The sequence below is a fragment of the Rosa chinensis genome, chromosome 7, assembly GCF_002994745.2.
Source record: "Rosa chinensis cultivar Old Blush chromosome 7, RchiOBHm-V2, whole genome shotgun sequence".
NCBI lineage: Eukaryota > Viridiplantae > Streptophyta > Magnoliopsida > Rosales > Rosaceae > Rosa > Rosa chinensis.
This window is the reverse complement of record NC_037094.1, coordinates 7,306,975-7,376,213: the sequence shown is the minus strand read 5'-3', so window position 1 is coordinate 7,376,213 and position 69,239 is coordinate 7,306,975. Positions and strand designations below refer to the sequence as shown.

The window sequence follows — 69,239 nt, the reverse complement described above, 5'->3', positions numbered from 1 at the left end:
TGTCTCACCGTCACCAACGTCCCTACAGTCTCAGATCATACATGGATCGACGGTGAACGAAGAATCGACGACCAGAAGCTCCGAGACTTCTCCGGCTACTTTGGCCACCTTTTGGGCTGCATTTGGTATGAAATCTCATCTCCTCGTCATACTCTACAAGCCTGTACAATTAGATTTTGAATTTGATTGAGTTTTGACAATTTTGTTTCTGGGTTCCTCTCCCCTTCGACTCCGGAGACTTCCCCGACCTTTCTGGGCTTGGTTTCTAGTTCGACTGCTTCTCTAGACGAGGCCTAACTTCGATTGAGAGCTAAAGTCTGGAAATTTCTAGGTGGGTGTTGTTGAATCCTCAGTTCATTGTCATTCAAGTTTCTGGAAATTTCTAGGTGAATATCCTGGTTACATTATTAATGAACTGAGTTCGTTGGTTTGGTTGTAATCAGATTATCCTAGTTTTGTGTGAGTTGAGTTTAATTTTGAGGGAGTTGGAATTGTGAGGAATCTGTTATGGGTATCGCCATTTTGGACTGAAATTGGTTGCTATATTGTGTGATCGCTGTGAATCGGAACCTTGCTGAGATTGGTGAATTAGATTGTTGTTATTCTAGTGAATTGGTAAAAGATGTGAATAGGTAAATGGTTTGTTTGTGTATGCTAAGATTGGTAAATGGTTTGTTTGGGGACCTTGAGGGCTATTGTGGTAGTGGCTAGGGTTGAATTGTGGGTAGATGAGGTTCTTGGTAGCGGCCCTGAACGTGAAAGAGAGAGGGCTTTTTGTTTTGATTTTTTTTTTGTCATGAAATGACCATTTTAGCCCTCAAAGTGGTCCCCATTATCTAATTTAACGTCCAATTTGGACGGAAAATGAGACATTGGGCATGGAAGACAAAAATTGGAAATTTCAGGGGTAAAAAAGTGAAATTGAGAGTGGGGGGGGGGGGGGGGGGGCAGAGAAAGAGAAACCCCCGAACGTGAAAGAGAGAGGGTTTTTTGTTTTGATTTTTTTTTTCTCCATGAAATGACCATTTTAGCCCTCAAAGTAGGCCCCATTATCTGATTTAAAGTCCAATTTGGACAGAAAATGAGACATTGGGCATGGAGGACAAAAATTGGAAAGTTCAGGGGTAAAAAAGTGAAATTGAGATTCAGGGGGGGGTGAAATGATGACACATCCAAACATCAGGGGGATAAACTGAAATTAATCATATTATATATAGGAGTTTCCCTTTCGGGAAAGTTACTATTTTCCTTTTTCCCACTTTCCATTTCCTGAAATATGAAACTCTCCGTTCTCTCTCCTCACCCGCGTCTGACCCGGTTTTTCCGGAGAGCTTCGGCGGTCTCTGGCCATGAAACTTGGCCAGCTTGTTCGTCTCTGCCGTCCGCTCCTCCCTAGCGGTGACGACGTAGCAAAGCGGCGAACTTTGGGGTATTCGGACCCGGCCGGAAAACACAGCTCTGACTACGCCACCACTTCATGCTTCCTATTGTGAGTTCGTAGAAGCCTCCTGGGTCGATCTGTAGTGGTTGATTGAATCGATTCACGTGAAACTTGGTTCAACTCGGATTGAACAATAATCCACGGCTTGCGATGTAGTTTTCTACCCTTTATGCTTCCATTTTGACTTCGTGCTAGTTATGAAAATGGTCAACCATGCTGGGATGAACAACTTTGATGTTGGGAGTTTTGTGAAATATTGAGTTTTGGCCAGCGGCTGTGCTCCACCGTCTGTGGCGGCGTTTCGGCCATATTAGAAACTGTTTATGGTATTATATATCTTCTACTCATCGATACGAGCATTTTGATATGTAATATACAATTTTTGGAGTTCGTATGGATTTGTTATGATTTTTACGGTTTCATACCAATTGATTATTCGATCCGTGAGGATCCGAGCGTCCGATCGACTTGTGATCGTAGAAGTGTTCTGGAGACTTAGGGAGGTCTCGGATGAGGTTTCACCTTGATTGGCATTCCTCATGGGGATTTAGTTCAAAATGAGGGTTTCGAACTTTAATCACTTTGTGATTCGTGTACTGAATCAAGACCCTATGTGTTCAGGTGCTTGTTGGACTTGTTGAACGGATTGCAGCAATTGTACTTGCTTTGGTTAACATGTGGAGACGCAGCGGGATTCTGAGGTGAGTAAATCTCACGATATTTGTTATGAGCAAGATTAGCCTATTGTCTTGAAGTTATTAGGCTAACTATGACTATAGTTGGTATTAGTGGTATTCCTGAGTGAATGACTACGTGTGTGTGTGTGTGTGTGTGTGTATATATATATTTACGTGAAATATATATGCATTGATGAATCTTTGTGATGATTGTCATGTGAAGCTTGTGTAGGAATATTTGTGTAATAAATTGTTGGAATCAATGTGATGAATCTTCGAGATGATTGTCATGTAAAGCTTGTGTAGAAATATTTGTGTAATGAATTGTTGGAATTAGTGTGATGAATTTTTGTGATGATTGTCATGTGAAGCTTGTGTATGAATATTTGTGTAATGAATTGTTGGAATCAGTGTAATGAATCTTTGTGATGATTGTTATCTGAGTGATAACTGGCGAAATCTGTGTGATGATCAGTTGGACAATTGCTATATGTGTGATGATCCTCGAAATCTATGTGATGATAAGTAGGACGATGACTATCTGTGTGATGACTGGTGGAATCTGTGCGATGATTAGTGTGATGATTGTTCGGTAGCGGAGCTGAATTGTTATGAAGTTAATAATAATCGAGAAGACTGCTGTGATGGCCGGGGCTACCTACAGACGTCAGAGTGTGGGATTACTATGATTTGAATTACTTGACTTAGTGTGACCTCCTGAACTAAATTATATGCAGGGGTTACCATGAATTGTTTTGCTTGTTTTGAAATGTGATTGCCTTGTTTCTTCTTCATTGTATTAATTCATGGTTTGATTTATCTTAAGAGCCATAGTAGTGACGAATTGTACTCTGTGGTGAGGATAGGAAGGTGATTCATTGATTTTCACCTTTGATGTCATGTTGATGACAAAGGCTCCTAGGGGGAAGGGAATGAGTGTGATTTGGAATTCGCCGTAGTGCGTTAGAATGGCGTCAAACATTGCTTGAGGAAATCTTGTTTGATTGAATTTGTATAATGGGACTCTAGTTAAGAATCTGAGCATGAGGGTTTAGTCACCAGTTGACTTATGTAGGCACGATATGGAAGGTTATGGAATTAATGACCATATGTGTGAGATATGTGCATATCGTGTTTAGGTTGAGGTGATTTAAGAATGTATTTATGCTTTGTGATTTTGAGTTTACTCATACGGGCTTGCAAAAGCTTACCGGGTTTGTTGTGTGCCGACTCGGTGCACCATTCAAACGGTGTAGGGGTTAATCCTGCAGGTTAGGGTAATCGTGGCTGAAGCGGTGACGGCATCCTTGCAGCTTTATGGTAGGAATCCATTTTTGTGACTTTACCGTTGATAAGGACTTCCGTTGTGTAGTTAGCTTTGGGGAGCATTTACGTTTATTTTGTTATTGACAATTTAATTCCTAAGCTTTTGTAATATATGACTCTACGGAGCAGATCAATATTGACATAGTGGGTTAAGGGCATCAATATGTATTTAGTGTAAGGGGAAAAATGTTTCCAGGTTTTTGTTATTGATGGTTGAACGATCACGAATGTATAATTATGAGATTATATATCGATTTTTATTTGTGTTAAAAATTAGGGGCGTGACATTTTTTGAAAGTAAACCGGAAGCCCGAAATGCATTACTGGTTGTCACAATTTACAAGTTTGGTTTAGATTTAAATTAGCTACAACCATAAATTCATAATGCATGCATGATCGGTAAATTGGTACCTTTCAACTATTAACCTGAAGAACTGTTAATTAGTGCAGGTTTAGTTCATTAGGGTTAAACGATTTCGCTTAGCTAATTAAGTTTTCTGTTTTGTTAATTAGCTTGTTCTCTATTATGAGCTGACACGTGTCAGTTATCCTCTCATACTTTCAGCTACTATATAAACCATGTACTGAACAATCTTGATTATTATGCAAGATATACAGTTAGAACTTTTCATCCTTTTTCTCTCTAGCTTCGTCTTCAAGCTTATCTCTCTCAGCTATCATGGTACCAGAGCCCAGGCTGCGACCTAGGGTTATCAATCTTCATATGGATACACTAATTTCTACCACTCGAGCTTCGATTTGAGCTTGATTCTGCTACAGATAAGTTGTTGCTTTGTTGCTTTGATTCTAAAGAAGTTCTTGTTCAGATTATGAAGAAGTCTATGTGATTTGCTGCAATTTCATACTTGTTCTTGCATCGAAGCTTTGATTGTTCATCTTGAATACGTTGATATCTGAATCTTGGAAAAAGTAGTTGAAATCTCTCAGATCTACCTTTGTCCTAATCTCAAATTCTAATACTGTGATACAAACTGTGGTCCTTGTTCGTATACCTGTTTACGCTTAGATCCATATCCTGAACCTTATTCTCCCTTCTTTTCTAATCAGCTTTTTACCTAAAAAAAAAACCTAGATCTTCCATACTTGAACCATGGCTGCCACTACCGTTCCAAACTCCACTCACACTACACATCAAACTACTGTTTACCTTCCAAATGTTCTTCTTGATGAGACAAATTATCCTACCTGGTTGTTCCGGATGGAGTCCTTTCTCCGTGGCCAAAACCTGTTTGGCTTTGTTGATGGCTCAAATCCTTGCCCACCTCAGTTCATCCAAGCCTCTGATGGCTCTTCACGAACCATATCTGTTGAGTATATCTCTTGGAAGACTCAGGATCAAAGTATTGTGAATATGATAGGCCAAACTCTAAGTCATGTAGCCATGACATGTGCTGTTGGCAACAAATCAGCTCAAGATCTTTGGACTAGATTCAAACTCAAGTTTGCTGATGCAAATAAACAGAATATTTTACAACTCAAGTCAAATCTTCAGAATGTTAAGAAAGGATCTGATGACATTGAAACTTACTTTGACAAGATAAAGGCTGCAAAGGATGCACTTGAGACTGTAGGTGTTGCAATAGATGATGATGATATTGTTGTTACAGTGCTTAATGGTCTACCATCTGAATTTGCTGCAATCAAGACTGTCATTCGAGCCCAATTCACCAGTTGTTCCTTGAGTCAACTCAAAACCTTACTCAAAGCTGCAGAGATGGATATTGGAAATGAAGCTCAGGGTATTCAAAGCTTACTCACTGATATGCTTGCCAAGATTAACACTTCCACACTAGCATCTTCTCAGTCCTCATGTGGCACATCTACTGCTTTATCAGTCTCTCTACCTGCATCCCCTCAAGCATCAATTGCATCTCCTGTGCAATCTCATTCCTCCATGCAGACCACCACTCAATCATCTGTGACTGCTCCTGTTATCCCTCCAGGCTTCTCTACTCCAAACCTGCCTTCATATCCAATTTCAACTCAAACACCATACATGCCTATACCTTCTATGCCGTATGGCTTTCCTTCATTCCTATCATATCCTATGTTCAATGCTCCTACTGGTGTGACTGGCTTTTATGCTGGCAGAGGTAATGGAAGATTTCTTAACAATGGTGGCAGAGGATATAACTTTGGTGGTGGTAGAGGCAATCCAATAAATTCCAATCCTGGAGGAGGTGGCTTCAGACCTACTGGGAATGCAGGCAACACTCTTACCTGTCAATGGTGCAACAAGGTTGGTCATGGGGCCAAAACTTGCAGATCTCTTCCTAATGCTCAAAATACTTACACTTCAAACAATCAAGGTGGATGTCAGTATTGTGGAAAGCCTGGTCATACAGCAGATCGATGTTACTTCATTATTGGTTTTCCTGGTCAACAAATTGATACTGAAGATGCTGATACTGGAGCCACAAATCATATGACCAACAATGTTCAAATGCTCAACAACGTTATTCCATATCCTACTACTGATGGAGTACAGATTGGTAATGGTAATCAACTTGCCATCACTCACATTGGTGATGCCATGTTGGGACTGCTTAAACTGGATAATATCCTACTCATTCCTGATCTTGCAGCACATTTACTTTCCATTTATCAATTATGCAAACAAAATAATTGCTCTGTGTGGTTTGATGAATTTATGTGTGTAATACAGGACAAGGTGCAGGGCACAATTTTGTACCAGGGACTGAGTAAGCAAGGCTTATACCCCATACCATTTGATCTTCCTATGTTCAATAAGTCAGCTACAGCAGACACAAAGAATAAGAGACCTGTAAATGCCTCAGTGACACCTCAACATTCTGCATTTCTTGGACAGCAAGTGAAGAACTCTCTTTGGCATCAGAGGTTTGGTCATCCTACAAATGAAATTGTTAAGCTCATGCTTGAGAAAAGCAAGATAGAACAACCTACAGATAGTATGAAGTCAGTTTGTGAGCCATGTTTGTTAGGAAAGTTTCATAAGCTGCCTTTTTCTGTTTCTCACACTAGGAGCTCTACACCATTTGAACTTGTACACTCTGATGTTTGGGGGCCTTCCCCTCATCTCTCTATAGATGGTTATAGATATTTGTTCTATTCATTGATGATTGTACAAGGTTTACATGGATATTTCCAATGAAAAATAAAAATGAAGTTCTTGGTTACTTCAAATCAGTGTGTGCCATTATCTCCACTCAGTTTTCATCTTCTGTCAAAACTTTTAGAAGTGATGGAGTTGGTGAATATATTAACATGCAGTTTAGGGACTATCTCAACTCTAAAGGGATCATTCATCATTGTTCATGCCCCTACACTCCTGAACAGAATGGAGTTTCTGAAAGGAAAAATAGACATATCAGAGAGACTGCTGTCACTTTAATGCAAAATGCATCACTTCCCAATCAATTTTGGTTCCATGCTTGTGCTACTGCTACTTATTTGATCAACAGAATGCCTACTGCTGTGTTGTCTATGCAATCACCTTTTGAGATGTTATATCACACTGTGCCAAAAGTTGACATGCTCAGGGTTTTTGGGTTTACCTGCTATCCACTCCTATCTGCTCCACTCAGATCAAACAAATTGCAGCAAAAAACTATTAAGTGTGTTTTCCTTGGTTTTGCTGAGGCTATAAAGGTTACATATGCTACAGTCCATCACACAAGAAATATATTATATCTAGACATGTATTCTTTGAGGAAACAACTTTTCCATATGCCATGTGCAAAGTCAAGCATTCATCTGTCGCTATCAACCAAAAAATGTCACAGAAACACTCACCTACATTTGCTCAGGCACAACGTGCTACACCTTGCTTCACTCTTACTCAGTCCCATACTCAACCTACTGTGCCTGCACCTGTCCAGCCTGCACAAACATCATCACATGATTCACCAGGTCAGCTCTCTTCATACTCTCTCAATGATATTATGCCTGATAATCTTGATGCCACTTCATCTCATATTGAGCTTACTGAGCATCCTGGTTCTGCAACTCCTCATTCTGAATCCCTAGCTGTTATAAATAACTGCAACTTTGTTGATAATGATCCCACTATTGTCTTACCTGCCTCCTCTTCTGAAAGACCACAAAATCTGTTTGCTCCACAAACAGACACAACTGTTCAGTTCATTGAAAGTAATGGTGTGTTATCCATCTCATCTCAACCTGAAGCTGGCTCAGTTTCTGTTGTCCTTCACCGTGATTCTAATCATGCTCCTTCTAGTCAAATATCTGAAGCCAATATTCTCCATCCAGTAGAAGGAATTTCTCCTTCTCACTTGAATGATCATAACATGCTTACTAGAGCTAAGAGAGGGATACAGAAGAAGAAGTGCTTTGTTTCATTACTATCTCATCTTAGTCTTGATTCTAATGCTACTGAGCCACCCAACTACAAAGCTGCTCTCAAAATTCCTGAATGGAGATCTGCAATGGATGAAGAGTACAATGCTTTAATGCAACAGCACACTTGGAGTCTTGTGCCTTTACCAGCTAATAAGAATTTGGTGTCCTGCAAATGGATTTTTAAAGTCAAGAGACATGCAGATGGCACCATTGCACGACACAAGGCTAGATTAGTGGCAAGAGGCTTTAGTCAGGAATATGGAGTTGATTTTGATGAAACATTCTCCCCTGTGGTTCGACATACTACTGTCAGATTAATCCTTTGCCTTGCAGCTTATCATAATTGGACTCTTCATCAAATGGATGTCAAAAATGCTTTCTTGCATGGTTTGTTAAATGAAGAAGTATATATGACTCAACCAGGTGGCTTTGTGGATCCTGTCACACCTCACTATGTTTGCAAACTCAACAAATCTTTGTATGACTTAAAACAGGCACCAAGAGCCTGGAATGAAAGGTTCACAAATTTTTTACCTAGCATTGGCTTTGTTTCATCATATGCTGATCCGAGTCTGTTCATAAAACATTGTCAGGACAAGTTTGTTTTCTTGCTCCTATATGTTGATGATATAATCATCAGTGGTACATGTGAGTTTCTTATTACTGATGTCAAGGCTGCTCTTCAGGATGAATTTGACATGAAGGATTTAGGCAAACTTCATTTTTTCCTTGGACTTGAAATTCAATATTTTCCAGATGGTCTGTTTATTTCTCAAAAGAAATATGCCAAGGATCTTCTACATAAATCCGGTTTAGATGATTGTCACATTCACTCTACACCTTGTAAATCTGGTCTCAAGCTTCTACAAGCCACTGGTGTTCCATTACAATCTCATGATATCACTCAATTCAGAAGTTTGGTTGGCTGTCTTCAATATCTTACTTTCACTAGACTTGATATCACATATGTTGTTAACTCTGTATGTCAATTCTTGCATAATCCCACCGACTTACATCTTTATGCAGCCAGACGAATACTCAGATATGTTAAGGGCACTATGGGTCATGGCATCTATTTCAGGAGGGGTGACAAACCAAACTTTGCTGATTCTGCTCTTCATCTTCAGGCTTATTGCGATGCAGATTGGGCTGGTGATCCAAATGATCGAAAATCTACTACTGGCTTCGTTGTCTTGCTGCATGGTTCTCCTATTTCTTGGTGTAGCAAGAAACATGCAGCTGTTTCTAGATCGTCCACTGAGGCTGAGTATAGGAGCATGGCTGACACCACTTCTGAGGTTATGTGTTTGTTGCATTTGCTTCGTGATCTTCATGTCTCTCTTGCTGATGTTCCCGTTTTACATTGTGATAACATTTCTGCAATTGCTCTTGCCACAAATCCAGTTTATCACTCTAAGTTGAAACATATTGAAGTAGATGTGCACTTCACCAGAAATCAAGTTAAAGCAGGCTCTCTTAAGCTACAATTTGTCACGTCCAAAGATCAACTTGCAGATCTATTTACCAAGGGTCTTTGCTCACCTCAGCATACTCATCTATGTGCCAGCTTGATGTTGCTCACCTCCCATCAAGCTGAGGAGGGGTGTTAACCTGAAGAACTGTTAATTAGTGCAGGTTTAGTTAATTAGGGTTAAACGATTTTGCTTAGCTAATTAAGTTTTCTGTTTTGTTAATTAGCTTGTTCTCTATTATGAGCTGACACGTGTCAGTTATCCTCTCATACTTTCAGCTACTATATAAACCATGTACTGAACAATCTTGATTATTATGCAAGATATACAGTTAGAACTTTTCGTCCTTTTTCTCTCTAGCTTCGTCTTCAAGCTTATCTCTCTCAGCTATCATCAACTTCATAATAGTTAATAGATAAATATCCCCACAAGTATCAATTCATTGAATATTACGTTCTCGAGCAACTTACAGTTTTTTTTTTCCTTTCTCTTTTCTTTTCAAGCAAGTAACAATGTTTTGTAATCGAGCCTATACATTACCTATACGGCAATAATATGTTAGTATCTATTAGGCTTTGAGGTATTGGAATAAATTTTAAAGTGGGAGTTAATTGAGTCAACTGGGAAAATAACACCCAACAAGAATAAAGTTAAGCAATTCCAAGTGCCATAGAGATCAATTATTTGTGGAAAACCCAAGGGTGCTCTGGATATGGAGTACGTACAAGGGCATACCTAATCCAATCAGGAGTACTGCTTTCCTTTTCCATAAACAGAACTGACAGATGAACTTTTAATTTGATGATGCATGCTTATACTTATCTTCAATTTGCAAATTGCAACTGACCGACCGAACCATTTGCCCAATTGCATATTTTCAGATCCCACAAAGCATTTCTGGGCTGTCTTGAGAATCACATATAGTGCTTTACTTCTCTTTCGAAGATACTATTGCCAAGACTTTTATAGTGCTCAATTGACGATGGAGATTCCAATTTGACCAAAGCATTATAATGGCAAAAGAGTAGAGTGAGTGATCCATGTACTGAATATTTGACCACATATATTCGAATATCTCCTTTGATAATAATTGAAGTTTCTCAATAATTATTGGTAGTGCTTTTGACACCTAAAAAACTACTTCAAATAGAATTATATATTGAGCTTCAAGTATTAAGGACACATTTGTCTATCTTTTTATACTTTATTGTTTTCTTTCGATACTTTTGCATCACTCTATGTAACTCTCAGTTATCACTTAATATATTTTGTCATCTTTCTTTATTAAAAAAAAAACATTTGTGACTGATAAATTCAATAATTATATAATCTATTCTGCGACAACATAATATTAACTCGATTCATATTTAAAAAGTTACAAACAACAAGAAATCATATTCATTCTAACCAAACCAAACAAACTGGTTGCATATCAAAACAACATTAAATGAATAATTGAAATAATTAGGACTTTGCCCTTAGAGTTAGTCTGGTGAAAGAACATTGAGATTGAGTTAATATCATATTAGATTAAGAATTCAACGCCTAATTTTAAAACATTATTTTAAATAAAAATAATAATTTAAGTTTAAACTTCATCGATAATTGTGTCAACAAATACGTCCCACCAAAATTTTGAAGTTTGAATCGATTAAAAAAAAAAACTCGTTGTTCTATAATAATCTTCGAACTTATGAAAAGTAAACTGAGGGAAGAAAAAAGTATGAATTAAGAAAATAACAAGCATCAAAAGTCCGAATGAACGGCGTCGAGAAGAGTAGACTGACAGCCCAAAACGGCGTCGATTTTAAACAAAGAGAAGGAAAGGAAAAAAAAAACCAAAGTACCCGCATTTCCAAGCCAAGTGGGGCCCGGCGCTCGGTATCTTCCGGCCCAATCAAAGCATCTTCCTTGCTCCACCGCACAAAATCCTTTTTAAAACCTAAAAGCCCCTCTAACCTACTTTCTCCCACACCAACCTAACCGTGCACCTAACCCCACGCTCCAATCACCCCCTCCGGGCCCGGGCCCAGCCTCCGCAGAATCACGGATCCACTTACCCTTCCAAATCGGACGGCCCTGAGCCACTCAGAACGCGCCAGCGAGGCAGAGAATCTTGGCAGCGGAACTAAACAAAAATTTAAATCCGGTTAAGTACGTTACCACCCCCGCCTGGTATATATAAAAACCCTCCCCCACACCAGAGCGCCAGGTAGCGCCTCTTTCTTCTCTCTCTCAGCAAAATTAGGAAAGTTTTTCGGGTCGAGATCCGGCGACACTCCGTCGGGTTTCGTCCGCCTGAATTCCGGAACTCCGAGCTGTCTCTTCTCTTCTTCTTCTTCTTCTGTTCCTCCTCCTCCTCCTCGCCGCTCTCACAATGAAGGCTTCCGGTACTCTCGTCGCCTCCATGGTCGCCGCCTCCACCATGGCTCTGACCTCCTCCTCCTCCTCCTCCTCCTCTCCCTCCGCCGCGCCGGTAAGCTTCGGTTTTTGAATTTCACTCCGAATGTATCAATTTGTAGTCGGATCTGGTATCCGTGGCCTCCATATCGGGAATTGAATTGTGTGATTTTGGTTTGATTAGGGGCTTGCCTCTGCGAAGGGCGGGCGCAATTCGCATACGGCGTCGGATAAGGAGAAGTTCGAGCCGAGATTCGACGGGTTGAGGTTCATTGAGACGTTGGTCACGGCGCACAGATAAAAAGGAAGATCCCCAAATTTAATTCGAGGAGCCGGTGATTAGTTTGTGACTTTGTGAAATTCGTAAATTAGAATTCAGAGAGAAACTGCTTTTCTTTTTGCCTTATTTTTTTCCGATGTGATGTGATTGGGTCGTTTTTGGTGTTTGGTATGTTCTCAATCTCATATCTCTAACTACGAGGCCTTTTTGTTTTGTTTTGGGGTGTTGCTTAGTGGGTCATTTGTGGTCTGGTTTGTATTGTAATTTCTCTTCGGAGGAAATTATTTGGGGATTTAAATTGTATAAAACATTGTTCTGCCAACCCATTAACATGTGCTGCTTCCAGTTGTGAATTTGGCAAATTCTTAGTTTCTGTGTTTGCTTCTGGTAGAAAGAATGAATCTTCCAGCTTTGCTAAATTGGGATTCAAAATTACCCAACGTGTTGGGTTTGCCATGCTTTGGGGTTGGCTGGAGCACGAGGATTCTGGGCTTATTCCTTTACCCAGAAGTCAAAAAATAAGGTTATTTGTGGAGTAAGTAAACTAAGATTGGATGAGTCGGACCGACTTGAACAGAGTGAGTAAAATATGCATTTGTCTTTTGGTGATAAAAATGTGTAGGAAACTTGAAGGAAGATGACTAGGCCAAGTGCACAAACAAGAACAACATGCCGAGTTGCCAACTGGGTATGTCTGCTTTGATTGTTTGGTGTGCTGAGGTTGATTATTAAACACTATATTCCTCAAATTTGTTTATCAAATCACATGTTAATACATGCTTATGGAGTCTGCGTCAAATTTGTTTATCAAATGATATGTCGAGTAAAGAAAGTTATGTGAGGTCGGTTGGTAAACGAATTTAGTGACCATATCACGGGGTGTTCTATAATGTCTGGAAACACAAGTTGATAAATTTAATAACTTATGTAACGGCTTACTTGAAAGTGTCCAACTGTCACCCTTGTAACTAGGAGGGCCGATCTCGAGACTTGAGGTCTCCAACTTCTAAGGATTATAATTATATACCTACCCCTGGGAGAAGTATGGAAACCCATACTCTAGGATGGGTCTCAAAACCACCGACCCCTATATCGACCTAATGTTCATCGACTGGACAAGTGGTCTATATACGTCATTGTGGTGAGGAAACGTTTAAAAAATGAATTAGGAGCTCCATGCTGTTTCACACCGCTACGATTTTATATTCTGAAATGACTCAATATACCACAAACTTTTGTTGAGGAAAACCACCTCGTTGTGGTCCAAGAGTCGCGATGATATGGACCTTTAAAAAAATATCTGTGTAAAACTTGTGATGGAATAATGTTTTGATGACTCCAACCTCTTAAATTCCTGTGTTTGAGATTGTTATATGATAGTAGGCCACAAGTCTCCTAGATATTGTCATGTTAGGCCAAAAGTTCCAATGCACACAGAGAAACAATTAAGCGTTGATACTAAGTTTCCCATTTCATCTTATTTTGTTTCCAGCCACATAACTAATAAATGGTCTGTAATCACTGACTCATGTATTACTGAAGCACTCGTTTGATATGTGGATGGTATGAAGGCCTGGACCCGAAAGCGTTTCAATCATCCATTTATTTCATCTGTAAAGCGTTCTTCTTCAAGTTGCTATTTGTTGCCAACCACCTTAATTGGCATAAAGTACAATTTAAATTCTTTGGAAAATATGTCAAATTTGTAAGGGTAATTGAGGATTATGGCATGATTTAGTAGGTTAAGTTTGTGTTTATTATGATTGGCCCAATGAGATTTCGGATAAGAATTTAGGGGTAATGACTAGGTTTGTTCATGGTCGCAATGTGTGTTTTTGTCTATATTCAAGATACCGGAGATATAAGAAGCACGGGTGAGCCAATGGACTTTGATGCTAAATCATATTGCTACCTGTCAAGAGAAATATACAGGGTTGGGAAGAAGATCGAGCGGGTTGGCCATTGTCATTCTGATGCCGAAGTTAGTTTCCTTGTATTTAATTTGACAGAATAACAATAGGTATAAGTAGTTAATGCACATTAATGAAGGTAATTAGCCCCCTTAAATAGACATTAATTGGATTGGATTACCTTGTTTTCGATTTGGAAGAGATATCCTTACTAATTGGCAATGTCATAGGTTGGGATGTCTCTCTAGGCAACAACTTGAATGCTGCCTCTCGTGTATCGACCTAGTGGAAGATGAATATCCCGGTATGAGATTAGGTGTGCGTATGTCGGTTTATGGGCCTTGATTTTATGCTGGTATGTCCAAAGTGTATTATGCCGTCTCCCGTTGGTTAACTCAGCTTTAATATGGCAATACAAGCTAAAATTTTTTTTTTTTTTTTTGATGAAACGGGATGAGGGGAAGATCCCTAGCATCCCAGAATTTATTAAAGAAGAGAAAAAGAGTACAAGGGAGGGGACATATAAAGCCAAGAACTCCCTAAAAAAAATACCAACTATCGAAAATGAAATTTCGGAAGACCCAAACGGTCCTCATTAATGAAAGGGGGAGCTATATTCCACCACACAAAACCATTATTCGACGCATCATAGTTAGCCAATGCGTCAGCAACATGATTCCCTTTACGAAATATATGAGATGAGAGAAAATGCAGCTGAGAAACAAGCAAAGAAATTAAAGTTTGTTAGTGTGAATCATAGCATTTAGCATGTATATTTAGGATATTTACATGAAATATTGTTGCCTTCCTTCTTGTTCTTTGAGGCCAAGTTTTGATTCTTCTGGACCTCCATCATTGGTTCTGGTTTAGTACTGTTGGGTTGGAATTCTTGGCCCAAATGATTGGACCTCCATCATTGGTTCTGGTTTACGGATCACAAACACACACACGTCCAATCAGGCCAATTCGGCTATGTCTTAATAGAATTAAAAGTTTAAAACAATGCTCCTCTAACCCTCTACCGTCCATTTAGGTCCAGCTCTCTAACTTGGAGTTCGAACTACAATTACAAAAAATGTCATAAAAAAATTACAATTACAAAATATCAGGCTGTCGTTTTCTTTGCTTCCTCGAAAACGTTCCTATAGCCATGATCTCCGATCCGAAGAACTACAATCATTCGCGTGTCGTTTGTGCGTCTACGGCGTATCACCGTGTGACAACAAGGATGTCGCACAATGTGAAATTCAATGCAACCCCACCTGATATGTACACCCGGCCAACCTCCACGTAACCATGTTTTATGGACCGTTGCTTCCCGCCACGCGGCGGGCCTAGAAATTCTGGGCAGCAAGTACAAATCTCCCACCAAATCCTGAGAGCGAGAGACAGACTCGGAGGCTAAAGCTAGGGTGTGGGTCAGAGACTGACGAGGATCACAGTTCGTTCGTCAGTGAACTAGTAGTAATAAGTAAGTGAATTTCATCGATTAAATTTAATTTCTTTTCTGTGATGTTTATATTTTTTGGTAAATAAATTTGGTGGCATCAGCTCCGATCTTTGCTCTGTTCTTGTTAACTAAATTCAGTGATTTTCTCGATCAGTTGCGGTTTTTTTTCTTGGTATAAAGGAAACAGTTTAGTTCTTAGTTTACTTAATGATCGTTTTTTAAGTCTATGTTCCTTCAGTGATCTGTGACACACTTATATATGATCCTCAGTGTCTTCGATTTTGATTGATCATCTTTTCTGGGTCGTTGTTCTTCGAGTAATCCCCGACTCCTATGGCCTTGAAACTCTTTAATTTTGCTTCTTCTTCTTTTTTTTGGTCTGGAAAGTCTTTAGTTTTGCTTGATCTTCTTGTTCAAGATTCATTTCACTATTTGGGGTTTAAAGTGTAACTTTTCTTGATAGCTTAAACCTTTAAAGATGTAACCTCTCTTCATCACTTTTTCTTGATCATGACATTATATTTCCATTTTCATGTGTGGTTTGATTGTACTTCATTTAAACTTCGGTTTGGTAATTTTTTTAGAGCAAGGATATAGGAGATGGCAGCTGTGACGACCTCAAACTTTGTACCTAGCACTCCACATACTAATGGAGCTTCAGGGTCAGAAAACAGGACAAACTTGGGACAGATGGGTCTGTGGAACCAACCCATGACTCACAATGGGTTGAGATCTTTGAGCAACTTGGATATGCTTCGGATCCGAACCCGTCCTAGTGCATATTCTATGCAAGTCATGAGAAAGGCTGTGAGTGATATTGGATCTGTGGGGAGGATTGTCTGCGGTCAAGGAATGAACTTGGTCTTTGTTGGAGCTGAAGTCGGTCCGTGGAGCAAAACTGGTGGTCTTGGTGATGTTCTCGGAGGTCTCCCACCAGCTTTGGCGGTTAGTTAGTTTCTTGAATTTACTATGTGATTTTAATCTTCTTGTATTTTATTTGGCTGATTTTACTGCCTGACTCATTAATGCCTAGGCTAATGGCCACCGTGTTATGACGGTGTCTCCTCGCTATGATCAATACAAAGATGCATGGGACACTAGTGTACTACTTGAGGTAAGTTTTGCAAATATTGTTAGATGCTTTCATGTTTTAGAGTGTAATATACTAATGTATGCTTTGGAGATTTTCCTCAAACTGATCAGCAGCTTTATGTTTGCAGATAGAAGTTGGTGGCAGAGTTGAAACTGTTCGATTCTTCCACTGCTACAAACGCGGAGTTGATCGTGTATTTGTGGATCATCCATGGTTCCTTGAGAAGGTAGGAATTCTTTTGGTGTTTTCAGACCATATCTAGAAAATTTTCGTAGTATTGGTGATCTATGACTGATGCAATTGTTCTTCTCATCAATATGAAGGTATGGGGTAAAACAGGATCCAAGATCTATGGGCCTAAGACAGGACTGGATTACAAGGACAACCAATTGCGCTTCAGCTTGTTGTGCCAGGCATGTCATACTTTTTGGCTTAATTTTCTTTTTCAAAACTTGAAAATGTTTTCCAGTTGGAACAGTAGAAATGAAAGCATTGCATTTGTTGCTTGTATAGACCAATTGAATTTACAATGGTGTTTAGGCAATAGATGACTCTCATATATATGAGTGAATTTCAATTGTGACCCTTTTGAACTTCAGGCTGCGCTGGAGGCACCGAGGGTTCTCAATTTGAACAGCAACAAATACTTCTCTGGACCTTATGGTGTGCATCTCTCTCTCTCTCTCTCTTCCTTCTGTAAGTATGACTTCTTTGAAAATAGTTTTACTAAGGATGTAAGCTTGTTCATTGCAGGAGAGGATGTTGTGTTCATTTGCAATGATTGGCACACTGCTCTTGTTCCTTGCTACTTAAAAACCATCTACAAACCAATGGGAGTTTACACAAGTGCCAAGGTAATGATTCCTAGCTGAACAGAATTGTTTAGAGTCCGGCCAATTTATTTACATAAACTCAAATATTGTTTGATAAATGTTGGCAGGTTGCATTCTGCATCCACAATATAGCTTACCAGGGAAGATTTCCTATTCAGGACTTCGAACTCCTTGATTTACCTGGCCAACTTAAGGGTTCTTTCGACTTCTTTGACGGGTATACTTTACAGAATGTGATGTGGCAACAGTGATAAGGACTTAGAAATGTACTTGTAGATTTAAAAAGCTAATCCTCTTTTTGAATGTCTGATTGCAGGTATAACAAGCCTGTGAAAGGAAGAAAAATCAACTGGATGAAAGCTGGAATACTGGAATCAGACAGGGTTATTACTGTAAGCCCTTACTATGCACAGGAACTTATTTCTGGAGAAGACAAAGGTGTGGAATTAGATAACATTATTCGTAAGACTGGAATCACTGGAATTGTGAATGGCATGGATGTTCAAGAGTGGAATCCAGCCACAGACAAATACTTAAATGTCATCTATGATGAAACAACAGTAAGTAACTCGTGAGGATTATTAACTCTGTAACATAACTAGAAGAAAATCTGTACTGATCCGCATTGTATGTCCAGGTACTGGATGCAAAGCCTCTTTTGAAGGAGGCCCTTCAAGCCGAAGTTGGGCTGCCAGTGGACAGGGACATCCCATTAATAGGCTTCATAGGTAGGCTAGAGGAGCAGAAAGGTTCAGATATTCTAGCGGAAGCCATTCCAGAATTGTCAGGAGAGAATTTGCAAATAATAGTCCTTGTAAGTATTGTTTGGATTTACTCTCTTTATTACATACATAGTACTGCTGGTTGAGTATGATGGTTTTGGTATATTCTTTGTGTTAGGGAACTGGCAAAAAGTACCTGGAGAAGCAGATTAAACAGCTGGAGACAAAATATCCGGGCATGGCTGTAGGCGTGCTGCAATTCAATGTTCCATTAGCCCACATGATTATTGGTGGTGCTGATTTTATGTTGATCCCGAGTAGATTTGAACCATGTGGTCTCATACAGTTGCATGCCATGAGATATGGAACAGTAAGGAGCTAATCATTCGATTCTTGCATTACCTTTGCCTTAAAGGCTTAAGCTGATAGTTACCTCCACTGATGGTGTGCAATGCAATGACTGTAGGTTCCCATTGTTGCTTCAACTGGTGGACTTGTCGACACTGTCAAGGAAGGTTTTACAGGATTTCACATGGGAGCTTTCAATGTTGATGTAAGTCGATGACTTGGCTCTGCATCCGTGACAATGCTGCACTACTCTTTATATTCCTTTAATCTACTTATCTTCAAAATATGATGAATAGTCTGTGGTGGATTATTTTTAGTGCGAAGCAGTTGATCCGGCAGATGTACTTGCAATATCTACTACGGTGAAGAGAGCTGTTGCAAGCTATGGTACTGCTGCCATGAAAGAAATGATCCAGAATTGCATGGCAAAAGATCTTTCCTGGAAGGTTAGTATGATACTGAGATGATCCAGAAATCAATAATTTGACTTGTAAACTGCTCCTTACAATTTGTCATAACAACAACGCCTATTAAAGCACAATGTATCTGATGCAGGAACCTTCCAAACAATGGGAAAAGATGCTGTTGAGCCTGGAAGTTGCTGGCGCCGAACCTGGCTTTGAAGGGGAAGAGATTGCTCCTCTTGCCAAGGAAAACGTTGCCACCCCCTGAGCATTAGGTTCTAGTATTAGCTGATAAGAATATTCCCAACTGCTTCCACTAGCGGTACAGTTATTGGTTCTTAAGCTTTGAGCTTCGAGGGAGCGGGTGAAGTGTTCTTGGTGGAAATCTCAGCTTTTCTATAAGCAATTATGATTGCGAGGTGAATGATGTTTGAGGAAGTGTATAAAGTAATAAATCTGACATGTCTTTGTTGCTATTATGGAGACCTGACGAACAAGATTTGCAGTTCCTGCGTGTTTTAATATAGGTATTGCTAGTAAATAAATTATGTAATAATAATGTGATCGAGGTGCTTGGCTTCTTGCCATAGTAATTGGATCCGTTAAGCATCGAAAAATTCTACGGTGCACCGTCCACCACCAACTGTATTGATGGTTTATGTTACATGACGTCATTTTAGTGGACCTACTATCAATATTATGTTACATGACATTGTCTTAGTTATTGCCTTATTGGTGTCTTTTTAAGGCTCTAATTAGTAATTAATAATATTAAATATTAAATTATTTATTTATTCTACAAAATACCCCATGACAGAGAGAGAGAGTCCTCCAAAACCAATTTTTGAAAAAATTGTGGAATAAACTGCATGTTTTGATTTTTCACGAAAAAAATAATGTTTAGACACTTCTTCTTCTCGTTCTCGAACGGATGGAACTCAATAATCATTACTTTTCAAAGCAAAAAGAAAAAAATTCAAAGAAAAAAATTCGTTTGAGGTTTCAGTGTTCCATCAATTGGAACACGTTATAAAAATCATGCTCTACGAATAATGAGCTAATGGTATAGGAGAAAGAAAACCAAGTTCGGCAAAGAGAAATCGTGTGCCTGAAAATTATTGGCTTGAACTGTATTAGAAGAGAAATAGGAGTACAATTTCTTTCCTAATGCAATTAGGATTTCTTAAAACGGCATAATTTCATCGGCAATGAGTTTTCAAAATAGAAAAACTTTTGGCGACGATTACTTAATGGCCTAAGATTTTTAAATTTAAATTGATGGATTATCGTTGCTATTAAGTTTTCCAAAAAAAAAAAACGATGAAATTTTGTCGGAAAATGGTATTTAGAACAACTTTTTCCTCTTTTCGATGTCTGGTTCCTATATAGTAATCAATGTGGCCATTGATTGTTTCTTAGAGCAACCAGATGTGCAGAGAAGGAAGAAAACCCTTACAGCAATGGCTTATTGCTTTCTTCAATTTGTCGTGCCTTCTTATGATAAGTGTAGTAGCGTACCTTCCAGTTTTTCTAAATAGTCCAAAGAGAAGGCACGACAGATTGAAGAAATCAATAAGAGCTTTATCTTTATTATTTAGCTAGATTAATCCTGTAACTTAATGACTACTTACTTATGCCAAGAATGCCAAGTATACAAGCTCACTATGCAAGTAGTTGAATGTGTGAGTAGCTTCGAGTATCTAATATATAGCTCAAGATCAAAGTCAAAGTCACTAGTTCAAATGTTCCCATTTGAAACTAGATAGCAACTATTATCTGATATTTACATGTTTTCTATTTTCTAAAAACAAACAAGGGCCTTTATTGAAATTAAATGGACTAGAAGTAACTTCAACATGGTAAAATAAGCTTTATTTGAAAACAAATGGGAAAACCCATTATTTTTAAAGGGTGCACACATCAAAACTAACAATATTCCTTCCCTTCACAAGCTGTGCGACAACAACTGATACGGACCATTTAGAGGAGGAGGTCACCCCAGTGTTTGGGATCCTGCAAGTACCTCTCCATCTGGCGTGCCCTAGTCTTGATGGACATGTCCACCATCTTCTGCTGAAACTCTACCACAAGCCCTCCCAGAATCCCCGGATCTATCTTCTGTTCAAGCTTCACTGTCTTCCCTTGTCCAAGTATCTCCTGCATTGTTTCCTTCAATTCTTTCTCCTCTTCAGCAGGGAGGGGCTGGTAATCACAGACATAACAATTAGATATAGGTCTTGTAATATATACATGCATGATGTATGGTACTACCAATTATCATACACATTTCTTCTAAAAGCGTTTTATAACAACATCTAACAAGTCCCAGAAGTTCAAAAATCATACTGTAGTAAGCAAACAGCACGCATAAGAAGGCTAGCTAAGGTACTAAAGGTAGGGTCAGTAATGTCTGGTAAAAGAACCAAAACTGAAAAATAGGGGGCTATCATAACATAACCAAATGTAAACTCGTAATGCCAACACCACAGATTATAGTAAACTTAACACTAGTACTTTCTGCACTTCTCAATCCCCTCACTATCGAAAAGTTTGCATAAATTAAACCGTAACTATTCTATTTCTCTAAATATGTAACATTAAACTATCAAGGACTGGCCAGTAAATCCAGAGCATCAGCAATATGACAGACCACCAATTCTAGGTATCGATCGTATCCAACACCCCCAATAAATTGACATGGTTCCTCATCTTTTGAAATAGCTAGACAATTGTTTATCTTGGTAGTAGTGCTATAGTTTTCATAAGATATTGCAACTTACAATCACAGAAGTCACATTAACTTCCACTATTCCCTTATGCGCCATGGTCAACTCCACAAATTTCTTTGCAATCGCTTCAACGTGATTTAGCCCTCCATGTTCCGCCAACACAGCTACAAACGAAAGAGAGAAAGAACTCAAATGATCGTAGGACATTTTTTAACTACAACAAAAGAGAGCATTATATATGATGCCATTATTTCATACCCAAGAAGTTCTTTGTAATATCTGAATGTTCAACCTTTTCAGAAATCTCCGCCATCGCCTTCACTCTAGAACGAGCAGGCACCGTCGGATCCTTGGTAAACTGAGAAAGCTCAGGAGTTTTCTTGATAGACTGAACAAAATCGAGAATCTCAGACTCGACTTTGTCCAAGCAATCAGTTTTCGCTGCAGCAATGTACAACGCAGAGGCATATTTTCCATACCCCCCAAACAAAACCAAAGGCAACTTCACCTTCTCATCCTTCTTAGAGGCAATAGAATTAAAGTTCCTCGACAACTCATCGGAGTTGTTATTTTTTTTTGTCAGACTAGGGCAAACTACAGCCCGCTGGGTGGCGGCGGCGGAGAGTGGTTCCGATCTGAGAATCTTGCTAACGAGGACTTGGAGAGGGAGGCTAGATCGGAGTCGATTAGCGAAGGCCATTTCGTAGATCTCTCAACAAAACCCTAATTTTCTTTTTCTCAGCGTTTCTCTCTCTCGCGTGCTATATGAAAAATGTTGTTTTCCTTTGGCCAAATTTTTGAAAACCCGAGGAATAGCCTTTACTTATTGTAAGTTTGTAACTACAAACTAGGGTAAGATGGTATAGTCCCCCCGTGTTGTAGTCGTATGACTCGTATTAATTACATACTAGATGGGCCTCACACATTTTAATGGGAATTGAGATTTTTTTATTTTTACAGGAGTTGGTAGTTTTTTCAAGTTCTTATCTGTTTCACTTTCACCATTTTTTTTCTTTTTCCTATTTTCTATTTATTTGTTAATTTGACTATATTACTATTATTACCCCTATCTAATTTATGAGTTGTAAAAATTTTAATATTTCAGAGTCATTTTGGTACATTTTTTCTGTTTTGGCTAACAAAACATCTTCTCTTAATAATAGTATAAATAAGTGCATCTTTGAATTTTTTTTAGTCGTAAGGCCACAAGTTAATTTTTTTCCCTTATAAGGCCACTAGATTAAAAAATGTGTTATATTTTAGATATAAAAATCAATATATTTACATAGATGTCACTAGAGTAAAAAGTCAACAATCATTCTCTCTCTCCTCTCCGGCGAGGTCTCTGGTCAACTCCGATAGGTCTCCTGCCAACTCCGGCCGACCTCCAGCGAGTCTCCGGTCAACTTCCCGCAACTCTGATGACCAAAAAACTACTGTCACTAACGCCAAAAGCTACTGTGGCAAGCAACAAAAGCTACTCTGATGAGATTTCCGGCAACCTCCGGTGAAGTCACAAAAACTACTATCACTAGCAACAAAAGCTACGCTGGTGAGATTTCTGGCAATGTCACAAAAGCTACTATCACCAGTAACAAAAGCTACTATCACCAGTAACAAAAGCTACTATCACAAACAAAAGCTACGCTAGTGAGATTTCTAACGAGGTCACAAAAACTACTGTCACAAGCAATAAAAACTACTATCATTAACAAAAGCTACGCTCTCCAAAACTAAAAGCTACTATCCCTACCAACAAAAGTTACTGTCACCAACACTAAAAGCTACTCTCACCAGCAACAAACACTACTGTCACCAACACCAGAAAACTACTCTCACCAGTAACAAAAGCTACTCTAACCATCATCAAAAGTTACTCCCAACAACGCCAAAAACAATAAACAAGCAAAACAAAAGCTACTCCCAGAGTTTGAGAAAACTATTCTCAGAGACTAACCAAGCTATGGAAATGTATATGATACAGCTAAAATAAAAAAAACTACTGCAATCGGAAAAAGAAAACAAATTCAATGATATAAAAAGTATGTAGGGTCCAACAATGATATAATTATGTAAAAAGCTACTTTCATAGTTGTAAAACGCCACTACCATAGTTGTGAAAATCTATTACAATAGTTGTAGAAAGCTACTGTCAATGTGGTTATGCTAGTGTCATATTTCAAATGGCTATCATTGATGTTTCTTCTTGTCAAGCTCTACCACTCTACGCTAACCTTAGGCGTTATTTTGCCACCTTCAGCACTAGACTTCATTGCAACATTTCTTGGTTGGCCGAATGATCTCTTGGTCAATGGAGTCTTCACTACCCAAATTGACATGATTTTCGTAATTTGGCACTGCAAATGCAAAGGGAAAGAATTCAGGAACAAAGATACTACAAAATATTAATATTTGAAATGCAAACTAAAATCAGTAGCGTGCAGCTGCACTATAAATATGGTACTCTTTATTAACTGGATAATAAAAAACAAGTAATCTAAAAAGCTACTGATATAGGTACATAAACCTACTATGACACATGTACAAAGCTACTTGATCAGTAATAAAAAGCAACTGACAAAGAAATTTATTGCACAAAATCATATGTTGATTGTCCATGTTTGTCCATGTTGATAGTGCAACACAAATCTCAACCAAGAAATGCTACAGATACAAAATCACAAACAAAATAAAAACTAAGTTTCATACAAAATTCTGATACAGTGCTAGCATTACACTAACATACATGCAATAGCATATAAGATAAGACAACAATTAATCAATAACAAATGGCAATGGCCAGAATGTCAATCTTTTTGCTTCCTCTGAGCCTAACAGGGAATGCATTGTAAGATGCAAGACCTCAAAATGCACTTTTCATTTTTCATTTGATTTTAAGAACCCATAGCAGTGAATACTACTCATTGATCATAAACAAAAGTTCGATCCAAATATATTACGATCAATTACTTCACAGTTTTGATTAATTGAAAAATGCATTTTGAGACAACGAAGCCGAGGCAAGGGAGCACGAGAACGCTTGGAACGTCGATGGCAGAACATCGAGAAACACTGACAGCGCTCGGATCTACACCTAGAATGAGATCCGGAAGCACACCAACACCAAATTCAGAGGACGGCGACGTCAGCCTTGTTAGTGACGACGACCGGAGCTTGCTCGCAGACCTTGAACATCTACATGCACTGGTGGAGCGACGGGAGCTTGTTGGCACAGTGGATCTTCGAGTCGCAAGTCAGACACAGTCACACAGGTAGGCTGAGTCAGTGAGACAAAAGAAGGTTGTCGGCAACAACTTGTCGGTCCGTAGGGCTTGGGGGAGAGGCTCGTCAAGAAATCTCAACGCCGAAGTACGAGCATGAGGTCGAGTTCACAGAGAAACCAGAAGCCTCACTGCGAGCATTCGGTTTCTGAGACAAGTAGAGAATCAGAGAGATCTGAGCTTCTTCCTCTTCTTCGTCATCTTCAGTGAGGTAGCTCCGATTGGACTCCAGTGAGGTAGCTCCTATCAGAGCTTCTTCTTTGTCGTCGTCATCTTCAGGCGTGGCAGCGTCGTTTCGAGATTTTGCAAGCTTGGATCGATTGGAATCTCACCAGATCGGAGGCGGTGGTCGCAGGAATCAGGGGGGGAGAGCGTCGTGCTGGTGGTCGCTAGAATTGGAGGCGAAGACCAAAGGTGTGAAAATTTGTGGTCGAGGAGAGAGAGAGACTGTGATCGGAGACAGAGAGAGAGGGGGAGGGGGGGGGGGGGGTAAGGGCGTAGGCTGATGGAATTAATTGGGTTTCTTAAGTGGGAGGGTAAAATTGTCAGGAATGAATTAATTTGTGGAAGCAAGTGGTCTTATGTGTACAAGAAAAATTAAGTGGCCTTATCACTAATTAAAATTTCAAAATATCACTTGTGTGTAATTTAGTCAACACCACAATATTCGGCCTTTTAAGGAAATACTTTCAGTCAATTGCCTAAAAGAAAAAATTGTTAACACTTTCAATCAATGGCGTAAGAAGCCTATCCTTCTCAATTTTTTGGGAAATAAACAGGCCTACTTAAAGTGAATCTCTTGTTATTTTTGAGCATTTGGAGTGTTTAAAAGCCACATTTCACAATAGTTACAATCTTGTAAAGTTTCGACAAAAAAAAGTAAAATATAATTGAGTTTGGGTTTGGTGCTAACAAAATTGTTGCAATTGATTTCATTATTATTATTATTATTATTATTATTTTTTTTTTTAAGAATTCATCAATACTTTAAGTGATTACAATTCGTTTAGAATGGCATTCCAAACAAGTTTGGGAGCAAACACAAGCCACAAACGGCTTGAAGCTAGAGCTAATATAGAACACACTAATGGTGCACTACACCAATATGCAAATATGAGCAGAAACCAAAGTAAAACCTGCAACATTCCCAAGATTATTATTAACGACTATGGAAACCATCGTCATGATCTTAAGAGTTGTGAAATTAAACAACTATGCACTGCTTTAAATAAGAAAGCAGTACACTGATCTATACCATACTCGCCCAGAGGAAATCGAACTACTTAAGCACGCAGTTGTGATACTCACAGCACGTTGATACAGCGACTCATAAAATATAGTATTCATCAATCCACTGAGTAAACAAGCGTCAAAACTATTGTTCATCAAATGAAGTGGATGACAAAATACAATGATTCTATAACCTATCGCATGACTCGTGCCCTGCTTGGACAAAGTCTCCATAGCAACCGTGTTACCCAAAGCATCGATGCCCAAGGCTGCCATCCCAGAGCCGGAAAGCAAACATGCCGGCGACTACACCTCTACACTGGTGAGATGCGATCTTGGTGGTGTGACAACCCACGGCGGTCTTCAAACTAGTGTACATCACACGTGTCTTGATGCCCACCAACACTAATCGACGCATTGGTATGTAGCGAAAGACGGAGAGAAAATCTCCTAATAGATTGACCACCTAAAACCAACGCCTTGCAACATCGACGAAACCCCAAGCCATGACGACTAAGGTTTGGAGAGAGCAGACGGCTCCTCCTTGCTTCTTGTACAATGTATCATTCAAACACATTGGATTCCCATGAGCTTGTTGGATTTTCCTTGGCACATTGTCAATGCAACTGAAAAAACCATACAAATTCACTTTCTTATTTTTTTGAAAATCACATGTTAACTACTATTTTGAAACTATAGCTCCTAGTTTAACAACTTTAATGACTCTGCAAAGGTAGAATAATAGTAAAGTAACACTCAAGTAATCGATCCAACTGCTCAAAGTGATAACAAAAAACAAACAACATGATGCTTGTAGTGACATTTTCTTCTCATATGGACAAAAGAATCAAGATGCTCATTAACACTAAAGGATTTGCTCAACTAGTCAACTCACCAATCAATAGGCAATTGGATCTGGAATTCTGAATGGTCCATGAATAACTTTTCCCCAAAGAAAAAGCCCCAGATGCTTAAACGGAACTAATTATGGCCTTTCACTATGAAGCAAGAGTTGATTGAATCACAAGCAAAGTGCCTGAGATTCCATTATTCCCGGCCAGACAACGGCGAAAGGTGCATTCACACTTTGCTTCGCATGCATGGCACGTATCTCATGCTGGTTGGAAAATCCTCAAAAATCTCTGTCGTTTTATCGATCACTATGAGCCAACAGTAACAGCCTAGCCAGAGCGAACATCCTAAAATTGAAAAGAAAAGAAAAAGGTCAATTGGAAAATGAATAAAGTAGAGCCTGTCCTTCTTCATCCGCCTCAAAAAAAGTATAAATCTTTCCCTGATTGAGTGGGTTGGGAATGACGACCATGTGAAGCTTGTCAGGCAATACTACTCGCCGGACCCACCAACCCTATCACCACCGCAAAAGCCCAACGTTCCCTTCAACTGCATCATTCACAGTAAAAAAAAAAAAAAAAAAACCAAAACCCAATAATCCTAATCCCAACACTGTGCTCTTATTCCTTTGGTCCCTTTTTCAACCTCTCTCACCCTCTCTCAGAATCTCAGACCCCCAAAATATCAGCCTACCGCCCATTTTTTACAGGTCCGTGCTGGACATTGACACTACTCAATTCTCTTTCATCAGGCTGAAACCGAGCTTCCATTAAGTGGTCCTTCTCACTCTCACTTTAGCTCAGTTTGGAGCTGCAGCACATTCCTTGACTTCGTACACTGTCATCTCCAAACTGAGCGCGCGGCGCAGAATGGAGCCTTCTAGCTTCTGTTCTTCAATGTTCTCACTCGTTCTGCTAATTTCAGGTACCAACAAGCAAAACCCAATTCTTTTAACACTCCCCATTTTGTTTCAAAGCTCTAATATATATCTTTCACTCTTGGTTTCTGTTCAAGGGTTTATGTACGCTGGGGTGGTGAATTCAATCGGAATTAACTACGGCCAAATCGCAAACAACTTACCTTCGCCGGACGCGGTGGTGCCGTTGGCCAAGTCCATCGGAATCACCAGGATCAAGCTGTACGACGCCGATCCCAAGGTGCTGAAGGCGTTCGCCAACAGCGGAGTCGAGTTCACAGTGTGCGTGGGGAATGAGTACCTCGCCAAGATCCAAGACCCGGGCAAGGCCCAGGAGTGGGTCAAGTCCAACGTCCAGGCTTTCATGCCGGCCACCAAGATCACCTGCATCTTCGTCGGAAACGAAGTCCTCACCTTCAACGACACGACCATGACCGGCAACCTCTTCCCGGCGATGCAGAGCATCCACACCGCCCTCGTCACTCTGGGCCTGGACAAGCAGGTCGCCGTCACCACCGCCCATTCCCTCTCCATTCTCGAAACCTCGTTCCCGCCGTCGGCCGGAGCATTCCGCCGGGATCTGAAAAACTGCATATCTCCGATCCTCGATTTCCACGCCAAAACCGGATCTCCGTTCCTGATCAACGCCTACCCTTACTTCGCCTACAAATCGAACCCTAAACAAGTGCCGCTGGACTACGTCCTCTTCCAGCCCAACGCCGGTTCGCTGGATCCGGCCACCAATCTCCACTACGACAACATGCTCTTCGCCCAAATCGACGCCGTCTACGCCGCCCTGGCATCCCTCGGCTACAAGAAGCTTCCGGTACACATCTCCGAGACCGGGTGGCCGTCCAAAGGCGACGAGGACGAGGCCGGAGCCACGCCGGAGAATGCGAAGAAGTACAATGGGAATCTGATCAAGCTCATTTGCCAGAAAAAGGGCACGCCGTTGAGGCCGAGCTCGGATCTGAACATTTACGTCTTCGCTCTGTTCAACGAGAACATGAAACCCGGCCCGAGCTCCGAGAGGAACTTCGGGCTTTTGAAACCCGACGGAACTCCGGCGTACTCGCTTGGATTCGCGTTGAACAGTAGCTCAAGCGGTAACGGTAACAGTAACAGCTCATCCGGGTCGGGTCAGGGCGGGATTAACCCGATTACTATTGGATCGTCGCCACCCGGTTCTTCCAGTAACGGCTACTTGTCCATTTCATCCGCCCCCGCCACTGTGAGTTCTACTTCACTTTTTTTACTGATCATTTTCACATTTGTACTTATTACTTTTACGTGGCTGAGTTTAAGAGGACCCAAATGTCACTCGATTATGGGTCGTTCGAATCATAATAAGTGAGGTTCTGGTCCCGTAGTGTTTTGTTGGGAATTAAATAGTACTGACGTGCCGTAGAAAACTACGTCGTTGGCATCTGGCACTAACATAAATGCGACAACGCCGTGTCGTTGTCTTTGTCGTCAGCTTCACACAAAGAGGAAGTGGTTGCTGGAAAGCCACCACATTTGTCGACGTGCTTCTTGGCCAAACACTTTTTAACTATTTCTAACCAACGCAATTAACCATCCATTTTTTGTTTATCGAAGAGCGCTTTCGACATGTTTAGTTACTTTCGTGTTTGTCTTAGTTCTGATTAGTGGATGGTGCTTTTTATTTTTACAGGAGAGGTACCATTTGATCGGATCGATTCCCATGATGTGGTTGGTGCTGTTGTTGGTAAAAGTCCTTTGAAGTTGGAGATAAAAGCTGAGAGCAAATCCCAAGTGCTCAAGCAGAAAAATTAGATGTGAATGAATGGTAGAGAATGAGGGAAAATAGGAGAGGCTACTTGAGAACTAGGCAAAGGTGAAAACTTTGTTCCTCGCCTAATCAATGGCTTTTAACTCTTTTTAGTTGGCAAGCAACTTTAGGCAGGCTTTAACTTTCTCTCTGTTTTCGGCTTTTGCAGGAGAATTATTTTATCTATCTCAATAACTCTAGTCGGTAGGGTTTGTGGAGGAGGCTGGAGAGGACCACCATTATTCGTAATCTAAGAGTCGACCTATTTATTTGCTTTGTGTTCAATGCATCTCTTTTTTTCTTCCTAGAGTTCTTGATGGTGTTTCTGTATGAACATTGTTTTTTGCCTTCCATCTATTCAGATTCTTTCAGAGAAACCAATCACCATGCACTTGGCTTTACCCAAATATCAGAAAGGGGAGCATAAATTTAAAACGCTTTGTTTATAATTTGCACTAGCGTTCAAATGTTTCGACTTCAGTAAGGCATACATATCTTCAACCACTGACTTGAAATCTACTACAAAAATAATTTGTCCAGGCAAGTACAAAACCTTTCTGTCCCATGGGTACACTGCACTGCCCTAACATGACAGAGGTGCTGATACACGTAGAACACCTTACAGAACTTCCCAAATAATTTGCTACTCTTCCCAATGAATAAGCAGTCATGTGGATGTTTTCAGTAACCTTCACAAGATGAATTGATCATAAGATAACATATCTACCAAAATTTTCTTTTTGGAAAAATAAGAATAAGAGCTCGAGAACACATTCCATGTACCGACAACCACGTGCATTCTCGTCTCAACAGTCTGCCAAAGATAACTGTACCATTCTTGGCCCGAGTCAGCTTATCCTGGTAAGGAAGCCTCCAAACCTTGGAATAGCAAATTGCGCTTGATTCAAGTCTTCAAGAAGCCATATGAGTCTCTGATGCATCGCCCTCTCCTGTATTTGATCCACTTTTAACTCTTCGATAAAAAAGCACATAGGCAGCCGAAGTCTTGATGTCGCTTTCACTGACTGGAGAAACATGACTGTCATCGAAATGGTACCATCTGTTCTCATCAATCAACTGCAAGATGGGAAAAGTAGAGCCTTAGATGCCAATAATTTCACCTATTTGATATTTCAAAGAAAGAGTCATGATGAACCTTAAAACTATGAAATAAGGCTGATATTTGACCATTACCGAGCCATTGAAATATGAAACATACCGACTTCAAATTCATAAAACTAGACAAAATCACCTGGTAGAACCATTCAAATTCATGAAAGATAAGATACACTACAGTTTTGCCATACCTTCGCATATGCAGTGTAGTGCCCACCACCTAGACCACCATAATGGTTGCTAATGGCGTATAGCTCATATATATACGGTTTCCCATCCTTGCTCATCACATATCTACTCAAATCAAGATTATGAATTGGAAAAGTCACAAAACTGTCGAGTTTGTTCTTCGAGTATCTGCTGTATGAGAATCGTTTCAAGTGAAAAACCAGAACCTCTGGCAACATCCACAAGTCCAGCTTCTTGGTAGCCTGTCTATGCTCCTTGCACCTTGGGCAGTACCTGTATTGCAAAATCCAAGAATATAGGTCAAGGGCTGAATATTGCCAAGGAGAATCAGATGGTCTGAAAATTCAAAATACAGAAGCCACTGAAATGAGTAAGAGTACAATACCACATATCCGAGGGACCCAAAGGTTCTTCCTTCAAGAATGCCTCTAAGCAAGTAAATAAGGAAATAGCTTCTTGTCGAGTTTTCTTTGCAGTATTACCGGACTTGTGTACCTCAGGTAGATTCTCCAGGTAACTAGCATCATATGATTCATCTTCTTTCTCAGTCCAGTCCAGAAAAACCTTAATATTTTTACCAGACTTTAAGGAAGAAAACTTCTCAAGTGGCTTGCATGTGTGACCCCTTTCATCAAGGGCTAGAAATAGGTGAAAGGATAACTCCCTGCTAGATGCTTCCTCTAGTTCTGTATTGTCCATGGACCTCAAATTGTAGCTGTTTGATGGTTCATCAACAGCTTCTGAAGTTGAGCCATTTTCTTTTGTACTATGAAGCTTAACAGCTCTCCTCAAAGGGGACAGAGATGTAGAAACAGCTCTTTCAATATCAACTCCATTTATTTGGTCTTCTCCTAGATAAGTAACCAAAGGTGTTCCAAAAAGTTTTCTCTGACCCTTCAAAGGATCCAATGCACATCTGAAATTTGGCAATACTTCGGTCAAAACAAATAGCATATAATTTATGTGACAAGGCACAGCTGCCATTGCATATATCAGATGAGGAGACAATTGGTGAGATTAAGAAAATAGGGAGGACTTACTTTTCCTGCCGTCGATGCATTATTTCAAGTCTGGTTGTTCCTGCCCCTTTAGAATACCGATAGGCCACAATACGTTCATCAGGCTTAATTGAAGACAAGTGCTCAGAAGGGCTCTCCAAATATCGATAAATTCGATGCTCGTATATCTGACAATAAAGGTGTTAGACTACTGGTTTACCCCAAAAGCTAGTCATTAGTTGATGTACAGGAACACACTACAGAAAAGTACATAAACCAAGGGAAACGACAAAATACCTCAGCAAGCAGAAGGCTTTCATCACTCTTCAAGCAGCATGCAGTCCCCAATGCCTCAACAAGATCTTTAACGGAGCGATCTTTTATCAAGGTTACAGTGTACGGCATTGGAAGACCCCGTCCATCACCATAAAGTACAGTCACCGTCATTGACCGAGTAACAGTTGAAGGTAGTGGCACCGATAAGTACATAAAAGGATCAAAGGTAATTGAAACCTTGGCACAAGACGGGCATACCAAAGTTGACTTATATTGACCCTGGTCATTGATTCAGTAACAGTATCAAAAGCTAAATCTTATACGATTCAAGAAAAATATAATCCTAAAAGTGAAATTTGATTAAGCTTCAAAGAATTACTCCCAAAACAAGAAAATAATTAAATACTGATAATACATAAAAGCAAATAAGTTTCTGTACTAGTTACTCGGAGATTGATAGTAAGAATTTAGTAAAGGACGCTGATATCCTCATGCTTTGAAGGCTTTGAGCCTTTTTAAATTATTTGATTCCACATTATTTACCAATTATATAGGACTTCACCTCAACTCTTGTATACAACTCCCATATGAATCTTCCCTACATGACTTTAATGAGAGTGAGGTGAGCGACTGTGTGTGTGTGCGCGCGTGTGTCTATTTGAAAGCAAAAGTTAGCGGGAGATTTACATATAACTTGGTACTTGCAATGCAAATAAGGATTTAGAAACAATTACAGGAAGCTGATGATCTAGCACAAATTCAATATGATAAAACAATTACAGTGATATACATATACTGCTTACTTGGCAAACATCCACAATCAATGAATCATTCCGGGCCTTGTGATTTTTCCAACACTCATCTGCAACTTCCTCATCCGGACGACCATCTGAATCCTTTGTTTCAATGTAGGGCTTATTTTTGACACGATTCAAATCTTCATGCAGTCCATCCAGTAAGAAAGCAAGAAGTTCCTATTAAAAGAACACAATACAAAAAGCATGTTATCATACTGCGAGAAGATTAATCTATATATAACTCAATCAACCACCGCACTCGAGCACCCCACAGGCTAGATCTATCTAAGGTCTAAGCATACTAATACATGTTTACAATGAACAAAAAGCATAAACAAAACAAGGTTTAAAAAGAATACAGTACTAACCTGAGAGTCATGCTGATTATAACCACTAAACTGAGGAGCAAATCGAGCAAGTTTTCCCTTGAATGCACGTGGAGCAATTGTTGTTCTCCCAGAGGACCACAATTTCCTCAACAGCTCACCAAAGGCAAGAGCAAGCTCACCCTGCACAGCAACATCATATGTTAGAACTTTTAGGGGATCAAAACAGAAGAGAAGTGAAATTAGACAAAACACCTACATGCATCCCTAAGGGATTGTCTGTGTTGATCTCATCAGAGTAATCTTGCAAAAAATAATCAACAAGAGGGGGTGTATGGACTAAGCACTGGAGGGAACTATTCATAAAGCAAGTATTTCCGAGATTCTGCAATCCTGCCAAACCTCCCTTATCTCCTTTTTTCATTGGATTGTAAACGTAAGGTCTGTCATCTGTATCTGTTGATGCTGAGCCACTTAAGGTGCTTCCCTGAAGCAAATTATTATTATAACCCATCGAATGACCATTCGACAAAGTAGGACCCCCGGCAATTGTCATCGATGACCTTGATGGTTCTACAGTTACCAATGCTAACTCATTTCCAGTTGAATCCATGGAAATTTGGGAGGAATAGTTTCCATCAACTTGCACCTCAAGAAGAACCTGCATAGAAAAGAATTGATCAATAGAATCACTACATATACAGTGAGATAATTGCCACAATGGTCAGATCCAAAAATCCTCCTCACAGCAGTAAAAAGATCAAACAGAGTGCTGATACACAAATATCAATCCCAAGCTGGAAGTACACAAGCACGCACATCATGCAAAATTTAAAAGGCCACCAACTTAGGAGGCTTAAAGAAGTGAAAGTTCTTCAACCCACTCCCACTGAAGATGCAAATGAATATCTAGTTGACAAATTATAAAGATCAAGAGCCTCGATGTCTGTTAAGTAAGAAATTCTATGGAACAGTATTGATTTTTCTAGTACTTTTTACCTTGCAGATGATTAAGAATCATTACAAGTGAACCAAATCATTCTCTTAGTTACCAGGTCACCCTCCCTTAGATTTAATATCACGGGTCAAGATTACATGAATGTTTTATGTATTTTAATCTTAACCTATATATCAACTCTAAGGGTAGGTGACCATGAATTTATCGGTCACCAGGTTGGTGAACACCATTCTACAAGTAAAGATGTAAATCATAGAACTCACATCTTGATCCATCTGCAAGTTCAACTGCTCCAACGTTTGGTTCGAAGCATTCAATAATGACTGCTTCTGCTTGTTGAAGTAATCCCAGATACAGGCCTGTGATTGAAAATTAGAGAAGAAAAAAATGTCTAAGTTCACTTTAACTTCCCAAACCCAAAAGTCAGCAGAGAAAACAAATAAGAAACAAAAGTTACACGGAAGTGATATACCTTTTGTTGCTCAATTCCTCTAATTGTGTGCACCTTCTCGTAAAGCTCCTGGACAGAAGCCTGAAACAGATTCAAGTTGTCAGAATGCAGTATCTACATATGGTCAAAGTCATTAAAGGATGCTTCCATTATGTGACAGCCACAAGCTTACATATTTTCAAGGATGGAAAACCCCCAAATCTTTTAATGAGTTTTCTATTCATCATCATAACCACTTAAGAGAGGTGGAATGAATTCCCAAGAAACATGAGCTAGAATATTAAAAACAAAGACATCTGAACAAACTAGTTTCTTGAAGCCTGATGCTTCTAAATCAATTAGATGAAAAATATAGTCACAATAAACACTTAAATGAAAGAATCTTAAACCCAAACACAGAAACCAAGCAATTAAGACTTTTGGAAATATCTCTGAATGAAGATAAATTTACAGAGAAAAAATATCAAAAGGAAGACTGCTGTACCTTTTTGCTTAACCAGATAACTGCCTGGCTGTTGTCTCTAGAATCAACAATCTTAAGACACAATGGGTAAACCTCCACCATCAAATTCTTATTAATGCCGCCCTGAGAAATCATCTTTCTTGGTAATGATGGACCTCCTTTATACCTGTAATTTAGAGGATATGAAATATGAAAAAATGATGGTGGGGAAAAGATTCAGATTTGCACCTATCTTTTACTGTAGACTATCTACACATGCAGTGTACATTATCAGATAAAACAAAGTGGAACGATCATACAAGCAAGAGCGTTTAGTGATTAATTACCAATCAAATAGCTTTTCCCAAACTTCTTGAGAAACTAAGACATAGTCAAGCTCTTCCATCAGCATTCTACGAAGCTGTAGATCACCTCCACCTCCCTCGGATTCTTTTTCAACTATATCAGAATTATCAATTGGTCCAGGTCTGTTAATTTTTGAAGAAAGCAGATCCATATGTTGGGATTCAGAATCCCACTTATCATTCTCTCCGGTGCCTTGTTCAACATACATCTTCCAGCTTGAGAACCACCTGGACAAAGAGCAGAAAAAACCTACTAAGAAAACATGAAACATATATATATTGATATTGAAGCAAAAGACGGTAACTCTGAATGTACAGAGAGTAGGTGCCACCGATGCAGTGGAGTAGGTGCTTATGCAGTTTCTTCTATATGGTCATTAAATGATGATGACTAATGAAAGTGATCAAACAAATAGAGACTTTGCGATAACGAAAACCAAATCATTCCTCACTTTCTTACTAACGACAGTTTAACTGGAAAAAACTAAACTCAGAATGCACAGAGAATACCTACTTAAGAAGAAAAGTACATATACTCAATTTTCCGTTACAGAATCATACCATCCGTGCATCTAATCCACTTATAAAAGCACTTTAAACCCTCGAGAAGCTGAAATCCCATAACAAAGCAAAGAATGATGCTTCCAACACACTTATCAAAGTACAATGAACAGTAAAAGAAACGAATAAAAACATCCAATATTTCAATTAGATGCTAGTTCCAACAAAGATTAACCAGAGAAAAGAGAGCAAAACCTGTTAGAAATAACGTAGAACAAGTTGCCTTCTTTAACATTGGCTTCGGATTGGCGGGTCAATTCGTCAATGATCCGCTTCTCCTCCTCCGGTGTGTGCGGTAAGCAGCTCGCCTCGTTCTCCATCATGAAACCTGAATCCGGAATCGTCATAATTGACGACGACGTTTCAAACAAACCTAAACCACAACAGATTAATTCCACTAATCAACAAATCCTTCCATAAACAAAGATCTCAAATCCAATCCCGAACCAAATCAAGCAGAATTGACAATCCTAACAAAAATAATTGAGCTTAAACAGAGAAGCGTGGCGAAATTGAGAGAGCGGGCGAACCTTGGAAGGGAAGAGATCGCGGAGCAGAGAAGAGAGAAATGTGAGAGGAAGCCCTAGATTGTTGAAGGTGGACGGTAGTTGGGGGAGTCGGAGAGAAATCTCTCACCGTCGTTTTCAACGATCTAGTCCTTTTTTTTTCTTTTTCTTTTAACTGCGGAGTCTGAATCACCAAGCTTTTATAGCATTCAGCGGGTGGAGGCCCAAACCGAAATTCTCAAATGAGCGGTGGTCTTGGTCTATGCCACTATTATTCTTTTCTTCCTACTCTATTTCCTTAAGAATGGGGAAATTCAAACTTCTAGAGTTTTTCTCTTCTTCTTTTTTTTTTCTTTTTTTTTTTCTTTTTGGGAAAGAAATTACCAATCTGTTGAATTCACACAATTAAAATCGCGGGTAGATAAAAATTGTTTTTGTAAAATTATTCAATGGTCGCTAAAGTTTCTATTCATAAGAGAGAGATTATGAGTTTGCGAAACATGCAAGCAGTGTTTTAAAATTTGGCTTTAGGCACCCGTCTAAGCCCTGGACGGTGGTCATCAGTCCCGATTAAACCTCAATTCAGCGCAATTGAGTTGCAACATTTGCATTCAAGTTAAAATGATCGTGCTGGTAATCCATCTGCAAAAGTTATGTGCGTTTTATCAGTTTTTGTTTATATACACCGCGAAGGAAGTACCAGAGGCGAAAATGTATCCAAGTTAAACTCTACGTCGCACATTAAGATGATGAATTCTACAAAGTTTTGTAGTGATCAGGTGCAGCCTCTGCCTAATGTTTTACATAATCAAATTGAATCACTGCCTAAATAAACAAGGATTTCTGACCCATAAATATACATTAATATGTACACACTTGTATTCCGATCTTGCAAGGCAAGCGAGAGCCGCTGTCCCGTAGATCCGCTCTTCCGGAACCCTCATGTCAGACCAGACACTGGACAATCAACTTGTCCCTTCCTCCTCTGAACTAGAAGAGGCCTCACTTCCAACTGGACCCCCTGCTCCACCTCCCTGAGTATCATCCTCAGACACAGTTTCCTCTGTGGAATTAGAAAATGATGGCCCTACATCATCATCGGTGAGCAAATCTGCCTTCCGTTTCTCCCTGACATCCTTTATTCCTCTTCCTTGAAGGGCCAGTCTTCTGCGTTTTCGAGCTTTTCTCTTGCCCTTTGGATAGTCCTCTCTCTGTGTCTCTATGCTTTTACCTTCCAACTCCTTTGGATTGTTGACCCTGCCATATTCATTATCCTCTGAATCATCAGCATCAAGTTTTCGCTTTTTCCTAGGGTTTGTCTGCCACAGAATGATTTTGGGATTAGAATTATATCAAGGAAGCATCATACACTCATTCCTGTTTGAAGTGGATCCCTGTTCAGCAGTACTTAAAATAGGTTAATGTGCAACAATCTAAAGACCGTTTGAAATACCATAAATACTAATTCAGCTTCTCCATTGTGTGAAGCAATCTTGCTACATATTCAGTTGTATTACAATTTACAAGTGCTCAATTTACCCTCCCCCAAAAGTGGAAGACGTGCAAAGCACATGATTCCAGTATCACTGTTTGCACATTAGATATTTGGGCCACACAGCAGGCTTTGCGATTAAAAAGTATTGAAGGCTGCAATCAAGTATGTATGACATGCTTTGATGAAACACATATGCACACAGCGAATATCAACAAACTATTCGATATGGTATCAGGAAAGTACCTTTGGACCACGATCAACTAATCGAGCCCATTCATGTCGATTCCGAAGGCAATCAAGAACAGCCTGCGAAGGACTGGTATATGCATAACGCTCTCCATTATGCTTTCTCAGATTATGCCAGTGCTGCATATAGAAACAAAAACAAAGAAAAAAATGAGAAGTTTTATTTTACTCAACCGCCATTGTAAGAAATAACAATTGCACCAAAAATGAGCATTCTTTTAAAGGCAACAATACCGGCATCACAGCATTGCAGAGCTCCTCATACGTCATTCGTCTACCTTTACTCATAATCTCATTTATCAAGCCTGCATGAGGAAAACAGGGATAAGCTAGAATGAATACGAAAACTATGTATAATAACGAAACCTTACAGTAATATTGCAAGTACCTGGTAAAGTAGGATGAACAGGACCAACTGCCCCTGTATCATCGTCAGACGCATTCCTCGGTGAACTGCGTACTGATGACACATTGCGATCATTAGCCTCAGTGGATGAAGATGGACCACTGTTTGCAGTTGGAATGGAGGTAGAAGGGATAGTCTTTTTGTAAGAATGTGAGGCTGTTGAAGATGCATTTTCCTCCCTCCTAGTAGCATCTACTGTACTAGCTGCATCTTGTCTTCTAGGATCAGGAGAAGATGGGACTCTGTCCATCCTCTTAGTTTCATCATCCAGTTCACGGGAACTTCGGACCCCATCTTTATATGCATCCCTCACTTTTCTTCTGGAGCCCTATAGTGTATTAGTCACATTTGTTAGAAGGCCCACAACTCGACAATTATTAGTCACAAGAAGTGGCCTAATTGAAAAATAAAAGAATTGGCATATTACCGAGTTGTGATCCTTTCCGCTAGAAGAAGATGTACGCTTTATTAACATGCTTGTTGCAGTTGGAGAAGCCAGCTGAGGTAAGCTAGACGCATGACGAGCACGTGGTACACGAGGTACTCTGGGAGAACTGTTGAGTTCTTGATGTAAAAGTAAAGCGAGCTGTAAAAAATCCCCAAAAACTTATTAAGATAACTTCCTACAGGAAATAAAAGATAACAAAAAGAAATGAAACTTGTGCACTTACTTCCTCATCACTTAGTTTTGCTTGAGAACTTGATGGTGCAGGTGGACAAGAAGGTGGTGCATGACTCTGACTAGTCTTAGAAGAAGTTGTCTGGTTTAACTTTTCACCTCTTTGCAATGCACTTGACACTGAACTTTTGTTCTGCCCATGTAAAACCTTCTCACTAGAGCCTGAAGGAACTGTATCCCCTTCTGACAATGTCTTGGAAGATGAGTGAAGCAATGAATCTTTTGATTCTGATGTGGTCCGCTTGGATACAGAATCATGTGAATTCCTGCTGAAGTGTGAGGTTTTCAGAGCAGAACTTGTAGGGGATCTTAACTGCTCTTTTACTATTTTCCTTGGCATATTGTCCTTATCGTGATCCATGTCCGCAGATGAAGCACGATCTTTCTTAATGCTAGCTTTACTTTCAGACATTACTTGTTGCTTAGTAAATGGATTAGGATTCTGAACATCACCAGATTTTAAGTTCTGAGGAGTGGATGATTTGGGGGTCAAACTGGTGGATGGAACAGTACAAGATTTCCCGGCACTTGCTGTTTTAAGCTGACCCGATGCTGCTGCAGAGTTTAAGATCCCGCCTGGTTTTGAAAGATCTTCTGAAAGCTTCAAACCATGTTTGACATCTGAAGAACATTTTTGCAGAGTAACTGAATCCACCAAATCTTCTGATTCCCGTTTAGGCTGGCAATCGCCAGATAATTCATCACCCCTCTCTGTATGAGAATCACTAACTGCTTCAGAAGTTCTGTCAGCACCTTGCACCTTATGGTCACTGGACAGTGGGACGTTTACTATTACACCATTAAGTTTCAAACTTTCAGACACTTGATCAGAAGATTTGCCGAGATCTTTTGCCTCACCATGAAGAGAAGACTGCACATTCACCGGGCTCTGAGAATTGTCCTCATGGTCTTCAGTTTTCTTATTGGGAGAACGTTGCACGGACCCGTCGCTAGTAGGACAGTGATTCTGAACTTCAACCTCCGGCGCAGTGCTAACATTTTCAATGGGTGGTTTCACATTCAAATTTTCATCTTCTGTGCTATCTCCCTATTGTAAATACAAGAAATGTCACAACTACATAGTTCAAGTCTAATGTCTAAAAACATACGAACCCCTATGTGCATAAATGAACAAAACACCATATGAGGATATGACCATATAATGGGAAGAAAAAAATGCTATCAAGGAAAGACTTGTAATAAATTTAAACTAATGAAAATCTGAACATCCATGCAGGCCAATAAACTAGCATTAGATACCGCCCACTGCCCAACCCAGTAAACCTGAAACACTAAAATCTAATGCTTGCATAGAGAATTGAAATAATTGCCGAGGGTTACGTGTGTGTGTGTGTGTGCCTATGTTACTTTCTAGAGCCCGTCTAAGTGATAAGTGCGGTACATAGTGCATGCTGCTATAACTACCCAACTTTCAACTTGGTAATAGGCCTACAATGTGCTCAACATAACATACTTGAAAGAAACCAGGAATCTTCAAGACCTTTAAGTTTAAGGAAAAAAATTATTAATAATTAATCTATCAAAACAAAGTGTCTTAACTTCATAGAGTTAAAATATTGAAACAACCTTCTTGCAAATAAATATGAATAAGGGAATAATGAAAATTGTAGCAGTTGTGCCATCATCAGGGGGGAATAGTGAATATTGAAGCAATGATGAAGTATGGAGTATTGAAAACCATAATATATTAAACCATCGGAATGTGAAAAAGATAAACCAACCTGTTCTTGTAGACAATCAGTCCTAGCATCATTTAATTCTAACAATGATGCAACAGCAGCACCATCCATTTTGGTGATAGTCATGTGCCCCGGCACTGCAGAAACTTGGTGTTCCACCTTGTCTTCCTTCAGCCCATCATCAATCTTTTTAGACCTATCAGAAAGTAAGGCTTCTGAAGAGTGATTTTCAACAGTACAGTCTGTCGCAAGAGAAACATTTGGTGCAGGTTCTCTAACCACAGAGTTGCTCGACTTCTTGTACTTCATACTCTGAACATCAGCCTTAGAAATCTTCGGACCTCTGTCCTCAGAAAATTCCAATTGTTTTGCATCACTTGAGGGTGTAAACACTATTAATAAAATTAAAACACAAAAGTTGGAGTCAACAGGAGCATGTCTACTACTGCAAGATTTGACCCACTACTACAATTCTTGCTTTCATTCAATGACAAGTAATAAAATAAAACATATTTTCTCTCATGAAAGGAAAAATTAACACAGCAATCAGTTAAAGCATCCAAAGTACAACAAATCACCTGATTTAGAAGATTGAGCCCCTCTCTTCTTTGCATCAGCCTCTTTCTCAGTAGCTCTAGCCCTCTTCTTGGCACTCCGATCTTTGGATGTACCCAGATCGTCCTTCTTACGCTTACCCGTATGTAATACCATGGGCCGCAGTAAACTCCTCTCCTTCTTCACACCACTCTGAGCACATCTAATATCACGAACCTCCTTATCCCACCTTTTTGTCTCTTTCAAAGAGACCTTCTTGTCATACCCGCCTTCTTCTCGGCTCCTCATTCCAACCAAAGCAGCCACTGGGCTTGCCAAGACACTCTCATTCAACAAAGAGAACAGAACGCCAGCACCTTTATCCACAGCATTCTCACTGTCTTCATCAAATCTAACATCAGCCTCCTCCTTCTTATCCCAACAAGGGAACTCCCTATACTGAAAATTAAACTTTTTGGGCACATATCCCGTTGACTTCCACAGCTCCGGAGTAAAAACCGAGGACAAGCCACCAAATATAGCAGGGTCACCCCCTGGAATTCCCTGCACATGCACCCTCTCCTCCATTGGTATATCAGTCCAAAGCCTAAGAGGGCGCCGAGTAGGCATATTCGGTGGTGGCGGAAACGAACTCTCCATTCTCACAGTCTTGGTAGGCAGCTCAACCAACAATTGCGCAACCTCAGTTTCCTCACTATCATTCCTACTATTCCTGCTCTTACATTTATCACAAACAAAATTATCATCTCCCTTCACATACCTAGAACACCGAGTGTGCACCCAAACACCACACTCATCACAATTCACCATCTCTTCCCCATCGTCGAAAGTCACACCACACAAACAATCCACCGTCCACGACTCATCCACCCAGTCGTCCGGCGGGTCCGAACTCTGAAGCCGGTGAGATCGGCCTTTCATATCTCTAATCTTAAATTCCCTAAAACTCAAAAAACCCTAATGCCCCTAGAATTTCACAACCCCCTAATTCTAATCCTAAATTTCTAATCCTAATCCTAAAATCCAAAATTCACATAGCTATAATCATCTCAGATGCATTGTTCTCAAAACTTATAGAATAACCGTGAATTTTCATAATTAGCCGGAAAAGAGTCCCCGAACATTGAAAACTTCAGTACCTGGAAAATCCGGAGACCTCTGAAATCTTCTGCGGCGGTGGAGAAGAAGAAACAAGAGGCCGTGCTCGGTGGCTCGGTCGCTAACGGCGGCGTTTTGCACAAGAGTTTCGGATTTGAGAGAAGAAATTCGGCTCTGCGTTCAGGTTGGGATTCAGCGGAACTGAAAGAGATAGAAGCGCTGTGGGATGAAGGTCGGTTTTGTTTTGGTTTTGGCGTCCGTTGGTTTTGACTTACGGCCCGGCTCGGCTCGGCTCGGCTCTGAAAAATATCGCGACCCGTGAAAGACAAGCCGGGCCGTGATTATGATAGGGGTTCAGACTTGGAGAGTTGGAGGGAACTGAAAACGACGTCGGTTGAGTGATGCCTAGGGAATAGCAAAAGAACTATTTGACTAATCGGTCTTAAATTGAGGCTCATTGGGCTTTTAGTTTCGACCCATCCATTAATCCCCGTTGGTCCAACCCAGTGGAGTTTTATAATTCTGACAGGTGTCCACAGTTTTGGGTCAATTTACCACACTGGGCCTTTCTGGAAGAGAAAATTTTATTTTGCTTTTATTGAAAATTAAATTAAATAAATAAATGAAGAAAAACGATTTAACGCTAAGCAGGGTAATATAAGATAGGGGTGGGCATTTTGTACCGAAAATGAGGTTACAGACCCGAACCTCACCGAAAAAACGGTTCGACAATCGCACTGAACTAAAACGGTGTCGTTTTATGATCACACCGCACCGAACCGTATAAAAGTGATTCGGTTGGGGTTTCGGGTCATAAATCACCCGATTTAAACTTACCCACACATAATTTATTTTAATTATATTTTATTTATTCATTATTTCTCTATTGATGGAAATGTTGGTTTTCAATAAATAAGAAATCCATTTTTGATTAGGTTTTCAGTTTGTAATAAGTTGTTATGTTTGCTTGATCATTGATATATATATATATATATATATGTGTGTGTGTGTGTGTGTGTGTAATAAGTTGCTATGGTCTTTTTGCAAGTTGCTTGATATTTGGGTGACATTTGCAGATTTGTGTGGACTCTAAATGCATTCAAAATTTATTTATGCCTTATTGAAATTGTTAGATAAAAATAAGCCTGATTTTGGCCCTCTCTTTCTAGTTGAAATTAATAAATCACTCCAAATCGAAACCGACCCGCACCTCACCGAAAAATGGTGTAACCGAAATAATTGGTTCAGCCCTTTTGTAATGCGGTTGCAGTTTGATATTTAGGCCAACGCAAAAAAGCAGTTTGATTGCGGTTTAGGCCTCAAACTGAACCGAACAGCACCACGCCCACCCCTAAATTATAAGATAGAAAATGTATGGTTCTGTTTAGGTGATTTCAAAATTTTAGACTGTTGATAAGAATATGGGTGCGACAATTGCCACCCTATCATTTTCTTTGTTCACCCTACTTGCTCATTACACCATACATTTTAATTTCAATTATTAAATTTACTTATTTAACCCATTTTCCTTTCCAACAATTTCTTTATATGACCTATCCAATTAAAAAATAATTTTTTAACGAAAATATCTCATTTAATTTATACTCATCAAAATATTAAAATTTATTAAAATTTTCTAATAAAATCATAATCTGATTTAATCTCATTTTTTTAATTTTTTCTTTCCATTTCAACGTTCTCTATTTCAATACATGTAAAAAAATTAGTAAATTTACAACTATGATCAAAGAAGAAGGGATTGATTTTTTTTCTTTGTGTTTTAAATTTTTACTTTTGGTGTTCACAAAGAATATTGCAAAAATTTTGATGAAGTTAAAAATAATGGTTTTGTGAATTGAATAACAAATTAACAATGAGACAAAAGGATAGAAATAAATTCAAATTTAGGTGGAGAAGGTAAAAATTAATGTTATCCAATGAGAAATTAAGTAGTCTTTGTATTTAATTAATTACTTATATATTTATTTTTTCTTATATATTTAGATTTTAGAAAATTAGTGTACTTATCAGTCATTTTGCACTTGGGTAATATAACCTTTTAATAATTCAAATGTTTATAGGGTGAACTAAGAAAATGGTAGGGTGACAATAACCGCACCCTAAGAATATAGAGACACGTTTACTTGAATGAAATAGAGATGAGACAAATGAAATAAATTTTTGAAGATATGAAGATTCATCTACTTATCCGTCGTGTCATAGAATTCATGAAGAAATAAGAGTGACCTTCCAAATAAAGTATGTATTTGAATTATTCATTTTTTTTTAATAATGGAATTCCATTGATAATAGCGCATGCCAAGAAGGCCATTACATACCCATCCGCTGACACATAACAATGGCCAGACAAGACTTCGTGGATGAGCCACAGTGATACATAGGATAGACCAACTATATTTGAACTTATCGCTCACAAAAAAGCGAGCCTATAAACTATGGACAAACATAGCAAATAGACAAGCCAAAACAAACACTCGTTTAGTTCCTAAAAACAGGGAACATAGTGTAATTAGACAAAAAGCTAAAAACATAGGGTTGGGCCAAAAGCCTAAACCCTAGCCCAAAATTAGAAGCTACTGGACTAGGGTAGAAACCCGAGCCATACAAAAAACTGAAGCCCAATATGGTAGTCTGCCAAGAAGATCACCCACAGCCCATCAACCCGGTTTAGGCCCAGTCCTCCATCTGCTCCCATCCCTCATCATGCGTCAAATTCCGGCCGAGTTTGGTCAGATCCCTGCCCGCCAACACACCTCGTCGCGATCCACACCACCATGACAGCGATCTAAATCGCCCAGAGTACATCTCCGACCTGCATGATCACCACCAAACTAACACAGTCCCCGATCCGGTTCCTCACAGCCCCGCACCGCCATGGAGCGAAAACCCCGTCAGCGTCGTCGGTCCAAGAAGACCTCCCCGGGGATTGATAACTAGCCTGTAACGACATAACCCACCGCTGCCGTCTCCAGCCCAGCTAAACCAAAACTGACAAAGCCAAGAACAAACCTCTCCGACAGAGTCCCAAGGGCAGTAGCTATCGATCTCCCGTCCGGCAGCACATCCCAATACTACAGTGAGGCCGGAGGCCATCCTGACGCCCGGGCGCCGCCGGACGAGACTGATTTTTCAACAAAATGGCGAAACCGCGAACTTAGGGTTTCTCCAAGAGAGAATGAAAAAGAGAGAATGGATCTTCTACACATTTGAATTATTCATCTTGTTCTCCAGTGTACATTTCATATTAGTAAGTAGTCATCTTATTCGCTCTCGATCATGTGTTTGTTGACGTTAAGTATAATCAAAATTTTGTGGGGCCATACAAAAATTTTGAGCCACTGTGTTAATTTCAATTTATGTTTCGTATTTGTAGGGACTAAACCACTCAATCTCATTAGGGTAAATTCCTCCTATGGTACCTGAGGTATTGCTACTTGGACAGTTTGATACCCGGTCTATTAAAGGTGACAGTTTGGTACCTGAAGTTAGACTCAGTTTGACACTTTGGTACTTCTGTTAATTTTTCTGTTAAATGTAAGGATAAAATTGACATTTAGAATATATGTATAAAAACATAATAAAAAAACATGAGTTTGTGGGTTGATTGCCGTTCTTCATAATTTTATAGGTATGAATTAATGTTTATGAGTTATGTTGAAGGTCAAATATTCGAATTTTATGTTAAAGAAATATAATAATCAGATTTTTTTTGTACTATTCTCTATAAATCCACTAATTTTTCCTCCAAAACTTGGATTTTTCCTCCTCTTCATAAACACAATGTGATGATATTATTTGGTATTATTTTAGGTCTCCATCATTTTTTGGGTCATTTAGGAGAAAATGAAAATGAATTAATACTTTTGGGTTATATTAAAGTTGACATAATTGAATTTTATGTTTAAAAAAATTTAGTTGTACTAGACTAGTTTCAATGGAGTACTCTCATGGGTGTTCACTATATGATTACTATATAGTAAACATAAAATTCGAATATTTCACCTTCAACATAACCCATAAGCATTAATTCATACCTATAAAATTATGAAGAAAATCAACCCACAAACTCATGTTTTTTTATTATGCTTTATACATATATTCTAAATGTCAATTTTATCCTTACATTTAACAGAAAAATTAACAGAAATACAAAAGTGTCAAACGGAGTCTAACTTCAAGTACCAAACTGTCCCATTTAATACATCATGTATCAAACTGTCCAAGTAGCAATACCTCAGGTACCATAGGAGGAATTTACCCATCTCATTAAATGCAATGCAAAAATACCATACTAAAAATGTGGAAACAAGAGTTGTAAATGATCCTAAAAATTGGTTACAATATAACAAGATGTTGGACGAAATGTATAAGAACACATAAGCCTATAATTTTGTTTTGAATTGTTGAAAACATTACTACGTACCCCAATAGTATGGAATGGTGAAATATTGAGTTGATTTTGAACTAAATTAGAAGTGTAACCCTTTAAAAAACAAAATTCGAAACTCATTTGAGACGTGCCCACTATTTGTGATAGGGAAATTCGTCCAAACAGTGCCTGAACTTTTCCAGACTATTAATTTTCATACCTATACTTCAAAAAATGTCAAAATGGTACCTGAGTATTTGAGCCCGACCCAATTTTCGTACCTAGCAACAGTAAAATCGTTAACTCCGTCAACTTTTGAAGGATATTTTCGTCATTTTACTATTCATCTTCTCTCACCACTTGTCTCCATCCTCTTCTTCTCCTCCAGATCTTCGACCTGGTCTCGGACACCAAGACCCTCATTCGCTGCCTCGCCATTTCGAAACCCTTTAACTCCCTCGTCCCCTACACCGACTCCCTAGTCTTCATCGTCGACCGCCTCATCTCCTTCGACTCCGACGACAACGTTTCCAACCTCCACGCGTCTGCACTTTCCGTCGGTGTCGGTGATGCGATCGATACGGGGTTGGGGAAACCACGTGCCGTTGTCCTAGACGAGCTCGTCGTTGATGGGGATGGGTTTGTCGAGGACGATGTGTTTGCCGACGCAGAGCCGATGAGAGGAGGAGACAGAACGGTGGACGACGCCGTTTCCGCCCATGATTTTGGGGGTAAGGATTAGCTCTGCCGGGGTAAGGATTAGCTCTGCCGGAATGGGGTCATGAGCCCACGCTCTGCCACTACTGTTATTCAATTGAAATCCCAGACTCGGGTTCTCCGATATCATTCTCGATTCTCTCCACTATCGCTCTCGCTCCCTACTAACGCTCTCGGCATCACCACAATACCCATCTTGGTATCGCAATAGATATCAGACTCACCATCTCGGTCTCGAAATCCCATGGCTGTCGGTATCGGAGTCCCAATAACTCGGTCTCGGCCTCCCACTCGCTGAACCATCTCGGTCAAGCACCATTTAAAAAAAAAAAAACAGAGAAGCAGGAGAAATTGCTCAGTACACCCCGTGCACTAAACCCACTCCAACATCTGCTTGCTGGGACTGTTCTGCACTAAACCCACTCCAACGTCTGCTTACTGAGACGAGAACAGCCACCATTGGAAAATGGGCAATCTGAGACGAACTCAAAACTCATGGCTTTGTTGGGTTATCATCAGTTCTGAGCTAATTCTAAACAAAAATTAATAGTAAGAAACTTTGTGGCTGGGAATCTGGAATGAAGAAGGAGGGGAGAGAGAGAGATACTTGCAGAGGCTGCAGCACGAGAAGGAAGATGACAGAATGGTCAAAGAAAGTGTTTTTAAACTTAATAATATATATAATTTTTGTTTACCTAATACTAACAACAGGCAAGCATTCTGGTGGTTGGGGCTTTCATTACCATATGTGTTGGGATGAGTTCGAGTCTCCCCAACATCAAAGTTTGGGGATTATTTTAGATTTTCATTGTTTTAAAATTGATTTACTGTACCAAAATACATGAAGTACCGCTTTTACCCCTGAAAAGTTGACGGAGTTGACGATTTTACTGTTGCTAGGTACGAAAATTGGGTCGGGCTCAAATACTCAGGTACCATTTTGACATTTTTTGAAGTATAGGTATGAAAATTAATAGTCTGGAAAAGTTCAGGCACTGTTTGGACGAATTTCCCTTTGTGATATTATCTTATCTTATAATAGTGTGAAGGACTGTCCTAATTGAGCTAACAACTAAACCAAACCCAAGGTTGGAGATTAATATCCCATCTAATCTCCAATGACATGGTAAAGTATTAATGTCATATCACAACGAGAAAATTCTTTCTCACCCACCAAACCACCCTTTTAATTTCTGTTATTGAGTTACCATCAATTGGTCAAACATCCAAATTTTATTCAATAATAAGAATTAATTTTCCAAATAAAAATATGTTTTTGTACCAAGGTCTTCAAAACCATCATTTTTCTTCACCAAAAAAGCTATACTTTCCTTTGAAATTAATCCCCATTAGATGTCACAATAATGTCCATAACCATCACGCGCAATAGCAAACAAGGACAAATTTTATTTTGATTTATATTGTTCATTTGTTCTATCTAATCTAATCTAGGGTAATTCTTATATACCCAAGTCATGCATGAAATAGACCGTTTGCCACACCAAATAATAAAGGGAGCATATTCTTGTGTGGGGAGTTAAAGATACTACTAAACATAATAATATTCAACTCTCTCACCCACAAGTCTTGCCAAGTGATCTGTTTTTTTTTTTTTTTTTTTTTCACCACAAACCATAAGGTAAGTAAGACGGTGACAAGTAATAATAAATAAATAAATAAAATTATCTGTGTTTCTTGAAAGGAAAATGAAAACTATTGTTAATTTAATGTGATTTTGTTAATAATTTTCAAACTGCAACTAACCATTATTTATTGACTAATTATGTTCCATGTGTTACGTCACATTAACCATAACCGGTTCATATTGTTGCACTTATGTTAAAGACTTACTCATAGTTAATAGAGTTTATCGTAGCACATTATAAGCAAAGTTAGTAACCATACACTACCCATTACTAAATGCTAACAAATTATTTTGGTCAAAAGGAGGGCTAACCTCCAAAACCAAATCTATTTTCATAACTATATAAAACTATTTGTCTTCGTATTCGGTAGTTTGATACTCTGATACTACTAGAGCTAAAACTATTTTCAGAAAAGTAAGTTAACCTTTGTGTTTCAGAGAGACGATTTCATTTTGGGAAAATCATTACTGAATTGAATAAAACAGTTTTTTTATTTTTTAATTTTTTTTTTTATAATTAATTTCACATAAATTTCGAGTCACTATAAGCTAAAATGAACCACCACAGGTGGTTGAGTTGGTAAGACCCCACACAGGAGTTCGAATCCCGCCGAGGCTTATTGGAGTTAAATCCCAATATATTATTTGTGGTCAGGGGGAAGAAACGTTCTAATACTATCCCTCGAGCACAGATTAGTCTCTGAGCCTAGGAATTTTGATTGACAAATAAAAAAATGTGCTTTTAAAATATTAAATAGTGGAATGACGGAAACGCCCCTCGACCGACTGGTACTAACAGTCTGTTAGTCCGGAGGAGACGCAGAGAGAGTTACTGACTACTGTGTAAAGGTCAAAAAGATTGGCCTCCTCCTCCTCCTCCCAAGATTAATTATTCAACGCAATCAATCTTCGCCTGCCCTTCCTCCTCATCCACCATTTCCATCGCGCCACGTGGTCACATACGACCTACGCCATCACCATGATCCCCAAAACCATCCTTATGTAAAATGTCATGTACATGAAAAGAAAAAATGAATGAGATGCTTTGAGGCTTAGAGCTATCATCTCTCAGTTGCAGAACATCCCTTCCCTTTTCTCTCTCTCTCTCTCTCTATCGCCATTTTCAGGACTACCATGTCATGTAAACAGAGAGCTCCTCTTGCTTAGACTCTCTCTCACTTCTCATTTAATAAAACCAAATAAAAACAAAAACCCTTAAACACTGTGGGAGGAGAGAGCTCGAATTTTCAGTCTTTTTTATTTTTATTTTTGGGTATAAATTCTTCCCATTTCGTATTCTCCGTAGTGATCTCGAGGTGCGATTGTTCTTAGGCTCTGTCCCGCTGTTGATCGGCGATCAAAGTTTTAATCTTTTTTTTTTTTTTTTAATATTTTTGTCTCCGAAGTCTCAAAAGGGAAAGAGAGAGGAAGAAGAAAGAGGAGAGAGGAATTATGGCAGTGGTTGAGAATCTCGAGAATGCTGGGGTGGAGTTGGGGAAGACCGTGGGGTCCGCCTCAGGGAATCGGAACCCGGAGGTTACGACGGAGCAGCCATCGGCGGCTGCTGCTGGTGTTGCCGTGACATCCAACGATCAGGATCAGTCCTCGGCCAAGCACGGGCCTTTACGGCAGCGGCTCGAGGCGGCTCTACAGCAGCAGCAGCAGTACGCGATGGTAAACGGTAACGGTAACGGGAACCAGAACGGTCAGCTGAGCTTCGATCAGGTGGTGCATCACCAGCAGCGATCTAACGGCGAGATGAACGGCGGGGATCACCACAACGTGGGGGACAGCTTCAATCGGGACATGAGGGAGCTGAGGGAGCTCTTCTCTAAGCTCAACCCCATGGCGGAGGAGTTTGTGCCTCCCTCACATGCTAACAACAACCATGGAATCAACGGTGGGTTTGTTGACTTCACCGCACTGATGATGCAGAATGGAAACAGAATCGGACAAATTAACGGTGGTGGTTTTCCCGGCCGACGAGTATGTACATCATTCTTTCTTCATTTTGATTTTGACTGTTTGTCTGGATTGTGTGGAAATGAATGAAAAAAGATCGAATATTTTTGTGTTGGGTGAGTCATTTGAGATGAATTTGACTGCTATAATTAGTGCTATTAGACTCTGTGTTGGTTACTGCATTATCAAGACTTTATTGATTGATGGGCTTGTGTGTGTAATTTTTTGTTCTTTGATCAGAGGAATAATCAAGGAAAGAGGAGAATGAACAGCAGGACCAGTCTAGCCCAGCGAGAAGATAGAATTCGAAGGACTGTGTATGTGTCTGACATTGATCAACAGGTACAAAAGTCACATTCTTTATGGTTTTCATAGTTTTTACTATTTATGTGAACTGATGTGGTTGGTTTTTGGAACATAGGTCACTGAGGAACAGCTCGCAGCTCTATTCGTTACTTGTGGGCAGGTAATGTGGTAATCTTTTGAAGAGCTTTTTCATTGCCTGATCAAAGTTTCTGGTTTTGAACAATTGGCATTTTGTGTGGATGAAGGTTGTTGACTGCCGAATTTGTGGTGACCCGAATTCTGTACTCCGTTTTGCCTTTATTGAGTTCACTGATGAAGGTAGTGTGGGTTGGCCATATGCTGAGATTATATTGAAGCATATATTTGAAGAGTTATATGTTGCAGTTACGATTTGCTAATTGCTATTGTACTGTTTATTGATTTGGTTCATGGTTTTTGTTTAAGCAGAAGGTGCAAGGGCTGCTTTGAGTCTTGCCGGGACAATGCTTGGGTTCTACCCTGTGAGGGTGTTGCCTTCTAAGACAGCTATTGCACCTGTTAACCCAACATTCTTGCCTCGGGTAAGTGAACCTCTTTTTTTGAGACAGTTGCAGATTTCTGAACTTGGAAGTCTTTTAGATCCCAAAATCAAGAGTTTCTTTCTTAATAACATGGGTGTTCTTTATACTTTGGTTTAGACTGAAGATGAACGTGAGATGTGTGCAAGAACGATATACTGTACAAATATTGACAAGAAGGTACTTTTATTGGGAGAATTTGTCATGTGTTGGCACCTAGGTTTTTAAATTTCTTATGTGACTGTTATTTGGCTTAATTTTTTCAGGTTTCTCAAGCTGATGTTAAGCTCTTTTTTGAATCAGTTTGTGGAGAGGTTTGTGATTTCTTGGGGAAATTTGAGTATTATGTTTCCTTTTGTCTTTTGATTCGTAACAGTGACTACTGTATTGGACTCCATTCATGAGGATATCTCTCCTGCTGCAGGTTTATCGTCTGAGGCTGCTGGGAGACTATCACCACTCCACTCGTATTGCATTTGTTGAGTTTGTGATGGTATTTATCTCTTCCTCTAATCTTGCATTTGTATTTTCTGTTTTTTTTTTTTTCTTTTCATATTAGTATTTGTTTTAGCTTTTATCTACTAGTTCAAGCTAAGAATACGTGAGGTTAGTAATACATGAAGCAAAAGCTGATAGTTTAAGAGTTTCTTTTATTTCCCTTGACAAGTGTGACTATTGTGTCTCAGTGATGCGATAGATGTGTTAGATAAGAAGCTAGTTGTGTAATAGGAATACATTGTTGATGATTTTATGAATGAAATGTGTTCTGGGACTGATAGAGAGAGCAAAGTTGCTTTGAAACTCTATTTTAAGCCTGCAGAGATGATATACTTTGAAGTTCATTCATCTCCATACTAACTATTATTATCCTTAGATGGGTAGTATATTTTGAGGTCTCTACTCTTGTAAAGGACAGGTGAATGGTTTGTTTATTGTGAGTTTTAAATTGTAAGGCACTGGTTGGCCTGTGGACTAACATCTTAGGCTATTAGTGACACTGATAAACCAACAAGTTTTATTACGGAATCAGAGAAGGAGATTCTAAGAATTCTAATGCTTGCACCTGCAGCCTTCTAATGTAGGTGAACTTACACACTTCAGGTGTTTCTAGGTAGGTTGAGAGAAGTCAGCACGTATTTGGGAGCTTTAGACTAAGACAACAATTCAGCCCACATCCTAATAGTTTAAGTTTTTGGGTACAATGGGAACAAATAGAGTTATCAATTAGCTATTACTGCCAATTCATTCTCAATGAGCATCCAATATGATAGCTTTTCTGTATTTCTGACCATAAGGGAGTATCCAAGAGTTGAATTATGCTTAAAAGAATTTATAGCTCTTGATTGCCATGAATTGGTTAGAATCGAAATCAGTTTACCATTTGTGTTCAACATTTTAATTCACCCGTCTTTTTGCACTATAGTTGGTGCAACATTGAAAGCATTTTATAACTTTGTTTTCCATGCCTCCTCACAGCCCATGGGTGTGATATTCAATAAGCTTAGACTGCTTAGTTATACTCTACTTCTCTTGTGATATCTTCTTTTGGAGGGAAGTCTTTTAAGGTCCAGTTAACTGAGTATTAGCTCATTCTTTTTACACATCAAGTCTCTTGTGCATTGTGGAACATACATTATTATACGAGCAGTAATTAGTGGCACCTGCTAAAATGAGTATTATTGGAGAGTTACTAGTGTCAATATACCAGCTGTCTTGGATTTCCTTATCCTTTTAAGTGTTGCTGTTTTCGGCCAAGTTCCAACAGTGGACCCTTGGTATTTATGTAAACACTTATTGCCAGTCATTATTAAAAGTCCCAATATGATGCAGAAACTATTGTTTTCCTTCTGCTCCACTATCTGAAACAAGGAAACTCTGATTAGTGGTCTTCCCCGGTAACAGAATATTTGATGGTTGATGTGAAATCTAATAATCTATGGTTCCTGTTTCGGGTTTCTTGTTGGGACAGTTGGTATGGGGATGGGAGGAATTTTGCTGCTTTTAAGCAGTATTTCTCTACTAGATGGTTTGACCACACAGAAGGCATGTGTTGAAATATTTGACACAGATACTCATGGGAAAGTTTTAATCGGGCAAATTAGTGTTATTGGAGGATTTGGAAAACACACATATCTTTGGCGCAGTCTGGGTTCTATAGCGGTATATTGTAGAAGTGGAATCAAGTGATTTGTAAAGTAGGCATGGATCTTGTATATAAGATCAATGTTCACCGGAATGCCTGCCATTCTATGTTTAGTGATCGGAATGTTGTTTGATTACAAGTTATATCTACTTCTAAAAAATAGACCGTCATATTGGTTGCTGCAGTTTGTTAGAATATAATTGTAATGTGCTTCATCCTGCAGGCTGAAAGTGCAATTGCTGCTCTCAATTGTAGTGGTGTGGTTTTGGGATCATTGCCAATCAGGTTAGATTTCCATGCTGGTTTATCTTTCTATCCTCCCAATAGAATAAGAAGTATGAAATTTCTAGATTAGTGTTGGTTTACTAATCTCTGGTGTCTTGTATAAACAGGGTAAGTCCATCCAAGACACCTGTTCGTCCACGCGCTCCTCGCCTTCCCATACATTGATTCATCTTTGGCATCCAAGACTGATTTACAGTTCCGGTTTAAATATATTTAAATACACACAACTATGTAAAGATGTTCTCCGTGCCTCTGGTCGTTCCTGGTTTATCTTATACCTGTCCTTGGCTTGATATAGCCTTCGATCTTTTGTTCTCTTAGAGGTTTACTATGTCGTTATCTGGAATATAGAGTTGGACAAGAACTTGAGGCTGCACATGATTTCATGTATTATTGTCCATTTTGGGTTGTGGTCTTTTCCCAAAGACTAAACTCTTCTAAGTAGTTCCTGACATATAAAGACCCTTTTAACAGTCCTTTTGTAAGTTAATTAAATGGTTCTTTTGTTAATGAGTGGTTTATTAAGCTTGCTCATTTATATTAATCAACTCCTTGTGCTGGTCATTTTTGTTAGAAGTGTTTGAAGATTCTGCCCCGTTTTGTACGGTCTCAGTATACTTACATCTGAAAATATGCTATCCAGTGTACTTTGATTGTTATAGAGGCCCAATAAGGATTACATTGTATGGGGATGAAATGTGATTAGAGGCAAAATGGTGTGGTCTGCACTATGCTCTGTTGTCAGCCTCAAACCCAGGTTTTACGCTGGAGCTCTTATTGTTATTTTTTGATTATCTATAAGATTACATTTAGGAACAACTGTTAACCAAAAAATGCTAATAATGGTGGTCAGCTTCCATATGACCATTGATGTTGGCTTAACTGACATCAAGATCAAAAGAAAGCACCATTCCATCATAGATGAGGGGCATGAGGCGTTGCTCCCAGCGCCATCCATGGAACAGTATCCTTGGGAACAAACTAAAGACGAGTTGTGGTTATTCTGCTTTACCCTGTAAAGTCAATCCGATAAACGTGTAAATCAATTTCTTAGAGGGATAGAACAACCGTGATTGAATGGTAATGCTGTACAACCATTTATACGTCAGAATGACTCATTAAACAGAAAGATACATCACAAAGAGTTTATTTGTTTGAATTATCAACGCAAAGGTGAGAAACCTTTGAGTCAATTCAAGGCATATGTAGACCGAACTGAAGTGCATGCTCCAAAACACCGGCATATGCAATCAGGACCGTGAAAGTGAAACAGAGCTCACAGATGCAGAACGCATCTCAGTGACTGGCCTTCAACGAGCAACTTAAACGCATCGTTTATCTTCTCGAAGGGAAGCTCATGTGTTATGAACTCGTCTAAATCGACCACCTGATGAGATGAAAATTTGTTCAGAACTGGAAATGAACATATACTGTATTGAACTGAGAGAGGATAGTGGAACGTTATATACTTACCCCTCGCATGCATTCTTTGGCAAAACGGGGGAGTTGGCTCTTCCCTTTGAAGCCTCCAAACACAGATCCAATAATTCCTCGACCATGAAACAGTTCCATTGGATGGAGGGCAAGCATTTTTGGGGTAGCATGAATTCCCAATATCACAGTAAAACCCCATCCCTACAATGTTAATAATTGAAAGAAGGGATACTAGATATCAATTATCAGGTAAAATTGAAAATTCCTCCAACTGAATCGAACTCTTTCTAGATAGTTTGCCGTATTAAGCTGCTAAATTATTGATCTAATTAAGGTCATTGTTCGATCAAATTTAATACCGTGAGGGGTAGGGACGAGTAAAGGATATTGCACCCAAGCAACTACATATGTTTTGCTTTTTTTTTTTAGATAAGATATTTTTTTAAATGTCTAATAAGAGACTTTTTTTTTTTGGGGTCTGAAGTTCTGAACTGATAAGAGATTTAGATAAATAGATATGAACAATAAAGAGCGAGAGAGTTAGACAGGATAAAAAAAGACAAAAGAAAGTGTTTGGAGACTATCAAATAATTAATACAAAGTATTTGATGAATTGTCAATAGATAAGATAAATAAGTACCTCATGTGTGCAGAGAAAGGCTTCCCGAAGAACATCAGAGTTTCCTACACACTCGAAGCTATAGTCCACACCTCCTTCTGTTATTTCCCCAACTCTCTGCAACAATGTCGGGCCATGAATTGTTAATATATATATTGCAGAAAACGTGATCTTGCAAATCCGAGAGAAGAAGAAGATAACTGTATCGGGGGTTGAAATTTACACACCCAAAATTGCAAATTGCACACCCTCTTATTTTTTTAATAGTATTTCATATCACATATATCCTTTTAGACTTCCTAAACTACCCTAAAACAATCAGAGTTTTCTTTTTCTCTTTGGGTCCTCTCAAGTCTCACCCTCCCCCCATTGATCGGAGCAGTTCAATTGGGAGTGTTGGCGGCTTGCGTTGTGGTTTTAGTTCTAATGGGCATGGCCAGTTATCATCTCAGCCGCAAGATGCTCTTCTTCAGCGGCGCCCTCTTCATCACTCTCGCCATAGGCGTCCACCTCACCCCTTACTTCCCTTCCGTCACCGGCTTCGTCAGCACCGTCTCCTCCGTCGTCGTTTTCCAGAACCGTTGCGACTCCTGCCTCTCCCACCTCCACGACCTCGTCTGGGACGTCACTCCCTCCCCCGATTCCAATCCCCCCTCCCCTCGATTACCATAAGCTTGGCCTGAAGCTTCCAGAAGCTCGGCCGATTCGATGCCGCCAATCTCCTTAACGGATCTTGGGTCGTCGTCGCCGGCGACTCTTAGGCCAGGCTCGTCGCTGACTCGTTGCTCACTCTGGTTCTCGATTCGGAGTGGATGGACATGGTTCGGGGTAAGCTGTTCAAGCGCCACAGTGATTATCAGATTGTGGTTGATGAGATTGGGATGAGGTTAGACTTCTTCTGTTCAAGCCTTATGCTCTCAATTTGACTTCTCTGGTTGCGGGTTTCAATCGAAATCGAAACTACCCAGATGTCTTGATCATGGGTTCTGGTTTGTGGCATATGCTTCATTTCACTAATGCATCCGATTACGGTGCTTCTTTGCAATCACTGAGGACTCATGCTGCTTCTTTGGTCTCCTCGTCTGAGTAGCATGAAGAAGCAGTAACAGGGTCTGTGCTGGCCACAGAGAGAGAGGACCCAAAAAGGAAATAAAGAAAACTCTGACTTTTTAAGGGTAGTTTTGGAAGTCTAAAAGGACGTGATATGAAATATTATTAAAAAAATAAGAGGTGTGCAATTTACAATTTTGGGTGTGCAAATTTCACCCCGCCCTATATTCTATAGAATTCAATTCTTGAGAGACCAGGTAATTTGGTAGTAGGTCTAGTCTTCATTATAAATTATAATAACAGATCGAACTGACCTCATGCAAAGGCTTTCCAGGTTCGGTAGGGTTTATGAAATCTGTGATTCCCATTACTTGGCCTATATTCACATTACGAAACGAGTACTAAATTAATTAGCAAATCTTATAGAAATTAGAATCTAAATACCTTATTGATTATATCAAAATTAAACAAAAGAAGACTATACCTTTGATGAATTTATTGGGGTTAATGTCAACCCCAATTATTTTAGATGCTCCCCTGGCTCTTGCTCCTTCAGCAACCTGACCCAATTCCAACTTGCATTTAGTTTAATAACATGGATAACAATGAAAAATCCCAGTTGATTAAGGCTGGTGCATTTGATAAATAATTGGAAATAATGATAGAGTATGTGTTAGATCTTATAATTGTATAATCTACTAAATACTTTTATGTCAAGTATGCCTGCACCAAGAAATGAGAACTTGTATTCTTTAATTAATCCTGCTTAATGAATTTAAGAAAAACATATGAACCTAGCTAGTAATTTAGTAGTAACAATAGTTTTAATTATCTAAAGTCGGCATATTTATTTTAATTAAAACTTCAAGTCAACAACGTTATATATGGCATTTAGTAATTAGTATAATGGCATGCACATAGGAGCTGATAACCTGATACCGGCCGCATACATCCTCTATCACTCTATGCATGCATGCAATTTCACAAAAAATAATGAATATATACATTTTCTCTTTAAAAACTTTATCGATGATCTAACACGAGTCATGAGTCATTGTACATGAAAATCATATCCAAAAATAAAATGAATAGAATTGAATTTACAGCAAGTCCGACGGCGCCTAAACCGAAAATGGCAACGGTCGAGCCGGGTTGAACATTGGCAACATTCCATGCAGCACCAACTCCTACATATCACAGTTAGTGTCAATTTTCAGGTGTACAAGTGAAAATGCCTCGCAGTTATTGAAAACTAAAAGGGACGTACATCTCTATGATCGAGTTGCTACAAGAATGTGAATTGCATAAGATCGCTATGAAGTGCAGAAAAATTCTTGATTTTGTTTGTTAATAAATCGATGTTAATGTCCCCTTGAGAAGGGGAGCATTGTTTTTTTTTTTTCTCTCTCTCTAATTTTGGACAATAATCGAGGTCACATGCATCAAATTGTTCTTGAACTTTTCTTTGATATAGATAACATAGATAAACATTTTGAACAAGCAGCCCTTCCTCACATTATGGATCCTGTGTTTTTATTAAGTGCATGCTTGGCTCTTTGCAACAAGACAAATTTCAAGTCAGATGTGGACCAAAGACTTGAAGAATCATACCATATCATCAAACAATTAATATCTCAAAATTATAACATATGGTTGCGGGAAGGACAAGTTACTACTAGATGAATAATTTGATGTCAAATGCAAGTAATGATAAATGTTAACGACGTATTATTTTACTTAAATATCGGTATTAATGTGGGCCAACACATGGAACCATTAATTATTTAATTTCGATGCAGACATACCAGTTGAAACACCACAACTGAGCAATGCCATCTTCTTGAGGGGAGCTTCCGAGTCAATCCTGACTACACAGGCGGACTCAAGAACTGTGTACTCGCTGAAAGTTGATGTGCTGAGAAAATGATATATGGGTTTTCTATCACCGCCATCCTTGGCTATTATGGAGAACCTAGTTTTACCATCACTGTTCATCACCGTCTTCATCGGGTTTACTCCAAAGTTGTTACAGATATTAGTCTTCTGATGCTTGCAGCAGATGCAGTCACCACACTCCCCGTTGAAGATAGGGATCACATGATCCCCTTCTTTCATGTCTGTCACACCTTCACCAACGCTCTCAACAATTCTGCTCATCCATCAAGATATTAAAGGCTATGAATTTCCGATGTGAGAGCATTTATGCTCTCAGTAAATAATTAAAGTACAAGTACTACTACCATTACTTACCCGGCGGCTTCATGGCCTAGAATGCGAGGAAAGGCCCGCTGAGCTTCATTCTTTACAAAAAAACATGAAAAGAAAAATAGTGTTAAATTAAATATAAGGATGGAAATGTTCTCGTCTAACACAATTCCGCTTTTGTTCTTAGATTGTTAATCTGGACCACCCGTGACCCGTTACGTTCTTCATACATAATGTGTAGTCTGCATTCACAACATTAGTTTCTAATGTTGCCGGTCCGGCAAGAGAACATTATTGAATTGAACATTGCGTCCATATATACCTCTCCTTTCCAAGCACTGAGATCAGTGTGACAGATTGAGGTGAAGAGGATCTTGATTCGGACCTCCTTTTTCTCCGGTGGGTCCACTTGAACTTGTTCCATCACAAAAGGCTCCCCGGGACCCCAAACAACAGCAGCTTCACGATCGACCACCATTTATATCAGCCATGTAAGTTCGAGTGCTTGATGAAACATATATGCAAAATAGTGAGACTAGCTCTTACCTCTGCAGGTGATGACCTTTCCGGTTGTCTTCCCCATCTCTCTGTTGGTGTGTGGTTGATCTTAAGCTAAGGCTTGTGATACTATAGAGTAATAGTGGTATTTGCTTTCTGTATTCCCTGTTCAAAACAGTGCATATACTCCTAGAAGGGGGAAATTAGAAGGAAGAAGATAGCAATAAAAGCAACCTCGATCAGGGTGTTCAATACAGTGCATATATTAGAAGGAAGAAGATAGCAATAATGCAATAAAAGCAACCTCAGGGTTTCGGTGGATTGAAAAGGGTAGCTAGCTAGCTATAACATTTATGAGGGATAAATCTTAGCTATATGACTATATATATGCAAAGGTGATGGCATTATATATAGGACTCTGAATCAGCTGTACATGTATAGCTAGCTAGGACTAATATAAAGGATTATCATTGACTTTGTAATATTTTTCTGTAGAACAAACAAAGAATGGAAGCTACAAGCCAGCCATTTGATTAATAGGATGCAGTGTGGACTATGCCTAAGACTTGGTCCATTGCTAGGGCTTTGTTCCAATTGGGATTAGGTTATGCTGATAGGTGATAGCACCCAAATTGTCATTTACTCGTATTCAAGCTATATCCCATTGACCTCTGCACAAAAGAAATTTCAATTCAATAAATGCACCATGTAATCACTTGAAGGTATTGACATAGAGTATTCTGTTTTAGAAGTTTTCTTTAGCTATATATTGTCAAAGAAACAGAGTCTTGCTGACATGGTAGGAGGAAGCAAACTACACTTTTGATAGATAATTGCTTGCGAATGAAAGTTTTAAAAGGACGGCCTTGATTATAAATTTCAAGCTCCAAGTGGCATGTAATGGAATATCATTGGATCTTTTAAAGAGCAGATTTACAGGGGGAGGGTACATTGACGACATAAAATAGTCTAGTCAGAAATTAGAGCCGGCACTTTTACAAGGAATTGTATGTAGGAAATGAACAGAGAAAAAGCTCGAATATGACATTGTCTGATTGTTCTACATCCCCTACAGGATTGTAATTTCTTTAATAAAAATCAAGGAATCAGATCGATACTATCATAGGTTGTCATGATTCTCAATTTCTCATATTGAATAAATCGAGTAGGTGCTTTCAAAACACTAATTTAGATCCCACCGTTTCAGACAATCAATCCTAAACAATCCTCATCTTAACATTATATCAAACTCCCAAAACAAAAAAAAACAAAAAAACCTCATATCCTAAAGGAAGGGAAGGATTAGACGACGAATGAAAATGGGGCATATGGGGAATGGGTACTTTGTTCTTTGTACTGATATCCAAAGAAGCGACAGAACTAGTGGACCTTCTTGCAGTCAATCATATAGTCTCTCACCCGACTCAAATAATGGTTTTCATGTGGGAATAGGGACCCTTTCTAAATATGAATTTATGATGAGGGTTGTGTGTTAACAGACATAGCCTTCCTCTCTCTGTCCTTAATGCTTTTAATTTTGACCTTCATGATTTAAGTTGCTTTAGAGATTTTTCGCTGTACTTTAATTTGCTTATCTGGAAAAAAAAAAAAAAAACTCAATATTCTTTCTATATGTGGGTAAACAATATGGTATTACGCAATAATTTGGGGTCCTGCACCGGTAGACCTTGCTGGAAAATCTTGTAGCTTTTGATTATGAGAATACATGAAGGCCCGCATGTACGTACTGTCTGCAGCTCCTGTGAGTATTAGCTAGTGATTACAACCACAAAATGATGTGGAAGAAAAGAAATGTGCCTGCATGTAATGTAACACTCACATGCGACATTTTGTTCTTATCATCTCATAATTGGCATCGGGCACAGATTCATATTTTCTTAAGTTGACATTTACGATGCTCGACTTTCATAAGTGGGTGTCTTAAACACCATAATTTTTTTTTATTTGAGGTTTAACATTGGTGTAATAAACTTTTCTATTTCAACAATAAAATTAAAAAAAACTATGCAACAATGGTCTTCAAACGATTATGAATAGATATTCAAGTTCTTTCACGTTTAGTGATAACGTGAGTTAATTGTTATTCTCATTTGACTTGTTCAAAGCTTCAAAATGATATAATATGAGCTTGAATATCTAGATATTGGATGCAGAACTCAATCATAATATAAAGTAATTTGGTATTGATATAGTGCTTTCATATGGCATGACATCAGATCAGGACCCCAAAGTAAGGTCTATAAATAATTCCTTTTCATTTAGTAAATGAGTGAAGCTATGGTATGTTAACATTTCTCATACATTAACTATTTTTATCCCTCTCATGTTATCACTTTGAGAACTAAATATTACTATTTTCAGGACTCATATGGTAAACTAAGAAAATTTACTGCTTTAAGGACTCATGTTACTACTTTGAGGACTAATATTACTATTTTGAGGACTCATGTGGTAACTAAGAAAATTTACCACTTTAAAAACTTATGTTACTACTTTGAGGACTAATATTACTATTTTGATGACTCATTTGACCACTTTTAAGGCAATTGTATGCATTTCATAAGTTAACACATTGTAGAATTTTTCTTAGTAAATATATGACATGTAATCATACTAAAATTTCTCCTTGTAATGTTTTCTTCCACGTGAATATATTATATATAAAAAAATACTTCCTCACACTAGATAATTGTGGTAGGTCCGTAGGAAAGGTGATTATGTAGTCGGGGCAATTAAGTGGTTTTTGGTTCCTTTCAAAGTTTCATGATTGATTTCTAATGTATCTTAACAAGGTTATTTGTGTTGAAGTTATTGTGTTTCACACTATTTTCTCTTAAATGATTACCTTCTTAAGATGGATGAAAAATATCAATTTTTTTCTTTTTTTTTAAAAAGAAAGGAAATTCACACGTATTATTTTACAATCCATAGTTCCACACTCCATATATATATATATATATACAGTCCGGCTACACTAAGGACGTCCTTAGTTTTTCTTAGGTACGGATTTCCAGTTTTCACCCACTTTCCGATCAAATTTTCACATCTTAACCGTTCAGTTTTTAGGTCCTAATGTATAGATCACCTCTGCAAAATTTCAGCCAAATTGGTGATCATTAAGGCATCCAAAACTGCAAATTACAACAATGTAAACAAACGGTTCCGGTTAGACAGATTCGGTTCGTTCGTGTAAATTGCAGTTTTGGACGCCTTAACGATCACCAAATTGGCTGAAATTTTGCAGAGGTGATCCATACATTAGGACCTAAAAACTGAACGGTTAAGATGTGAAAATGTGATCGGAAAGTGGGTGAAAACAGTAAATCCGTTCCATAAGAAAAACTAAGGACATCCTTACCTGAGAAAAATCCTATATATATATATATATATATATATATTTTTTTAGTGTATTTTTTTTTGTATATCAAATTGGGTGGTTCTAGTTGGACCTCCAAATTTAATATTTGGACGTCCAACTTTTTTCAATTATTAATAAACTTTTTCATGAAAAGACAAATAAGGACAAAGAGAGCAAAATGAAAAAAAAAAAAATTACTCTTCTTACCTCCCCAAATAACATTCAATTAAATTTTTTTTTCCAGAAATTCCTTATATTGCCATATGGTTTTATAATTTACTTAAAATAATTAAGTAAAAATAATAATTTCTATACATGGCCCATCATTTAATACAAAAATAAATCCAAAACAATCTGATTTGGAATTTCCTTAAACTAATTAATTCATGGATAAATTTCAGTTTACCCCCCTGAACTTTGGGGGTGACATCATTTCACCCCCCCCCCCAATAATCTCAAAACCTCGATCAGTTCCCACTCAATTAACCTTAAAACAATATTAAACAATAGCACAATTTCCAATTTCAGATCTAAACCCGATTTTGAGGATTTGTAAAACCATTCCCTAAGACTAAACTGGAAAAGCAAAAATGAAGAGAGAAGTGAGAGATTGATCCTAATCGAGGATAGAAACCCAGAACTGGATAAAGTTTATACAACCCCAAACCCAAAATCGTCAAGGCGGAATGGCGGACGATGATTGGAGACCGCGAGAGGAAACCGAAGGAGATGAGCTTCCGAATTACAGTAAGTGTTTAATCTCAATCGTGCTTTCTTATTTTGATTGGGTTTTGGGTGTTTTGTTATGGTTTCGATTAAGGTTTTCGATCGGGGTTCTGGTTTTAGAGATTAGGGTTTCTAATTTGAGGATTCTATTTTGGGGACTGATCGGGGTCGTCGAAGCTTGAAAGTGGTTTAGAAGAAGTGATTTTGAACTGAAATAGGGATTGGCATGTGATAATTTATTGGGCTTCTTGTCTGCTTATGTTTATTGCTATGAATAAAATACTGAATATAATAAAGTAGGTTGGTGGGTGCTGTGTTTACCCTTTAAATACTGTTCAAGTGGTCCAAGCAAATAGTAAAGAATGTTGTTGTCTGCTTGAGTGTTGTTGTGGTCCTAGTTTCGATTAGGTTTGCTATTGCTACTGTTTATATGTATATGTGGCTTTATTTTTCTTGATTTTTTTGCTGTCTGCATGTATGGATTAAACTTTGATTATTTTGGTATGCAGGTCACCCAGATTACTTTACTGTTAAGCTGTATCATGGAGGTTATTTTAGTGGGAATCAGTATATAGGTGGGAAGGTAAACTATTATGACTTTGTGGACAAGGATAGGATGTCACTTGTCGAAGTTGATAGAATGGTGAGGGGGTTGAACCAAGACTATGCTGGCAAGAGGATAGATTATTGGTTTAGGATTGGAAATGAGGATGAGTCTTTGACAAAGCTTTCGACAGATTCGGATGCAGTTACTATGTGTTGCTATGTTCCACAAATTAGGCTAGTGATTTTATACTTGGATCATTTGTATTTGAACCCCTATTTTGTGGAGATAGATGATGATGAGGATGAGCTTTCGGATGAAGAAGATGAGTACCATGATTTTGCTTTTAGTCAGGCTGGTTCTAGTGGAGTTGTTATTGAGGAGTTACCAGATTCACCAAGGAGGCCACCAAGCATGGTTATAAAGCAACTACCTGATTCACCAAGGAAGGATACTCCGAGAAGGCCACCAAAGAAGTCAACTTCTACTGTCAAACTGAGTTGGAATGGCATAATTTAGTGCCACCAAATAAGTCTTCTGGAGTTGTCATTAGGGAGTTGGAATGGACTGATGTAGTGCCTACTCAAGCTAGTGCAGCTCAAGTGAATGCACCTAAAGACAAAGGAAAGCAAAAAATTGTGGAAGAAGAACCTAAGGTAGGTGTCTTTGATGGCCTGGACAGTCTTGTGGATGTTGATGTGTCCAGCTACGAACCAAGAAGCACAAGAAGATCAAGAGTGCCTGCTGATGTGGAGCAAGAAGTTGATTATGAAACTGATGATGAAAACTTGTTGTACGAGAACAATTCAGAGGATGAGGACTATGTTCCCAATTTTGACAATGAAGATTATGCTGAATATGGTTTGGATGATGATTAGTTAGGTGACATGGATGTTGAGTTTAATGAAATTGGTCAAGGGTCCGCTTCTGCAGATGTAGATGGTGATGACAATGAAGCAATGTATGGAGCACTTGACTCTGATGAGGAGTATATTGGGAATGAGGTAGGGTTTGATGGGGAAGTAGATGGAGATGGGTTCCCTGAGTTCAACCCCAAAACTGATATGCATAACCCTCAATTCTGCATAGGTATGAAGTTTGCAACCCCAAAGATATTGAGAGTTGCAATAAGAAAAAGAGCAATTCAAAAAGGGTGGGAAGCTTTGTTTGTTAAGAGTGACAAGGATAAGATAAAGGTGATATGCAAAGCAGAAAATTGCCCATTTGTGCTTCACGCATCGACGATGCAACATGCAAACACTTTGCAAATCAAGACCTACAATCCTGCACACACTTGTGCTAGAGTTCATGAAAACCGCATGATTAGGGTACCATACTTGACTGAGAAGTATGCTGAGCAGATTAAGCTCAACCCCGATTGGTCAACAGGTATGAGTTTGGTCCAGTTTAAATATATGCATATTCTTATGGGAAACCCAATAGGAAAAGCCCACTAGAGCCACCAAAGCCCACATCTAAACTTGTCATCCATTCACTTGTTTGGAAGGATGGGGTCTTATAAAGGCTATAAACCTTAAGATTTTCTTCCATGTGGGACTAAAGTCCTACAAGTTCCAACATTCTGCATTTTCTGTTTTACAGGTTTGCTGCATTTATGCATTACAGTTTTTCTGCATTTCTACATTCTTTGCTTTACAGTTTTGCTGCATTTATGCATTTCTGCTTTACAGTTTTTCTGCATTTCTGCATTCTCTGCTTTACAGTTTTTCAGTTTTTCTGCTTTACAGATTTTCTGCATTTCTCCTTTACAGTTTTTCTGCATTTCTGCATTCTCTGCTTTACAGTTTTTCAGTTTTTCTGCTTTACAGATTTTCTGCATTTCTCCTTTACAGTTTTTCAGTTTTTCTGCATTTCTGCTTTACAGTTTTTTAGTTTTTCTGCATTTCTGCTTTACAGTTTTTCTGCATTTCTGTATTCTCTGCTTTACGGTTTTGCTGCATTTCTGCATTCTCTGCTTTACATTACAGTTTTTCTGCATTTCTGCATTCTCTACTTTATATTACAGATTTTCTTCATTTCTGCATTCTCTGCTTTACATTACAGATTTTCTGCTTTACAGTTTTGCCGTATTTCTGCATTTTCTACTTGCTTTACAGTTTCTGCACTTCTGCATTTTCTAGTTGCTTTACAGTTTTGCTGCATTTATGCACTTTCTACTTGCTTTACAGTTTCTGCATTTCTGCACTTTCTACTTGCTTTACAGTTTTGCTACATTTTTGCATTTTCTGCTTTACAGTTTGGTTGTAAACTGATGATGAGCTTGGTTGTTTTCTTATAGAGTCACTTGCACAAGCCATGTCAGCTGGTGTGAAGGCAAGAGTGTCAAACCAGCAGGCTTACAGAGCAAAAAAGGCAGCCTTATCCCTTTTAGAAGCTGACATCAAGGAGCAATATGCAAGGATAAGAGACTATGGGGATGAGCTTAGAAGAGCAGATCCAAATACCACAATTGACATCAAGTGTGACTTCAATGAAGGCCAGTTACCTGTGTTCAAGAGGATTTATATATGTTTAGGAGCACTTAAGATGGGATTTAGAGCTGGATGTAGGTCCATACTTGGCCTCGATGGGTACCATTTGAAGAGCTGCTATGGAGGTCAGATACATACAGCTGTGGGGTTGGATGCAAATAACACAACCTGGGTGTTGGCCTATGCTATGGTAGAGTTGGAGAATACCGATAGCTGGACTTGGTTTTTGGACCTGTTAGCTAAGGATCTGAACATAAGGGATGAAGGAGCTGGTTGGACCTTCATTAATGATAAACAGAAGGGGTTGTTACCTGCTTTTGAGGAAGTTATGCCACTTGCAGACCTGAGATTTTGTGTTAGACACTTGTGGACGAACTTCAACAAATTATTTCCTGGCAAGGTGATGAAGGATCAGCTTTGGGCATGTGCCAAGGCCACCACCGAGAACTATTTTATCAAGGAAATGGTCTTGATGAACCAATTAGATCCTTCAGCATAGGAATGGCTAATGCGTAAGTGAAGTTGTGTTTATTTTAAGTGTACTTTAGTTTATTCAGTTTTAGTGTTCATTTCAATTTTACTTAAGAATCTTTATCTTGTTTGTAGTTCCTGATAGGCCAGCCAAGCACTGGTCTAGAACACATTTCAGAACACACCTGAAGTGTGACATCCTCTTGAATAATTTGTCGGAGAGCTTCAATGCATTCATTGTACTAGCAAGAAAGAAGCCAATTGTGAGCTGTTTTGAAGAAATAAGGGTTAAGCTGATGAGGAGGATCCATGTGAGGAGGGATAAGATGTTGAAACATGAAGATACAATCTGCCCCAAACCTAGGGAGATATTGGAGAAAAACAAGCTCAAGGCTGCAACTGATTGCATACCTACTGGATCATGTGGGCCACAAATTGAAGTTGCAAGCATAGGAGGCAGCAAGTATGTGGTGAACCTTGAAGCCCACACTTGTGCAAGCAGAAGATGGGATTTAACTGGCATCCCTTGTAAACAAGCAGTTTCAACAATACATTATATGAGACATGCCCCTGAAGAGTATATGGATCAGTGCTACTTGAAGAAGACATACATGGTCATTTATGCCAACCCAATCAAACCTATAAATGGTATGGAATTGTGGTCTAAGAGTGCAGAACCCCCAATCCTTCCCCCACAGTACATAAGGCAACCAGGGAGACCAAGGACAAAGCGGATCAAGGATGCATATGAGAAGGAGGCAACCAATGGTGCCATCAAACTTGGCCGAGTTCAAAGGTCCCTTAAGTGCAGCAACTGTCAACAACTTGGTCACAATGTGAAGTCCTGTCATAGACACTTGCCACCCAAGGATAAGACCTCAACAAGCAGTAGCAAGAAGAGAAAGTTGGATGCATCCACATCTGAAACTCAGGTATGAACTTTTTTACATTATGAAATTGTGAATTATGGTTATTGGTGTGTATATTTGTGTATTTTGATCTGTGTTCATATGTGTGTATATATGTGTTGCAGACCAACATTAAGAAAAATGGACCAGTGAGTAAAAATGAGTTGAGGAAGAAGGAACGACTGAAGGCAGAAAAGCGAAAGGTAAAGTTCTATTCAATGCTGCA

At 39.1% G+C, this 69,239-nt stretch overlaps 8 protein-coding genes and 1 pseudogene across 12 annotated transcripts; 5 read left to right on the top strand and 4 right to left on the bottom strand.

Moving 5' to 3' along the window:
- The first annotated feature begins 15,184 nt into the window (after positions 1-15,184).
- On the top strand, positions 15,185-19,438 carry LOC112179206 (granule-bound starch synthase 1, chloroplastic/amyloplastic). Of its 3 annotated transcripts, none has more exons than XM_024317543.2 (14): positions 15,185-15,339; positions 15,903-16,263; positions 16,352-16,432; positions 16,539-16,637; positions 16,735-16,824; positions 17,011-17,074; positions 17,165-17,265; positions 17,352-17,461; positions 17,561-17,804; positions 17,882-18,058; positions 18,145-18,336; positions 18,433-18,519; positions 18,632-18,760; positions 18,870-19,438. In XM_024317543.2, the coding sequence occupies exons 2-14, from the start codon at positions 15,919-15,921 to the stop codon at positions 18,984-18,986; spliced, it is 1,836 nt and encodes a 611-aa protein (XP_024173311.1). In that variant the 5' UTR covers positions 15,185-15,339; positions 15,903-15,918; the 3' UTR covers positions 18,987-19,438. The 3 variants fall into 3 exon arrangements, with proteins under 3 accessions (XP_024173311.1, XP_040368192.1, XP_024173312.1); XM_040512258.1 differs by lacking the exon at positions 15,185-15,339 and adding an exon at positions 15,466-15,490; XM_024317544.2 differs by lacking the exon at positions 15,185-15,339 and adding an exon at positions 15,515-15,635.
- Positions 19,439-20,428: 990 nt separating this feature from the next.
- LOC112175275 (ATP synthase subunit O, mitochondrial) lies at positions 20,429-22,265 on the bottom strand. Its single transcript, XM_024312944.2, has 3 exons — positions 21,706-22,265; positions 21,499-21,611; positions 20,429-20,920 (listed from the first exon to the last, which is right to left on the bottom strand). Exons 1-3 carry the CDS (start codon positions 22,145-22,147, stop codon positions 20,699-20,701), a joined length of 777 nt encoding a protein of 258 aa, XP_024168712.1. The 5' UTR covers positions 22,148-22,265; the 3' UTR covers positions 20,429-20,698.
- A 5,160-nt stretch (positions 22,266-27,425) lies between these two features.
- Positions 27,426-29,803, top strand: LOC112176088 (glucan endo-1,3-beta-glucosidase 11). Its single transcript, XM_024313908.2, has 4 exons — positions 27,426-27,734; positions 27,825-28,957; positions 29,402-29,584; positions 29,688-29,803. The coding sequence occupies exons 1-3, from the start codon at positions 27,680-27,682 to the stop codon at positions 29,468-29,470; spliced, it is 1,257 nt and encodes a 418-aa protein (XP_024169676.1). The 5' UTR covers positions 27,426-27,679; the 3' UTR covers positions 29,471-29,584; positions 29,688-29,803.
- Positions 29,804-29,945: 142 nt separating this feature from the next.
- LOC112176086 (ubiquitin carboxyl-terminal hydrolase 9) lies at positions 29,946-36,771 on the bottom strand. Its single transcript, XM_024313905.2, has 14 exons — positions 36,528-36,771; positions 36,193-36,370; positions 35,419-35,664; positions 35,114-35,258; positions 34,651-34,710; positions 34,442-34,537; positions 33,480-33,881; positions 33,263-33,403; positions 32,901-33,071; positions 32,119-32,376; positions 31,864-32,009; positions 31,209-31,739; positions 30,826-31,096; positions 29,946-30,595 (listed from the first exon to the last, which is right to left on the bottom strand). Exons 2-14 carry the CDS (start codon positions 36,342-36,344, stop codon positions 30,431-30,433), a joined length of 2,784 nt encoding a protein of 927 aa, XP_024169673.1. The 5' UTR covers positions 36,345-36,370; positions 36,528-36,771; the 3' UTR covers positions 29,946-30,430.
- Positions 36,772-37,215: 444 nt separating this feature from the next.
- Positions 37,216-42,929, bottom strand: LOC112176085. 3 transcript variants are annotated; one of them, XM_024313903.2, is made up of 8 exons: positions 41,608-42,929; positions 41,072-41,421; positions 39,322-40,377; positions 39,078-39,236; positions 38,633-38,978; positions 38,479-38,549; positions 38,242-38,364; positions 37,216-37,822 (listed from the first exon to the last, which is right to left on the bottom strand). In XM_024313903.2, exons 1-8 carry the CDS (start codon positions 42,503-42,505, stop codon positions 37,469-37,471), a joined length of 3,357 nt encoding a protein of 1,118 aa, XP_024169671.1. In that variant the 5' UTR covers positions 42,506-42,929; the 3' UTR covers positions 37,216-37,468. The 3 variants fall into 3 exon arrangements, with proteins under 3 accessions (XP_024169671.1, XP_040366411.1, XP_024169672.1); XM_040510477.1 differs by having other exon boundaries at positions 37,588-37,760; XM_024313904.2 differs by having other exon boundaries at positions 37,759-37,897.
- A 7,527-nt stretch (positions 42,930-50,456) lies between these two features.
- LOC112180412 (polyadenylate-binding protein-interacting protein 11) lies at positions 50,457-55,225 on the top strand. Its single transcript, XM_024318960.2, has 10 exons — positions 50,457-51,420; positions 51,637-51,738; positions 51,818-51,862; positions 51,948-52,020; positions 52,150-52,262; positions 52,380-52,439; positions 52,526-52,573; positions 52,684-52,752; positions 54,626-54,687; positions 54,795-55,225. Exons 1-10 carry the CDS (start codon positions 50,887-50,889, stop codon positions 54,850-54,852), a joined length of 1,164 nt encoding a protein of 387 aa, XP_024174728.1. The 5' UTR covers positions 50,457-50,886; the 3' UTR covers positions 54,853-55,225.
- Positions 55,226-55,703: 478 nt separating this feature from the next.
- Positions 55,704-60,883, bottom strand: LOC112180413 (alcohol dehydrogenase-like 4). The gene is made up of 10 exons (XM_024318962.2): positions 60,542-60,883; positions 60,318-60,454; positions 60,041-60,090; positions 59,596-59,939; positions 58,895-58,977; positions 58,275-58,350; positions 58,105-58,166; positions 56,762-56,857; positions 56,161-56,322; positions 55,704-56,074 (listed from the first exon to the last, which is right to left on the bottom strand). Exons 1-10 carry the CDS (start codon positions 60,576-60,578, stop codon positions 55,964-55,966), a joined length of 1,158 nt encoding a protein of 385 aa, XP_024174730.1. The 5' UTR covers positions 60,579-60,883; the 3' UTR covers positions 55,704-55,963.
- Positions 56,866-57,964, top strand: LOC121050808 (annotated as a pseudogene).
- Positions 60,884-66,029: 5,146 nt separating the features above from the next.
- On the top strand, positions 66,030-68,133 carry LOC112177321. The gene is made up of 2 exons (XM_024315617.1): positions 66,030-66,531; positions 67,442-68,133. Exons 1-2 carry the CDS (start codon positions 66,030-66,032, stop codon positions 68,131-68,133), a joined length of 1,194 nt encoding a protein of 397 aa, XP_024171385.1.
- Positions 68,134-69,239: the final 1,106 nt, after the last annotated feature.

Bases quoted from the DNA above. Each gene is read 5' to 3' on its own strand.
- LOC112179206 (XM_024317543.2), top strand. From the start codon at position 15,919: ATGGCAGCTGTGACGACCTCAAACTTTGTACCTAGCACTCCACATACT. The intron at 16,433-16,538 runs GTAAGTTTTGCA...TTATGTTTGCAG, and splicing joins ACACTAGTGTACTACTTGAG to ATAGAAGTTGGTGGCAGAGT. The intron at 18,761-18,869 runs GTTAGTATGATA...TATCTGATGCAG, and splicing joins CAAAAGATCTTTCCTGGAAG to GAACCTTCCAAACAATGGGA.
- LOC112175275 (XM_024312944.2), bottom strand. From the start codon at position 22,147: ATGGCCTTCGCTAATCGACTCCGATCTAGCCTCCCTCTCCAAGTCCTC. The intron at 21,612-21,705 runs GTATGAAATAAT...TTTCGTTTGTAG, and splicing joins TATTACAAAGAACTTCTTGG to CTGTGTTGGCGGAACATGGA. The intron at 20,921-21,498 runs GTAAGTTGCAAT...TGTGATTACCAG, and splicing joins TTAATGTGACTTCTGTGATT to CCCCTCCCTGCTGAAGAGGA.
- LOC112176088 (XM_024313908.2), top strand. From the start codon at position 27,680: ATGGAGCCTTCTAGCTTCTGTTCTTCAATGTTCTCACTCGTTCTGCTA. The intron at 27,735-27,824 runs GTACCAACAAGC...TTTCTGTTCAAG, and splicing joins ACTCGTTCTGCTAATTTCAG to GGTTTATGTACGCTGGGGTG. The intron at 28,958-29,401 runs GTGAGTTCTACT...TTATTTTTACAG, and splicing joins TTTCATCCGCCCCCGCCACT to GAGAGGTACCATTTGATCGG.
- LOC112176086 (XM_024313905.2), bottom strand. From the start codon at position 36,344: ATGACGATTCCGGATTCAGGTTTCATGATGGAGAACGAGGCGAGCTGC. The intron at 33,072-33,262 runs GTTAGTACTGTA...TTCTTTTAATAG, and splicing joins ATAATCAGCATGACTCTCAG to GAACTTCTTGCTTTCTTACT. The intron at 30,596-30,825 runs GTATGGCAAAAC...CCCATCTTGCAG, and splicing joins ACTACACTGCATATGCGAAG to TTGATTGATGAGAACAGATG.
- LOC112176085 (XM_024313903.2), bottom strand. From the start codon at position 42,505: ATGAAAGGCCGATCTCACCGGCTTCAGAGTTCGGACCCGCCGGACGAC. The intron at 39,237-39,321 runs GTAAGTGCACAA...GATTTTTTACAG, and splicing joins CAAAACTAAGTGATGAGGAA to CTCGCTTTACTTTTACATCA. The intron at 38,979-39,077 runs GTAATATGCCAA...AATACACTATAG, and splicing joins GCGGAAAGGATCACAACTCG to GGCTCCAGAAGAAAAGTGAG.
- LOC112180412 (XM_024318960.2), top strand. From the start codon at position 50,887: ATGGCAGTGGTTGAGAATCTCGAGAATGCTGGGGTGGAGTTGGGGAAG. The intron at 52,440-52,525 runs GTACTTTTATTG...TAATTTTTTCAG, and splicing joins GTACAAATATTGACAAGAAG to GTTTCTCAAGCTGATGTTAA. The intron at 52,753-54,625 runs GTATTTATCTCT...TTCATCCTGCAG, and splicing joins CATTTGTTGAGTTTGTGATG to GCTGAAAGTGCAATTGCTGC.
- LOC112180413 (XM_024318962.2), bottom strand. From the start codon at position 60,578: ATGGGGAAGACAACCGGAAAGGTCATCACCTGCAGAG. The intron at 58,978-59,595 runs GTATGTCTGCAT...TGTGATATGTAG, and splicing joins CAGTTGTGGTGTTTCAACTG to GAGTTGGTGCTGCATGGAAT. The intron at 56,323-56,761 runs GTACTTATTTAT...TTAACATTGTAG, and splicing joins CCTTTCTCTGCACACATGAG to GGATGGGGTTTTACTGTGAT.
- LOC112177321 (XM_024315617.1), top strand. From the start codon at position 66,030: ATGGATGTTGAGTTTAATGAAATTGGTCAAGGGTCCGCTTCTGCAGAT. The intron at 66,532-67,441 runs GTATGAGTTTGG...GTTTTCTTATAG, and splicing joins CAACCCCGATTGGTCAACAG to AGTCACTTGCACAAGCCATG.